Source organism: Falco biarmicus, chromosome 14 (genome assembly GCF_023638135.1).
Source record: "Falco biarmicus isolate bFalBia1 chromosome 14, bFalBia1.pri, whole genome shotgun sequence".
In the NCBI taxonomy this organism is placed as follows: Eukaryota; Metazoa; Chordata; class Aves; order Falconiformes; family Falconidae; genus Falco; species Falco biarmicus.
In genome coordinates, this window is record NC_079301.1 from 13,995,351 (window position 1) to 14,056,298 (window position 60,948).

At 38.4% G+C, this 60,948-nt stretch overlaps 2 protein-coding genes across 5 annotated transcripts; both read left to right on the forward strand.

Moving 5' to 3' along the window:
* The first annotated feature begins 11,241 nt into the window (after nt 1-11,241).
* FMR1 (fragile X messenger ribonucleoprotein 1) lies at nt 11,242-42,951 on the forward strand. Of its 4 annotated transcripts, none has more exons than XM_056359664.1 (15): nt 11,242-11,761; nt 18,404-18,456; nt 19,426-19,519; nt 20,531-20,602; nt 20,883-21,031; nt 21,839-21,932; nt 22,024-22,140; nt 26,430-26,600; nt 26,696-26,774; nt 29,587-29,696; nt 34,101-34,187; nt 36,139-36,334; nt 37,592-37,771; nt 39,124-39,206; nt 39,934-40,997. In XM_056359664.1, exons 1-15 carry the CDS (start codon nt 11,711-11,713, stop codon nt 40,009-40,011), a joined length of 1,614 nt encoding a protein of 537 aa, XP_056215639.1. In that variant the 5' UTR covers nt 11,242-11,710; the 3' UTR covers nt 40,012-40,997. The 4 variants fall into 4 exon arrangements, with proteins under 4 accessions (XP_056215639.1, XP_056215638.1, XP_056215640.1 ...); XM_056359663.1 differs by lacking the exon at nt 39,934-40,997 and adding an exon at nt 41,058-42,951 and having other exon boundaries at nt 11,243-11,761; XM_056359665.1 differs by lacking the exon at nt 39,934-40,997 and adding an exon at nt 41,012-42,951 and having other exon boundaries at nt 11,244-11,761.
* A 306-nt stretch (nt 42,952-43,257) lies between these two features.
* Nucleotides 43,258-60,244, forward strand: FMR1NB (FMR1 neighbor). Its single transcript, XM_056359667.1, has 7 exons — nt 43,258-44,830; nt 47,369-47,440; nt 51,388-51,501; nt 53,081-53,218; nt 55,920-56,016; nt 59,176-59,319; nt 60,034-60,244. The coding sequence occupies exons 1-6, from the start codon at nt 44,767-44,769 to the stop codon at nt 59,276-59,278; spliced, it is 588 nt and encodes a 195-aa protein (XP_056215642.1). The 5' UTR covers nt 43,258-44,766; the 3' UTR covers nt 59,279-59,319; nt 60,034-60,244.
* The last annotated feature ends 704 nt before the right edge of the window (nt 60,245-60,948 follow it).

Sequence of the window (60,948 nt, forward strand, 5' to 3'; positions counted from 1 at the left end):
TGTTGGGAAGTAATCAAAGCTAAAATCAAATCAAGTGAACACATCAGCAACAGCTAATTATTATATACCCAAGCATTGCTGACATTTGATAGACTTGTTTCATGCAGAGAACATTGTCAGGTCTACCCTGCTCCTATTCAGTAACCAGCAAAACTGTTCTTGACTTTAACAAGAATCATTCTTACTTGATATTCTGTCAGAGCACAAACACACCAGCAAGCGCAACAAAGGCTTTACCATTAGTCAGATGCGACTGTCCATGCTGTTGCTCCACCCTCCAGAGCACACTCCTTCTTGTCTCTGCTACCTGGGGGTTCTTCCTTCTCAGGGCTCTTCCTCTATCCAGGACTTCCCCTCCCTGGCTCCTCAGGGCTATTTAACCACTTAGCAGGAACAAGGTCCACCTGCACATTGTCCATGTCAATCAGCCCACTGCCGCTGAGGCAAGGCCACAGCTGCATGTTATCAATGTCAACCAGCCCACTGCCTTAATTCCTCTACAATATTCATCTTACTGGCATGCTTAATTAAGATTGCTGGTCTATTATGATAGACCTCAGAGATAAAGGAGAAAGATGCTGTGCCACGTAGCCTGCCCACACGCTTCCCGTCCTCCATCAGGATCACACTTGGGGGGTTTTCTTCCTGCCCTCCCCCATGCTCTTGCAGAATAGAGGACAGCGAGAAGATGGAAACAGGCTTTATGCCATTGCTCTTTTTAGTGTGTATCTTGGCTTTTTCAGTTTATACAGCCTCACCATCAACACACTGTTGGCTCATAAAGCCGCTTGTCTGCCAGTAATTCATTCTCTTCATATCCAGGATCACGTTTTCCTCTGCTTCAGTGACATCACCTCCTTGCCCTTTCATCCTCCTCTCAATTGCACCATCCAGAGCAGGAGTTCTTAATTTTTATTCCTGTCTTTTCTACAAAACTCTTATTATCTTTTAGACAATAGAGTCATCTACCATAACATTTCAGCCCAGAGGTTGAGATTTATTTACTCTTTGTCCAAACAATAACAAACAGTTGAGAAATTACCTAATGAGCAATATTGTTTCATGTCCTTTCCTCAAATAACCACAGTCCTGTTGTTCTTCCTCAGGCTGTTGTATAAAGTATAACGGGTTTCTAGTAGGCTTAAAGCTCTGACTAGAATTATTTTCTCCTCTTTCATGAGCAACACAACTAAAGCCATTGATAGCTTTTACAGTTTACTATAGAAACATTTCCATTCATATTAATAGGCACAACAATTTGCGTTCAAACCATTTGGAAGCTGTTTTACGTGAAACTGCCACACTGCTTCATTAAGACAAATTCCTTCAGGGTTTAAGATGCCTATCATCATAATGTCATATAAGAACAATTGGTCTCTTGTGATTCTGACTGATAATGCTTGTCTCCTCCTGGGAAACGTTAGACAGTCATTTCACAGACATTTTGCTTCTATTCAGAGGTGCTTTTTCTCAGCTGTTGGTTAATTGTGTCTTCTGTTATTTTATTCCTCCATGTTTATCAGCTATGTATTGGCAATACCTGACATCCCTATCAAACCTGTGTGGCAGGACCTGTGTCCACATCACAAACTTTCTGTAGTATAGTTTGCAACTCAAGAGACCTGCTGCAATGAGCTCTGTAGCAGGTAAGCTTTAACAAGGCACTGAAAGAGTCAATAACAGAGAAAAATGCTGCCTTCTAAGCTTTATTTTTAACCACAGATGTGGTATTTTAATATTTAATGAAAACTGGCCACATGGACATCACTTCTTGTTCCATCAAATAGCACGAACATAGGAACATGCTTGAAATGCAGAATTACTGCACTGCTCCAGAATCACAGAATAACTTAGGTTGGAAGGCATGTCTGAAGGTCATGCAGTGCAACTCTGTTCATAGCTAGGCAGCTTGGATCCTAAAGAGTGACGTGGTAGATGACAGGAGGAATCTTGACCTCACTGAACCCTGTAGCAAAGCTCCTGGGTACTTCTGTTCAGCAGTGTGCTTCACCAAAACAAATCTTATCACAGGACATCAGTATTTGTGGGGTGGTTTAGTTTGTGATCCAAATGAGAAAGTAACTAAGTGATGACCTTTTGCATGTCACCAACCCAAGCTGTCATTTTGCCTTCAGACCAGGTGATGGCAAGCAGCCTACGCTCTCAGACAACCAACAGAAGAACAGCCGCCTTCAACTGGTGCAGAGGCACATCTCTGCAAGAGCAACCACGTCTTTCACTCACTGAAATCTGCAACTTTCCCTCCACAGCTGAAATGTTTCTTCCACCAACTCTGAGATTCAGCAATGTCCATTGTTACAAGAGATTCAGAGAGCACTCATAAATGTACACTTATTTTTTCCATCTCTTCTGAAGTTAAGTGTACAAAAGGAAAAATGATACATTCAGTGAATCACATCTCCTTAAAATGCAAATCAATAATCATGTCTGACCAAAACACTGGAGTTCTGCCAGATCTTTTATAAAGGTGTAAATTACTAATCCAACCTAGTAAAGGACTAGATGCTTTGACCATAATGTTAACTAAAGCAGATGTATAAAGTGGAGAGACAAATTAATTTTGCTAAAACATATGGTAATCACAAGTTAAAAGACCACAAAACCATCTATTTAGTCTCATTATTTTTTTTTTTTTCTTTTAGGGCAAGGGGTGGGTCAGGAGCAGACACCGCGTTATGTCCATGGCATTGAATTACTGTCACACGAGTTGTGATACAAGATCCTTTTAAACTGTATTTTCAAAACCAGAACATACACTTGTAGGCTTTGGCCTATAGTAGAATATGTAAAAAAAGGAATGAATTAGAAGTGAAGTTAATTTATATTTTCTTATTGGTGAATATATCAAATAAATTTGGGTCTGAAGTCCCTTCAGGTACAATACCATCATTTATAAAGGAAATAATTTTAATTACATTAAATTAGGTCCAGTTGTGCTTCTGCTTGCTGTCTGGCATTTTCCATAGTGGCAGAGAAAAGACCAGTCAGTGGATTCAAATCCTTTCTCGATATGTGCATATACAAGAACCTGGCTTCCTACTAACGTGATGATACACCTGCACGAGATTTCTGTTCATCTTTCAGGTGCTTTGAATTGAGGAAGTAAGTACTGATAAATACTGGATAATCTATCAAGGTTTCGCTTTGTGAATAAAAGAAGACTGATTATTGTAGTAAGGATTGATCTAAACTCAATCTTATTCAAGTCTAAGCTCAAAGATATGTCATCAATGTTTTCATACCTGGATTAAGAGATTTGAGGAGAATGTTCTTTATGACACTTCAGTAAAACTGGTTTGTACCAGTTTTAAGAACACCTCAGTGCTGCTTGTGTTTGACACAGGCTTAGAGCCTTTGAGCGTTGCATGAGCTGAAGTGATTGCATAACTTGATACAGAATGGTACAGAATTAATAATTAATTGCCATTTAGCTTGATTATCACTGTAAGTAGAATACTGCCTTCTTTTACAGTATTAAAATGTGTCTTACTATTTGTAGAACTATATTTGGTTGAATCATTGTAAACAACTCGCACTTCTTGTTTTTACAAAAAAGTAATGGGGAAATGTCCTGGGTTTATCCATCTATAATGCTAGGGCCTTGGCTTTATACCATGTATTTCTATAACTGAGATTCGCCTCTCCTACAGTCAAAATTAGACCATTCTAATGGGTTACTGAAGCTAATTTTTACCCAAATATTTATTCACCCAAGTGTCCTGATTTAAAATTTCCTGAACACTAAGTAGACTATCTTTCTAAAGTTATGACCTTAATTTTTATGTTTTGGTTTTTTTAAGATAGACTTCTTTAAATTGCCGTTACAATGTAGTTTAAAAGGTTTGAATGTTTACACTCCTTGCTTGATACTCCTATTTTTTGAGATTAAATTAGAGGGGATGTTCTTTTAGCAGCCTTCTTTATAATGGCACAATGGTTTTGCTGAAAATCTCATTTGATTAGGTTCACCAATACATTATTAAGTGGAGCTTTTTAAAGAATAAAGAGTACAGCATCGAAATCGTTCCTGCAGAATGAGAACATTTAGTGGACTTTTCATTATAAACCAAGAGAACACAACCTCACTCTCCACATTCAGTACATGTGATTTTCTTTGAAAGTCTGGGAAAAAGAAATCTAAGCTGAAAGGGACAGGACCATTAAAGTAGAATAAGTATAGTATAGTTAAAGAGTTCATAAGGGAACTTCACAACTCAAGACATGTACTGCATAAGTGTTTCATATGAAAGTAACGGAAGAAAAATCTAGATCATGGTATACAATCCAGTTATCAAAATTAAAATACACTTAGCAATAATAAAAGCTAATCCTTTATAAGTGTTTAAATTTACTGCTAACAAAAATAATAACAAAAGGCTTTATATGTTCTTAGTGTTCGATTTGATTCCTGGGTTTATGTGAATATATTAGTCCTAACATAGTCTGTAAGCAGATTTTGAGGAGCTAATATCATGTCTTCTTTCAAAGTTACAGTGAAATGTATAAGCTATCTTAAAGTATATTTAAATATATGGCACACATCCGTATTCTGAGGAAAACCGTGTTATCTCATTGTCCACACTACAAGACAAATTGTCTTTGGGGGTCCTCTTGTGGTAAGACTTAATTATTGCACTTAAAATATTTAGGGTCAGGCAACGTTTCAACTCGCCTGTCTCCAAACATTATTTTCTGCAGTTTGTGAAGCTACAGGAAATGCAAGTGAATATTAAGTGATTTTTGAAACCCACAGGTTGAAAAAAAAAAAAAAAGGTAAAAGTATAGCTATGCCAAATGTCCAGGATATAAACTTATCAAAAACTGTTTTTCAAATTAGTAAAGGACAAAATGTTAGCTATTGAGACAAAAATGTAAGCAATGTTAGATGAAAAGAAAAACCCAGAAACCAGGACTAAAAGACTGTTGTTACAGGCCGATTGCTTCCTTTGCTTTTTATTTTCTTCACACTATTCACCTGTTGCCACAGTATAACATTACAGCGTTGTTTTCTGTAACAGTTTTATTGAAAAAATCCTAATCTTTAAAGTTATATATACTTTTAATAGGAAGTTAAATATGACCGTCTGTCAGGATTATGACATTTTATATAGTACTTCCATTGCAGTCCCTATCACAGTCGATACAAATAATGTTAAGGGCATATAAATGTACTAGCATACATAGCCTTTGAAATACAGGCCTATTGCTGCCCAACATCACTGGAAATTCTGCTACGGATTGGGAAGAGTCGTGTGATCTTTCCAGAATAACCTCGGCAAAAACTGAAGTATGTTCAAAAGAGGCAGAAACCAAAATTTATAAATCTGTGTACTAGCTTCAGTACTGAAGCATCCTGCTTGTACATACAACAAAATGAATGTGCAGCTAAAATCACTACCTGATGGTTGCTCAATTGATTTAACATGGGTGTTAGAAACACATGCTTGCATTCTCTGTTACAGAATGAGATGTGAAACATTCTAGAAATGTCTATATATTGTACAAATAACTTTAAATTCTAGATTGACTAGAAATGTAGACCCTGTAAACTCATGAGTTCCATCTTTGACATTGATGCTGATGAATACTGCCCTTCAACAAATATATAGGAGCTGGTTAAAAACTCAGTAAAGGCTCATAATGTGGAATTTCATCTACGTGTAGATGTTTACAGTGTAGCTGCCTTCATCTGAATTGTCATTTAAGGTTCTGCTTATGGCCACTGAAACGTAGGGCTGTACTTGCCTCACCCTCAAGATGGTCAAGTGAATCACAGGCATTTTGACACCAGTAATTTTTGGATATGAGTCTTAACTCTGTGAACCAAAGCCATCCATGGTGAGTTAACTCCTAATGCACCAATTTTTTTCTAAATGGCAACATTAATGCCTATACTTATGATCATCACAGAATATTAAGATTTATAGCTTCCAGAGATTTTATTTAATTATTTTTTTTAAAAAAATAATTATTTAAGTGCTATATGTTCATACTAAAACTCACATAACTGAAGGGAGGACTACTGTATGGATTACCATACAGTATTCATACATAGCCATCCTGCATGCATATAGTAGGGAAACATATATATGTTTATGGCTACGAATGCGGTCCAACCACATGAAAAGAATAGAACATTTCTCTTGCATTATTTTCTAACCAGTTGTACTCCAAGTTTTCTGTATTTTTTTTTCTCTTTCAATACATTCATTTTCAAGACCCACATAATCCAGGGAATCTTTTAACTTTCATCTCAAATGTGATTCAGTTAATGATTAATTAAAAAAAAAAACAAAACACCTGCTGAACAAACAGATGTGCAGTTTTACACATGAACACGAGTGTCATCTAATAATATAGACTGTTTACAATACCAATATATTTCTGCAGATGAAATAACAAGCAGGCTTATATACTAATAAATGCATTTGTAGGGTTACAAGAGAAAAGGATAAAAACACATGAGTGGGAGATGAAACTGAATCATTAAGAAGCAAAGCATTACATGGTATGTTTTCAGATTCACTACTGATATTCAAAAACAAAAATTTGTTACTGAGAGTTGTAAACCAACAACAGGATACAGAGATGTTGTCCTGACAGAACGTAGAAATTACTATTAATTTTAAATAAGACTCATAATTCCAACAAATAACATAACATGGAGCAACTAAGAAAAAGATTACCCACCAAGACAAATTTTTCACAGGTGAGTTGGATGACAATGACAGCATTTGGATGACCAAGCTGAGCTAGAGCTTCATAGTTAGTAGGTTGCATTTTTAAAATCTATAGTTTTAGAAGATTATATTTTTTTAAGTTAGGAAGTTTAATAACCTTCTGAAGTTTAGATTCCAGCGTGTACTACGTTGACTCTTCTCTGCGAAACTGGGAAGCTTCTGTACTGCAGGTGCAAACAGACTTAAATCCCTCAGGCTTCCTTCCATATTCAGGTCAGGAAGATACAGTATACTGTAGAAACTGAAAACCACTAGTGGAAACATGTATCTACAGTAAAGTAGAATCTGTGACAAAATGAGCCTTGGATGCCTATCTACTCTGAATTTACTACATAGAAAACTATATTAGGAGGAGGAGGAGGTGGAGTAATGACTTATACAAGAAAGAAAGAGTCAAGTTTAATCGAAGGTCAGCTTAAGTATTTATGATAGAAAATCAATAGAGATTAGTTGGCTCTTCTCACTAATATATTTTTACAAGATCAAAGAAAGATTACCCACCAGTCTATTAGATGTACCAAAGGATTTTTGGTGTTATTCATTTTACAATATTTAGTTTGGTCTTTTTGTAATGGTTATACTTTCATTGCCTCTTCATGTGAAAACTACCTTTTAGACTATTTTATTGGGACTTCCAGATAAAGTTCATATTAACTATTTAAAGAACTGAACAACAGACATAGCATAATCTGATTTCTTCTGTTCACACAATAACACTTACAAATCTTCCCTCGTTTAGTTCAGCTTCTCTTCACAAGTTCTGGGAATACCTGCTGTTCTACACCCTGATCTGGATATATGTAATTTCTGGGTATCACTTTAGTCAAGGACGAACTAATAAAATTGCAATACTTTGGTTATATTCAACCTTCAGCTATTATTGATTAATCATAAAGCAACCTTGTCTAAGAAATTTTTCATCTTTATATCTCTATTGACTGTTACTGCTTCCTCCAATTGCTGACCTAGTTATTTAACACCACCGTTTCAGCTCGATTACTGAAAGACACTTTATTGAGACATTGTAAACCAACAGGAAAAGAGCATCCAACCACCTTTAATGTGGTAGCATCCTGACAAGTCTGAACTGTTTGTTCTGATTGAAGTAACTTAAAACCCTATGTATCTCAGATGAATGCAAGATCTTCTTTTTTTCTCAGTATCAAATACAGCGTCAGAAATAAGGTACATATACTGCGACTACCAGGCTTAGATGGAAATAGAGCAGTCTCAATGTCACCTGTATGGCACGCTGAAAACCATCACGTAGGGGAAAAGTAGTCATGCAGGAGAGGCTTCTGTCTGAAGTGATGCACAAGGAAAACCAACAGATAAAAATTTGAAAGGTTGAATTGAAATCTCTACGAATTTCAGCAAGACTAAGCTGAAGCCCAAAATGGGTGTGTAAATAAGAATTGTATAAAATTCCATTAAGAGACTTGATTGTTAATCGGATTACCGTCTTTTAAAAATGCTTCATGAGTAACTCTTATTTGTAGTCGCTGACAAAGCCTTAAGGTAAATAGCACAGGGTGAGAAAAACACTCAGTTGTTCCTGTCACTCTTACCCCAGCGTGTATATGAAGGGTCTTTTACAAATCAATTCATGATTCTTGGAAAGGTTCTGATTGTTGCTATTGTTCTGACAGCTACATTTTAAATGCTTAGCTCCTAACGGGAACAGCTAAGATACCAATGCTAGGGAAATAATAATAGCTAAGCTGGTACTGATGATCAAGGATACAGGACTGATACGCCCCGAGCAGTGCCATTTACATTAGCCTTCTGTCCTTCCACTTTCCTAAGGAGGACAAGATGGGAGGAGACCTTTTTCTTACGTTCTTTACAAATATTTAAGAAAGCATTTGAATAAATTCATTAGTGGATAAAAATAAAAGTGGTTTTTTTTTATTATTTTTTTTATTTTGATGATGAAAAGAGGTATTCCAAACGCAGAGTGCCTGAAATACCTTCCAGATAGCAGATCAGCCTGCCAACACCGAGTGGTGTAGAACTGAATAAGAAATAGAAGCACTGAGTATCTGTAGGACCAAACTCAAGACTTGGAACAGGTGCTTGAGATTGCTGAGGAATATGAAAGAATATTTTTTTTTTGGGGGGGGGGGGGGGGGGGCAGACGACTGGGGAATTTTGCTTGAATTATAATTCCGTAGCCACTGCATAGTGTAACTGAACACTAGGATTATATATAAGAAGTTAAGTCTAACATTTGAATGAAATAACATTTTACCTTTAATATTAAAAGACTTTAATGGAATTACTGAGATGTACTTTTAGAGTGTCACTGGGTTAGAAATATGGCCACACTTAAAAGGTTCTAGTTTACAGACAGTTCAGTCTGAAGATAGTTCAAAGTAAAATAGCAAAAACAGTAAGTAATTTGGAAAGTAAAAGACTAAGAGTCAATCAGTACAAAAAGCAGAAAGCGTGCTCTGGAAATATGTAAATTCTCTCATTAAGTTGACAAGGATGAGAACATTCACTACTCAGGAAAAAATACAAAATGTTGAATTTAAGCAATGGCAAGGAAAAATTAAGTTAAGCACTAGGGAAGATTATATAGTGCAGCAGCTTTTAGCTTAGGGAAAGTGGCAAAATCATCACTGGAAGCCAGAGCTAAATTAGACACCTTTATATTCTGTCTGCTCTGAGATACTCTGCCTGCGTGACAGCAACCTATCTTATTAACAAGAGAATAATTACAACAATCAATGAATGCAAAATAAAAACCACTTCTGCTTACTTTGTTTAAGAGTTGGGCATCACCTTTCTGGCAGATTGTTGAAATTTTGATTTGAACCATTTATACAGTTACCATTTTTTTAATAAGTGTAACATGAACAAGTCACAAGAGACGTCTATTTTACCTAAATTTCTTTATTGACACTCTGTAAGATCTAATCTCCACTGGTTTTTTTATTCACACACAAACCTTGCATCATTGCTCTTCATCTTTACGTTTTTCTTCCTTCAGTCCTCTTGGACCCTTTGCCATTCCCAAGCAAGACAATCCTGCGACTGTCTGTTTAATGAGCACAGCAGGCTGTCAAACTAATTCATTAGATTGAATTGACCCTTCATCATACTCAAGAATTTGCTGAAAAGAGTATCCAAATCTGATGAAAAGAGAATCAATCACCTTCCCTTCAAGGTACGCTGCACAGCAATCATATAATTAAATTTACCTCACAACTGTGAAAGCATACAATAAAAATCACAATAAGCAGATTAACATATAGTATACAGAGATCACTACAGGCAACTCTTGATCTCGCAAACAAAAAAATGAAACAGAAAGTAAAAGTTTTCATGACTAAGAAGAAATACTGTACACCCTTTCATAGCTTAAATGTAAAATGCAGCATACTGAGAAACTAATTTGCAAGGTTTGCAACACAATAATGTAAGAATCAAGAGGAAAGGTGAAATCATATGCTTACTGAGTTTTGAAAATTCATTAGTACGTGCAGAATTTCACCTCATGACTTATATAAGGAGAACATTACACGTTTATTCAGAGAAATGGCAGCCATGGGAATAATTGTCACTTGTGAGAGTAGCTGTAAAACTACTTTTTTTCTTCTTGTATTCTTTGTAGTTAGTGGGGGGGAACCACATAGGAAGATCATGTTAATGTTTGTGTAGGCCTAATGTAAGTCTGAGCAAGCAGCTTTTGTGCCAGTGTACTTTCAGCTGTAAATGTTCCACCGTGGATACAGCAGCTCTTCAAAACATCTACCACCCGGTTCCACTGTAAACCGTATGTGCAGGTAGATTTTGCTGTCAGAGGAGTTTCTAAGGTGAGATGTCTGTGAGTTCTTAAATGTAGTTAAAACAATGTACGTGTGAACTTGTTTGTGGAACAAAGCTTAGCTCTCCCACAGAGGCAGGCCCAGCACACCAGCCTTCCAGGCTGGCGGGTCTGTTCATCTTGTATCACGCCCTTCTGAGGCATTCAGGTGTCCAGCACAGCCACACCGGCCCGGCCATTTGTTAGTGCAGGGCCCGTTAAAAACTGCCACATCAACGCAGTTTTCCTCACTCCTGACCGTCAGCAGGGAGGCTGAGCCCACGGCATGGCGGAGCCCGCCCCCCCGCGCGGCGGCCATCTCCCGCGGCGCCCTGTGGGACGAGGGCCGCGTCCCGCAGGCTCAGGCCTCCTCCTGCCCCTGCCCATGGCAGCGCCCGCCGCGGGCCCTCGGCTCCATCACTCCCATGGCCGCTCCCTGGGCGCCAGCAACGCCACCGCCTCCAGGAGCCATTACCGGCCCCGTTCCCTCAGCGGGGGCCGCAGCGCCGCCCCGCCCCCGCCACAGGGCCCCGGCGGCGCAGGCCGCGCGCACCCCGCCCTCCCCCGCCGCTCCGACCGCGCGGCGCGGCGCGCAACCTGACTGGCCAGCGGCGCAGTCACTCAGGCGCCCGCCGGGGGCGGAGGCGGGACCCCAGCCGAGACTGCCGGGTGCGCTCGGCCCTCGCCGCTGCGGCTGCGCGCGCGGGAGGGGCGCGGGGCGGCGCGCGCGACCCGGCCGTTAAGCGGTGGGCGAGCGGCGCGTGCCGGCCGGGGCCAGCTCCCCGCCCCGCCCCTCCCGCCGCGGCCCGGCACGTGACGCGGACTCGGCGTTTACATTCGAAACGGGCGCGCCCCCCCCTCCCCGCGCGCGCCGCCCGGCGGTGACCGTTTCGCTTTCATTTCCGGGCGGCCGAGGGCGAGCGGCGGCGGCGCGGAGCGTCCCCGCAGCGCCCCCCCCGCGGCCCTCCCCTCCGCCCCGCGCGGCCCCACCCCCGCGGGCTCGGCGTGAACCGAGATTCCCCTTCCCTTCCCCCGCCCCGGCACACACACCCCTCCTCCTCCTGCGCCGAGAGAGAGAGAAAGGGAAGGGAGGAGGCGCCGGGCCTGGGTCTCCCGCACCGAGCCGCCGCGGCACAACATGGAGGAGCTGGTGGTGGAGGTGCGGGGCTCCAACGGGGCCTTCTACAAGGTACCGGGTGCTCGCGGCTGGGTCCGGCTGGGCCTCAGGGGAGGGAGTGGGGCCTGGGACGGGAGGAGGAGGAGGAGGCGGCAGCGGTGGCGGCTCCTCCTCCCCGCTCTGAGGGAAAGCGGAGGCCCCGGGGCAGGAAGGAGGAGGAGGAGGAGGAGGAGTGGGGCAGGGGTGGAGGCCGCGGCGGGTCCCTCGGTGTCTGGGGCGAGGGAGCCGGGCCTCCGGGCCGAGAGGAGCGGGGGCCGCCGCCTGAGGGTTGAGGGACTGGAGGCCTGATGAGGGAGAGAGGGAAGGCGAGAGAGGGCCCCGGCGTCCGGGGAGGCCTTGGGCCTTCCCCCTATTGTGGGAAGGGGAGGCCCTGGCGCCGGCGGTGTGCGAGAGGAGGCAGGAGGGCCCAGGGCCGCCTTCTCCTTGGCGCTGAAGCGAGGATCAGGGATGGGGCATTAATTGCTAAATCCTCAGCTTTTGTCGCTACTTAAGGAAAGTCTTTCTCGCTCTCCAGGTTTCCAAGAGAGCTGCGCTTGCTAGCGCACGGCGTTTAAGGCGGGGGAGGGGGGGCCCTTGTTAAATACACGTTCGGGGTGAGATGCTGTCGTGGATTCCTGCTCTTAATGCTGTGGCAGGGGACACTGCCTACTGGTATTAGAGCACTGCCTGGGCAAATATATATGTGCTGAGTTGCTAAATACGTCTAATTATCAAATGTGCTTCTTACTGAAACTACTTAATGGCATTCCATTTGTTTCCAAGCCCTTGTGCTGGTGCTGAATAAAGCCATCACTGAGCCTTGGACATATATGCTGAGCACTTAATATTTTTCTTAATACTGTGTAGTATTGCTGTGGAATTGCATGAGCTGGGTTGTGTTAATCGGCACATTAATAGGGTATAATTTGTGGGTTTACTTATTCAGAGAAAAATAAAACTTGGACAGTGGGTTTGGGCCTACTACCACTGACACATTATCAACATACCAGAAACAGTCATGGATTGGTTTCTGCAAGTCTACCTTCGTTTAAATGTTCCTAGTACTTTAAAATTTGGGCCTAGTTATTGTGCGACATCCAATATTTATGTTAGCAATGAAGGAACAGGTAGAATTTCACACTCCAATGTTAGTGTAGGTAGGGCAGGTTGATAACCAAATGATACAGTTCCAACAGCTCTGAGTGTTTCTAAGAAGAGAAAAAAAAACGGAAGACCTCTTAAAAAGCTTATTTTTTAAATGTGTGATAAACTCATATTCTGAAAATTATGGGGTTTTTTAAGTATGTATGAAACAAGTCAGCAAACATGATAAAGAAGCACTCTGGGTTTGCAGTGTTGTAGCCAATGTTCTAGATCTGTATATTGCTTCCTGTAATGAAATTATTTAGCGCTTTCAAAAATCAGTTTTATTTTTTTAAAGGTGAAGTATTCACTCAAGACAGAAACAGAAGACATGCTGCATAAGAGAACTTTTAATGAGGCTTTTATCAAATTATGTTATTTACATAATCATGCAAAATAGATTATGTTAAAAGTGACATTGTGCATTCTTTAGTGACAAATGTTACCAAAGAAACCTGGGAGAACTGAAAGCTTCTGTGACTTTTTTTTTTGGCTGCATTCAGTTTTGACACTATGAGGACCTGTATCCCTTTTGTCTGTAACATAACGACAATTGCTTGTTGTACTTTTGATAAAAAATTCATTTGAGCATATGTTCATGGGAGCTTATTCATTAATCATGATTTAGTGTATCCATGTTATAACACAGATATTGTCTCCAAGTTGCATATTATGTTTGCCTTTTAACTTTTAGAAATGTAAACATAGGAATTTTCTTGTCTCTTAATTGTTAACCAAGAGGACTTATCTAAGGGGACAAATGGAGCACACAGATTTCTTGGTCTTCACATGTATTATCTGTCTAGATGGAGCATCACACTTATAATAAATCTTTTTTTAAAAACTAAAAAAAAGTTGTGTTTTTTAAAGAAACCGTCATGCAGTAATGCTCAATGTAAATCAGCAGTTTTCCTCTAGTCTGAATTACTTGAATTTTAGGTACAATTTTTTCTTTCATCACAATGTTTGAGTATCACTCTTATTAATTTACCTGCATGTTTTCTTGTGAGTTTTATGCCAGTCTTGAAGATAGGAAATTTGATTATAAAATGGATTGGTTGACCCAGCATAACAAGAAGTGTATGATGATGTAAAGTGCAGGTTTAATTGCAAGATGATTTTTTTTTTCCACTTGAAAAGTTTCTTTAAGCAGCCTCCTAAGAAATGTTTTACAACAGTAACACTTCAAACAAATCAAAAACAAAGTAATTCTTTTATCCAATCTAATGGTTTACTGATAACTTGCGATAATTTCTTTGGCTTTGAATAGTTCTGAATGTTTTCATCAGAATGTGTAAATGTTTTGGAAAAGTGTGCCTCTGTCTTGATACTAAGACATGGAGGGGAGGAATATGAGGCTGGTAGAGTCATGATGGGGCTAAGTGGCACAAGTAGGTATCTAATTGCCACTCCAGGTTTTCACATCCTTCTTGTAGCTCTCTTTGAGGACCTTGTAAATTCAAGTCCCTAAGCACTTAATTTCATTTTTGAGTGTACCCAGCAGCATCTTGATCTTGACTGTACAAAACCAGTGTTTAATTGTCGCCTAAGCCCTACTGAGAGTAATAAACCAGTCTTTTCTGCTTATATTACCTGTGGGACTTGATCCAGAATGCATTCTGAAATACATCTGGAGGGATTATGTTCCACACGAAACACAAGAGATGGCTTGAGGATGCATTCATACTCAACTGGAAGATTTGAATTAAAATTTCATACTGGTCAGGTACACTTGGTTTCACAGAGTAAGGTGTGTTGGTGTGATCACTGAAGTGGAGACTAGTTCTTTCTGAATGGAATTAAAGTACCGCTTGTACTTTCATGAATCTTTTTCTCTTTGGCTAAGGTGAATTACTCCATGGAAAGTACAGTGCTGTCCATGAGCATGATTCAGCGATAATTGACAGTCTAGTACCTAGAGGTGCTTAGTCATGGCTTGGTATGTTGCTGGGCCCAGAATCCTTGGCAAGAAAAGGTGAGGCTCTCTTACTTGAGGAAGACTGGTCCAACAAACAAGCCACCAGGACTGTGAATCCTAAAGGGAGGGAACTGGCCTTTTTGCAGCTCACAGCTAAAGTAACTAAATCTTGAAGATGTGTGCTAGCTATTAGGGCACATATTCTAATGTCTTTCCTTGTATAGGTGTAGTAAATTGGGGTTTGAAGTTCTTATCTCATTTTCAGAGAACTGATAGACAGTTCTTTGTCTAATCTTTCTGGGACTAGTTTTAGATATTATTTCCCTCTAAGGGACATGCTGGATACCTTTCAAGCATGGGATTGGTTTTGATTATCCAGTTCAAGAGTGATCCTCTCTTGTATCCTTTCCTAGAGATGGGAATCATCCTGTTTATAAGGCAGATGGTTTTGGAATGATGTTTGTTGTTAACGTCTATGTGTTGTCTATAACTGATTTTTGCCACTTCTTGTTCTGTAACCTTGTTAAAAATATTCCACTCTTCATCCCAGTCATTTCAGCACTTTGCCATTGTTCCCTTGGTTTTATAGATACTTAATGTTTTTTCATTGAAGCTACAATTGACAAAATCATTCATCTTTCTTAGTTCTTTATTACTTCAGGTCTCACTATTAACAATTGTTCTTTTGGCCTTCTGTTGCATTCTGTGTAAATTTTTTTTTCTTTCACCATTCCATACAGACATACTCTCAGCTGATATCTCCAGTCCCTTTGTACATTCATAAGCCAGTCTGTGCAGTCCTTCTGAGGATGACAGCCTGTACCCTTTTCCCTTGTTTGGTTACCACTTCTGTGACTATTTTTCTTTCCCTCTTCTGTTTCTTTGTATGGCCAGACTTTCTCAGATGTGATTAGCTATTCAAGTTGCCTTTTGACTTTCTCCTTCCAACAGGTATGAGATGTTACGGAACTGTCATGCAGGCAATGGATGCACATTTGTATCAACACAGCACCTTTTTTTATCTTAAAAGAGCATCTACGATAATTAACTCCATGCAGTTAATTACCCCTTATTAAAATGGTTGACAGCGCTCACATCTAATGATGCGAGCAGACTTCAAAAAAAGCAACAAAACTTCATGGCAGCTAGAGCCTTTATTTGTTCCTTTGGAGTGTCTGTCATTCCATTTAGTAAAAAAATAACAAATATACTGATGTTCCCAATAATTCTTACTTTGTATCAAATAATTTGTAAAATTTAGACCATATCTTCATCATATAACCCTTCTTAGAATGTGAACACTCATGTTTGAGAAATGCCATGACATGTCAATGTTGGATTGTAAACTTTTTCACTTATTTATGTCTGAATCATGAAAAGAAGCGTTAATGCTTTATGAGACTGAAAGTCAAATTTGGCATAGAAAACTTGCCTATTATTATTATTCCCCCACATCAGAGAAGAAGAATCAACTTTAGCAGTTGTAAAACGTGCTTCTGGTCACAGAAGCAAAAGCAAGCCTTTTTCACTGATTAAGATTTCTTTTTTTTTGTACTGTTTGGTGTATCTGCCCTTAGTGATAGCAATATCCCAGCAGCAGTCTTTCACTGTCCTGTTCCCTTACTTTACTTCCATCTAGTTGCACTATGTTTTTAATGCTTTGCGTCTATATGTTCACATTCGTCACAGCCAGTGTTCACCTTTTGTTTGAATTTCCAACTTACACTCTATTTTAAAAAAGACTGATGAATGCTTATTGTACTTTTCATAATACTTTGTGTGAAATCAGGGCCTCTTCTTTGCCTTCATTGACATCTGGGACTGGCTTGTCCGGTGTCTCAATCTGGCTTACGGTGTTAAAGTCTAATTTATTTTTAGCATTGTATGGAATTTTACACATATCACAAAATAAAGAAAACCAAACAATTCTGATAAGCTTGAATTTTAGTTTTCCAAAGGCATTATTGGTTAAATATTAGTATTTTTAATGAAAACTTAGAAATGTTTCAAAACATTTCTCTGTGTACTTAGAAGTGTTCAAATATGTAGTGCTGTGGAGTCCAAATACATTTTACTTACTACAGATCTGTTTAAATGCTTATACCAGAGGATAGTTGACATAATGCTGTGATGCAGGCTGTGAAAAACTGGTGTGATAAGTGTATCTGACACTTTTCTGTGTCACAAAAAGCAAGGAAAACCACCTTTCTATGGGTAGATGAGATTAGACAACCAATTATTTAGCCTGTTAATATATTTTGTCTGGGTAATTGTTTTTTAAGCATAAACCTCACATAGAGGTAGGCAGAAGTGTTTTGTATACTGCATATTTGAAATTCGGTATTTGGCAAGGCATTGTTCACTTAATTTAAAAATTCTTTACAATGAATTTTTGTAATTTTGCAAGGCTGGAAATTAAAAGGCAAAACCAACAGTCTTACGACATCAACTTTTTTCGCCAGGCCGGAGTGAAAGTCAGGTATTCCACCAGGTTTTGAGATTGAGTCTTCTGAACTTGATGTAAACTAAAGAAATTGTCAGGTTTTTAATTTTTACTAGCTATATCTGTATCAATGCTGCCAGTGTATGGCCAACAGTTATCTTTACTGTGCCTGGTTCAGGCTTTTATCTACCTGTCTTGCAAGGATTTACTATGTCGGGACAAATGTTAGTGGAATACTCAGCACATGTCACCAATGTTTACCTGTTCCAGAGCTTTACAGAGCTACTTTTAAAAAGAAACAAACAAAAAAAAAACCCAACCAATCTTTTCATCCCTGGTTGTCCTGTGACCTCCATCATTTGAAGTTACAGAAAGTATTTTCATTAGTAAATCCCAAAGTTCTGTGAGTAGTAATTCCGCTGGTATGGAGCGGGGTGGGGTGGGGTGGTGGCGTTTTGGGCTTCAAGCTGAAAATTGATTAAGTATAGGTCAGTTGAGTACATAAGGCAGGAAAAGCACTCTTGGTGCTGAACCTCACTTAGTTCTGTACTCTGCTTTGTGGTTGCATGGGAGACTTAGCACAGCTGCTGTCCATCCCCCAGAAGAAAATTAAAGGAAGGCTACAGGGCATTTTTCTTAAGTTTGTGCATTACAGAAGTTAAGTGTGATGAAGTAAATAAGGGGAAACCTGTGCTGAAATGGATATAGATGAGTGTTGCTAGTGCAATATTCAAACTTACTTAGAGGTAAAAGAGAGAAGAGAAATGATTTTTTTTTTTTCTTGAGGAGTGTTGTGGTTTAATTTCTGCACCTGTCAAAATATGCAAAATGTGATTATAAAATCAAACACTTTAAACTTTCATGATATAACTATTCAGAATGATCTTGTCCTTTGTTAGTAGCCTCTCCTATTACACCTAAGAGTAGGAAGAATGCATGTATAGGTTGGGCGTTCTGTGTATCGGTATGCTGGCAGTCGTGAACCCAAGGGGGTTATCGGCTTTCAGTATGTGTTTTATGAGTCTATTGCAAAATTAAAAAGGCTGACTTGAAAGCATACTTAAATTTTGAGTTTCATCAATGCTTGTGAAAGGAAGACATTTTATGGGTTTAAAATTCTTTTTTAAAAAATCCATAAGTGTACCATAATTCCATCTTTTTTTCTACACAGGCGTTTGTAAAGGATGTGCATGAAGATTCTATAACAGTTGCATTTGAAAACAAGTAAGTGTATTGCTAATGTTATAAATGATACAGCATATCAACCTAGCATTTGATTAACCTAAATATAACTTAATAATGCAGAGTAGCATCTCTTGGGTGCTCTAAGCTTGCTGCTAGTGTGTTCTGGAATTATGTTTGATGCTTACTATGTTGTGACATTTCTGTATAAATGCTTTTAATTGTTTAAATATTTTTAAGTATAAAACTACAGTAACATGGGCTTTGTTGGGAAGATGAGCATGTTACAGAATTTACATGATGACAACCCATGTTTGAGTAAGTCAGCAGTGTTACTATGACTGCTTCTTTCTCATGTGAATATCTTATTTTTAGGTTTAGCAGATTATTACAAAATTTGTTCTATAGATAAGTGATAAATACCAATTTTCTAAGCTAGAAAGGAAATGATGTTCCTTTCCCATCGTTTAAGGACATGAAAAAGTAACCTTCTATTATACCATTGAGTTCAGGTTTCGTTTCCTTCAGGAAGGAAATAATGCATTACTAGTTTCTTTAAAAATAATCTTTTCTTGTTGTGTTCAATTTATCCAGTCTCTATTAAAGAAATTGAAAATTGAAACCATATTCAGTCTGAATCCTGATCAAGTTTTCATGATTTATAGTAGAACTAAAGAAAAAGAAGAAACAGGCTTGTTTTGAAGGAAATGTCCAAATGTGTTATGAAACATTTTTTTTAACCTGTTTTTCTAATAAACCTATGACTGCAAATAGAGTAAAAACTGCTGCTGGAAGATTTCAAAACTGTGCGGGTAGCATTAGGGAGTCTTCTAAGATGCTTAATGGTCACTTAGGTGTGTTTCTTATTATAGATACATATTACCTTAATACATATACACAAAAGTTTCACAAAACTTAAAAGTGTAAAACTAATGGATTGAAAATGTTTCTGATTTCTGTTTGCAAAGGCGGTGGAAATGTTTAGGCTGTTCATTGTATCTTTATTTGTAGCTGGCAACCAGAGAGACAAATACCATTCCATGATGTGAGGTTTCCACCACCTGCAGGCTATAATAAAGATATAAATGAAAGTGATGAAGTAGAGGTATGTATGCTCTATTAACAACATTTATTCTGAGAAGTAAGAGGACTTGGGGCGAAAAATGTTGGCCAAGCCAGTGGAAGGTTTGCTTCCATATTGTATGCTGTCACATTTTTTGATTCCAGGTGCTACATAGAACAATGTGAAGCATGTCATCAGAAAGAATTTGACAGTTGTAAACTATATGGCTGTTTTGGTATTCCATGTACTATGACCTCCATGCTGATACACAAACATGATCAGCATTTCTTAGATTACAGATCAGTTCTTTATCAGTATCAGAACTGAATTAATCTAGAAATAGATGCCATACTGTAGTTCTTCAGCTGTAAGTTAATAATACCTATGTTACAAAACCTTCAGACTGAATGAGATAATTTGCATTATATATGTGTGTACATAAAATCTAAAAATATATGTGTATGTAGAGATAAACTGGCTTTAATATAGTAAGTTCCTAAAACTTCGATTATTCTATACAATTATAAAACTGATTTTTATAGTGACTTTACAAAAGACAGCTTTCAAGATTTACATTTTCTTTGCATGCTATTTAAGTTTATTTTGATTTGTAAGACAAGAAAATGGCAAAACTCTTCGGTGTGCATGTTGCAGATACATGTCCTAAAGTGTAGATAAGTGTCCTCTCCCTTCCACCTGCTGGTAAGGACCTCATCAGACCTACAGACAATTAGAAATCTTGCTGATTAAATGTTAACAGATATAAAAAGCTGAATTATCTCTTTTCTGACTGTAGCAACTAATGCCAGTATATTGGGTACGATATTAATTATCTGTACAATCTTATATACATAAATTTGTAGCCTACCTGTATTTGCAATAAACACTTCAGCTGTTACATGATTACTGTGTGGTGCTTGTATCACACACTTCATGTACTGATATATTTTGCTGGTCTTTGTTCCTATAGCAGAGTTCCTGCTCATATTAGTTTCAGCTTTTGTGATGTCTTTTAACAATGCTACAGACATGTAATGTGTGTATTTTGTTTAGGTTTATTCCAGGGCAAATGAGAAAGAACCCTGCTGTTGGTGGTTGGCTAAAGTGAGAATGATAAAGGGTGAGGTAGGAATATGCATATATACATATATATATATTTTCTGTATTCATTTATACTTTATTTTTCTTATGATGTTTTTTGTATTGATGTGTGTAGTGGTTTTAACTTGTCCCTCTTTGTTTTCAAAGAGTTTCTTGCTTGGACTGTTGCAATTACCATTAATCTCAACCTGAAAAGTTCAAATTTTACTTGTACAGTTAATGGAAGTGCTTTTCTCTTAATAGTGTAATGCTCACTCATGTCGTAAAATATATGGCTTGGATGATTTTATTATTTTTATATCAGTTCTACGTAATAGAATATGCAGCCTGTGATGCTACATACAACGAAATTGTCACAATTGAGCGTTTGAGATCTGTGAACCCCAATAAACCTGCAACAAAAGATACTTTTCATAAAATCAAACTGGCAGTTCCAGAAGATTTAAGGCAAATGTAAGTATAAGCATTTCTTTATAAGTTGTTTCAAAATGTGGGTGACTTCTTGAGTCTGAGACAAGAAGGAATAAAAATGCTTTTTACTGCTCTAAATTAATTTTCAAAATTTTCATGCAAGAATGTAGAAAATAAAAATGTGGACATGCTCATACTTTAGAAACAAAAAAGATTATTTTTGAAATGCAGTTTAGTCCTGTAGGAGAAAATACTTTCCTCAAGATTTTAAGGTTTATGTGCAGTATAGAGTTAAAAAATATTATTATTACAGCTGTTCAGTAATGTGCAAAGATTAATCAGAATCCATTCTTTGTCAGTTTTATTGTTAATTTTCAAGTGGTCATTCTTTTGTTGATAAAAGTATGACAATCTGTTCAAGTAGTTATTTAATGACGAAAGAAAAAGTTGCGTTACAGTCTAGGGTATAACACATTTAGATCTTGGCTGTGAGAATACTTGTGCAATAATGAAACATTCCATAGTATGATGCAGAAACAGTTAGTTTTCTCCCAAAGCACAGCCACATCATTCTCATGTAAATATAACTAAAACTTAGATTAATACTGACTTTTTCATTTCATAGATGTGCATACAGAAAATTTCTGAAATATTTCTAATCCCATTCATATGAAAAACAAATGAAAGTGTAAAATAAATGGTGATATCAGAATGAAATTACACGTGCATTAAAAGGGAGAACTTGGATATATTTCTTTATATTCTTTGTACTAAGAAGTTAATCCTTTTGACTGTGAATGACAAATGCAGGAGTTAGTATTTTTAGCTTTACAGTGCTTTTATTCCTAGGTGTGCCAAAGAATCTGCACATAAGGACTTCAAAAAGGCAGTTGGAGCTTTTTCTGTAACATATGATTCTGAAAACCACCAGCTTATTATTTTGGTAAGTACAAATGTCGAATCATACCATCGGCAGTAGTTTGTTTCAAAAGTTCATGTGTAAACCACTGTACTTTCTTTTACTAATAATTTAGTCAATCAATGATGTAACAACAAAGCGGGCAAATATGCTGATTGATATGCACTTTCGAAGTCTTCGTACCAAGTTATCCCTGATACTGAGAAATGAAGAAGCTAGCAAACAGCTGGAGGTATGTTGTTTGTTTTCCCTGAAGTAATTTGATTTAAATAAAATTAAAAATATACTCGTGCATTTCATAGCTGGTAGGGCTTGCATTGAGGTGAAAGTAACTGTTAACTTCTGATGCTATTCTTGGTGATAAAAAGAAGCAGATGGATATGTAACCCAGCAGGGTTATAGGTAAAGGGTCTGTTCTTGAAGAATCTCATTTTCATCCAATCTCACTTTATTCAGTGGGATTTTGTGTGCGATTAAATGCAAATATATATCTAAATATATTTCTTTTGTAGTCTGAAGCATAAAATAATTAGCCATTATTGCATGAATAGTGCCACATATTCAATAGCTTTCAATTACTATTTTTAATAACAAATGGGAGTGAATATGTCACGATACTGAGATGGACCAGAACTGGATTTTGGAAAACAAGACAGTGTGAATGAGAGATGGAAGGGGTGAGACTGATGTTGGTAGGATGTATGAAGGGATGGGTTTGTCTATAGATAAAATGTTAGGAAATCATCTTACAGCAGATACAGCTTCTGATATTCCTGTGACTGGAGAGTGGGTGTTGACTGGCAAGAAGCTTGACTCATACTTGTCCATGGGAAGGAAGAAGGGAAAAAAAAACAAACCCACAGAAAGAGTAGGCTAGGAAAGAAGGGTAACTTTATAGAGTAGAATTAACATTTCTTCATGGTTTTTCTCCTATCTGGGGGGGGGGGGGGGGGGGGGAAGCAACATTTCTGAAAACTTTTAGAACTGGAAGTACCATCAAACTACTGTAATTCAGTTTTACATGGGTGTATATACCAGCTCTGTTACTTTAGAGCCGGGTTTCATTTCCCCCAGCTCCAAGGGTTCTATCTATTTGGCCTTAGCTTGAAGAGGGATGTTGTGTAGTACAGGCCTCTTGTATCTAGTAAGTGTACTCACTGTTAAAGAAGTTCTGTCTTCTGTTGTTCCCTTCAGTATCTTGATTTCTATGTTTCAGAGCTGTAATCCAGGTTTGTTTGGGTCTTGATATTTCTCAAGACCAAGAAAGGACCAGTTCTTCTCTTTCCTGTTCCTTCTTGAGCACCCTGCTGTAGCTCTTCAGTAATCCATTCTTCTCTGTTTTCCTCCAGAACTGACAATTGTGTGGGCAGTTTACCTCTTGAAGTGCAAAGTATTATTTTGGAAGTGGGAAGAACAGCAGCCTCTTTAGAGCTAATTCTCTTTACATGCCCCCACAAATGCATGCACCAACAGCTGTTGTCATTGATTCCTTTCCCAAACTAATCTTGGATCCTTGCTGTCATTGTAAGGCTGAACCTTTTTTTTCTGCTGTGAAGGACTTGTGAACTTGATTTCGTTCTCACTTGAAAACCATTATTTGGCTTCAGTTTCTGCCTGAGCAGTACTTAAATGAAGGTTGTGGTATAGCTATATGTGGTTGTAATTTGCATGATGAAAGTTGGCTGGTAGTTTTCATGTTGGCATTTGTTTTCTGTACTTACTATAAACATAAAATCCATTTCAACTGAACCTGAAAAGAAGAGCTTCAGATAGTGTCTCAACAGAAATCATGAGTATGATTTTTTTTTTTTTATGGACACATAGACAGACTGCACATGTCCATCTGCGGAAGAAATATTTAGTGAACACTTTGGGCTTTACTTTGTTGTTAATTGTTAGTTGTTTCCATCAAACTCTTTTCTGTGTCTTACACTCTCTGAACTTAAATGTCTGCTAGTTCTTTTCATCTAGCAGTTCTACCTTTCCTATTTGGCATTATAATCACTGAACCAGCTTCCTTTTATTTGATTATTTTTTCTGTTTGTTGTCTTGTACCTTCTCTTCTGCATATTAGCTTCTTGACTTGCATGGCTCTGCTTCTCAAACACGGCTTTTAGAGCATCAAGTGAAATAACCAATTTTATTTTTTTTTGCATTCTTTCCCAGTAGGTGTTGCTTAGTTGTTTTGTCAAAAGCGTGAATTTACAAGTGTAGTTTTTCATTGTGGTTTGTATTTTGTTCTGTCTAAATGCAATTCAGTCATGGCCTCTAACTAGGTGTTAATATGTTATTTGCATAGTTGTTTTGTACTAATTTATTGGAGGGAAGCAGGATACAGAATTTCCTATGTTTAAATAAAATCCCTCTTGTAATACATAATTTACAGAAAAGCCAATGATACTTTAGTACAAGCAGTTTGTAGTATTACAGTTTAACTGTCATAGCCAAGGTACCCAGTGATGATTTATCTTCATCTTTTCTAAATATCATACATAGTTGTGTTAACAACTGATCATTGACTTGATCGTCCTGTTCTCTGCTCTCATGTGGTGGAATTAACAGATGTCACCTACTAAGTTGGCATTTGACTTATCTGTTAGAATGTTGATCTGTGAGCATTTAAAATGTTTGCTTTGAGTTGTCTGTAATCTAGTTAATGAAGTGCTTGATAGAGCTCTCTGAGCATACAAAGTATGACACTTGGATACTTACGCCACTCTCTACTGTAGCCAGTTTTCTGTGACAGTGATTCAGCACAGGATATTTATCAACAGCTTTAAGCAGGACCAGGTCAGATAACAGTAGCAGTTCAGCTAGGACAGTTAGATCTTCTCTGTAGATCTAGAGTACTGTAACTTCTTATAAACGTATGACTTCATTACCATACAGAAAAAAAACCATATTCTTTGTTTGTCTTGCTAATTTCTCTCCATGTGTTTTTCTAGTTCTCAGGGTGACCAAACTTAGTGATCTTACTGCTTCATAGAGCACAAGCATCCTATAAGAAAATTACCTGATTTTTGAAAGTATGAAGAGGCTGTGTGGGAGAAACTTTACAGTCATTGTTTTAGTCTTTTTAAACATGTGGCTTTCTTTTGGAAAAGTGTCCGCTTATCTTTAATGATTTCCCCACTTGCTTAACAGATTCCGAACTGCATGCAATTTAGCATTTCCAAAGTGTTTTCCCTTGCACTCGTGAGGTCTGTTCATGCTAATAATCTGAGCTACCTGGGATTGACATTGATTCAGTTCATAGAAATGCAGGATTGTATGGGTGTTGACAAAAATCTACGTTTCCTCCATGTCTAAATACTTTCAGCATCGTGCAACTCCACAGTGTGCTACAAGATATTTCTCAAAAGCTTCCATCTGTTCCCAGCTCTCTTCTGCATGCTTGCTCTGTGGTGGAAGCTTTATACAGTTAAGAAAATATGGAAACTATATTTTATGTATGGGCATATATGTTCATACTTTCACATCAAGTCAGAGCTCGCTAGCATAATTCTCTTGGAAACTCGGAACTACTTCAGGAAATTGTTTACTATGGTCGTTGGGAGTTACAGTTCAGGTTTTTTCCCGTTTTTTATATTTTTTTGTAAGTTTTATCCAGGTTTCTAGTGATATTTGCTATTCTTAAAATCCTCTTGCAGATCCAAAAGTTGTTCAGGTTTTTTTGGTTGGTTTTTCTTTCTTGGTACTTTATTTCTTGTAGGAAATCCTCATTAAGTTTCTGTAAGCCATTTTGTATTGTTTGGTTACACCATAGCAATTGCATGCAAAGGTGATGAGAGTTATGAAATGTTAACCAGGCGTTGAATTCAAGAGTAACTGAGCCTCAAATGTGATTGAAAGTTGTTTTAATAGTGTAGTCTTCAGTCACTGTTACTGGCCTGCTGAAGCAAGGAATTTTGCCTTGATAGCATGTGACAATCTAAAGTTCTCAGGTTGACCCTTCTTGTCTTGGTAAAAATGTGATTACTGGATGAAATTTTTAAGATACTTGTTCTCTGAATTCAAGCAATGTACTGCATTTGTCTTTTGTGTTGTCTTGCATAGGGATGGATTTCTCACTTTTAAATGCAGTAGATATCCATAGTTATTGTTTTCTATATAATTTTTGTGTCCAGTGATTGAGTTATTGCTGTGTCCCCCAACCTGTCGAAATAGGTGGGTTTTTTTCCTCAGAGGTTACAGGGTTTGCTTTAATAATCAGCGCAGCTCTGATTTTACTAACTTACACAAATGCTGTCTTACCTAGAACACTTGATAGCTGTAGATACTCTGTGGAAAGACAGATGTGTCAACATAGCTAGAGGCTAGTCTTTTGTTAATATGTAAAACACAGTATTAGGACTACTGAAGAAGACCCTTCAGTGTTTTTGAAGGGAAAATAAATTCATTAAAAGGATTGCTTAAAGTAAAAAGTAGACTAAGTACCTGATTAAAGAATGAGCTCTACATTTATGTTGATTTCTCTCTCCAATGTACTAAAAATCAAAGTAAGCTAACATTTTCCTTCAGAGTTCTAGACAACTTGCATCACGGTTTCATGAACAGTTTGTTGTACGTGAAGACCTAATGGGCTTGGCCATTGGCACTCATGGTGCTAATATTCAGCAAGCCAGAAAAGTCCCTGGAGTGACTGCTATTGACCTTGATGAAGATACATGCACATTCCATATTTATGGAGAGGTAAGTCCTCTTTAGTCTTTCAGGAAAAAAAAACCACATACAAAAAAACCTTGGAAAAACAGATCTTATTTCTCTCATACATATATCTGTTTTAGGATCAAGATGCAGTGAAAAAGGCAAGAAGTTACCTTGAATTTGCTGAAGATGTTATACAAGTCCCAAGAAATTTAGTAGGTATGTCAGTTCTGGAGGCTAACTGTGTGATAGTACAGAAGAGTGTCATCTGAGAACTGCTTTTTACTTTTAGAAGGGTGGCAGGGTAAAAGTTTGAAGAAGTTCTCTTTGTGAAAGGGTTCTAGGTGGTACAGGGGTTTGGGGCTTCGGGCTTTTTTGTGGTTTTTTTTTTTTCCCACTCCAGGCAGAATTTTTACTGACACATTTACCTTCAGTACACTGGAAGAAATTACTTCCTGGTATGCATTTCCAGGTGTATTTTAAACCAGACACAATGTGCTGATGTTTAAATATGAAGTAAATAGCTTCTGGATTGAGCCAAAGAATTAAATTGCTTCCTCCAAAGATGTCCAGAGATTAGTTCAGCTGTATAACAGATGAATCTGCAGTCTCATGTTTTCCTAGTATATGCTGAATATTTTTATTTTTACTTTGTTTCTTTTCCCTGTCTTTTGACATCTGAAATACAGTTTATTTAGAAGCAGCACGGTGGGATGAACTAAACACCTAGTTAAGACAATTGAATAATTTCCATTATCAAACAGGGTGGGGAAAAAAAGGTCCTCAAGAATGCATACAGCCCTTGTGTGTGGAAATCTTTTCATGAGCTTTTGATGCTACAAAGCAACATAAAAATACATGGCTTAATTCAGTACATAAGAAAAGAACAGGGAAAACACTATGTGGTATAACATACCTCTAAAAGCAAATACTTTAATAGGTTGTCAAGCAGTGTATGAATGCTAATGTTGAAGTACTGTGAAACTCTGCAGTGGGACGAATACTTACAACTGTGGCATCTCTGCTCTGGAATTGATGTAAAACCAGTAGTTTTTCCTTCCCCACTCCCTCCTGATTCTACTGGTGATAAGTAAAAATAAGCTGACATCATTATTTTGAGGTTTTAATTTCTTTGTTTCTTTTCTCCTGTTTAGAACTTTGCAATTATTTCTGATTTGGCAGGTTTTCATTTCTAGTCTGCTGCTTTGCTTGGTTCCTTTAGAATATAGAATTGGCTGGACCATATGTTATATCCAAAATAAGCTATGTTTGATAATTTTATTTTTTAATATTTCTAATAACTTGCCAGAAAACTAAATAATTTGCTTCAAAAAAGCAGAAGGCTTTTTTCCTTTTACTACATTATTGATATGCTGGCTTTTTTATCTAAGGAAAGTGCAAACATCTGGCTTTTACTACTTAATTATCCTTTAAAAAAATTTCAAACCAAACAATAACCAAAATCTCTAGCCCAAGATGTTGCCTTTTTTTAAAGGCTGTATGGAAATGTATAACTTGAAACATAAGTTAAGAATATATGCATACAATCCTTTATTATTTTTAAAGATTTTTATGTTTTTTGCCAATTTCTAACTAAACACAAATATTTTAAAGGATGGATTTCTTTTGTTGAGAGAACCAGTGTAAGGTTCTTTATTTTCTTTCTCTTTGGTGTGTACTTGACTTACCTAAACAGCTGCCAAGGCTTCTTTACATCTATTAGTAAGCTGCTGTTACCTTTGCCAGTGATGTGTAATGGAATAAAGTACTGGGAAGCAGCTTTTGACTCTGAATACCCTTTGTCATCAAGGAAGAACTTACTGGCCATCTTTTGTAATATCTTCTGAAATATGTAGGACTTAAATTGAGGGTAGAAAAATTGAAACATGAAAATGAAGATTTCTCTAACTTCGAACATTGTCCCATCAGATTAAAAATGGGTTTTAATTTGCTCTTCATGGATTAGTTGTATCTGCAAAATGATAGTTGTTATGCACTCATATTTTTGCCTTTTTCAGTGATGTGCCTGTGAAAAAGATTACATTGCAAGTGTTACAGCAGTTTTGTTTAAAAAAAGTTACATGCATTAAAAAATATTTCACATCACTTTTATACTTTTCTTTAATGCTATGATTGAACAATATGGCCTTTCCTCATTATCTCCCAAGCAGCTCAGTTTTCCTGTCAGCTTCCAGGCAGCAATTTCTTTTGCTGATGTTGGAGAGAACTAAATTTTTTTCATTTTCATGTCTCAAACTAGAGTGTCTGGTTCCTGAGATATATGTATGCATTACTGGCATTAGAGTACAATTTATTTCCATTTTGGTCTTTGACTTTTTAATGAATTATAAACTTATCAAATACCTCTAAAAAAAGCTCAATTTCAGAGAAGAAAATTGTATATCTCTCAGACGCTATCTTCAGTAGTATCACAAAAGTTCATTAACTAAAATATTTGTGAACGAACTAAGAGTTTTGCTTTGTTCTCTACCCAGAAGGTAGTTACAGCAAATGTTAGGGCATTGTAAAAGGTTTTTTTTTATTTTGGTGGTCATTGCTTTGTTGTTTTTTTTTAATGCAACCAGCAATGTTTATTTGTAAATCACTGAAGTTATTTAAACCTACCAAAGCAAAGCCAAATAAGCATGCAAGATACTGAATGTTTCTGTAATCGGGATGTTAATTTAAAATAATTTTATACAAAGGTGTGAGGCATTTCTGATTGATTTTCCCTTTGTTCTCTTATAGGAGCTTTGAAAAAGAAGGAAAATATACTCAGTAAAAAACTTGATAATAAAGTACTTCTGTATGCTGCAGTGGTAGCTTTGGAACATTACCAAAGTTTACACCCCGAGCTTACTTAGCCATTTTAGTTCATGGCTTATTAACTACATTTTTGTTGTGGAGTACTAAGTCATTTTTGACAAATTCTTGCACTGGTGCTAAATAGTCTTGTTTAATTAGAGTATAGTAATAAGCAAGTGTGGGGGAAGACCCTAAAGGTGGAATGTTCTGTATGTTCTTTCTGTAGGAAAAGTAATAGGAAAAAATGGAAAACTGATTCAGGAAATAGTGGACAAATCTGGTGTTGTAAGAGTGCGAATTGAGGCTGAAAATGATAAAAATATTCCCCAAGAAGAGGTATGTTTTCAGTTAATGTGATTTCTGTATGTGTTTATTGGTGGTTATATTCTACTTAGTGATAAAATACATTCTTCCTTGTATCTTTGTAGTGCTGAGATAGTTTCCATTAATATGTGTTTTTTCTGATAGAATCGTTATTTCCCTGTTAAATGCTGAGGGGCATTTTAATATAAATCTGGATTAAATCTATATTAAATGGTAAAATAGTCAATGTTTAGATTTAAAGGATTCATTTCTATGTCATATTTCATTTGCAATGATAAATTCTTACAGAAAAAAGTCTTGAACTAGCCCAATAAGCAACAGGGTGCTATTATTGCTGCAGGCTAAAATTTTCAACATTTTTAATATGTTTGCCTACAGAATAATAGAAGGGTAAAAGAGCAAGTAGTCATGGCTGCAATTAGTATGTCAGGTTTTCCTTTTTCTTCTGGCTTGAAAAAAGTTTATTTTTATCTGTTTCTTATGCATATAAAGTCTGCTCAGTATTCGCCACTGAAACTAAGTTGAAGATCGGTACTTTTGCTTTGAAGACAGAAATAAGGTTCAATAAATAAGCACTTTGATGCTTTTCTATGGGTAAAATTGCTTGACATTGTTACCAACTCATTCTTAATGGTTGGTATTGCTATACCTAGAATCCACTGCTAAAAGCAACAATGAGCCATTTCCTTAAATACCTTTTTAAGTCACTTGTCTTGTGATCTTTTAATAATTGATACGATGTGTTAGTTAATATGAGTTTAGAAATTTCATTGCTCTCTATCAGGTTGTATCAAATATTTATGAAACTTGAAATACACCAGATAATAAAAAATTTCAGTTAGCAATGCCTGTGGCTAAAGGATTTTAATCATAGAATGGTTTGGGCTCGAAGGAACCCTAAAGACCACCTAGTTCTAACACCCCTCCCATGGGCAGGGACACTTTCCACTAGACAGATTGCTCGAAGCACCATCCAGCCTGGCCTTGAGCATTTCCAGGGACAGGGCATCCACAGCTGCTCTGGACAACCTGTGCCAGCCCCCACACAGCACTTTACCTCACAGTAAAGAATTTCTTCCTCATAGCTCATCTAAATCTACCCTGTTTCAGTTTAAAGCCATTGCCCCTTGTGCTGTCGCTACAGGCCCTTGTAAACAGCCCCTCCCCAGCTCTCTCATCGCCCCCTTTATGTACTGGCAGGCTGCTCTAAGGTCTCCCTGGAGCCTTCTCTTCTCCAGGCTGAACCACCCCAACTCTCACTCAGCCTGTCCTCACAGCAGAGGTGCCTCAGCCTCTGATCATCTTCATGGCTTCCCCTGGATTTGCTCCAGTGGGTTCATGTCATTGTTACGTTGGAGGCCCCAGAGCTGAACGCAGCACTGTAGGTGGGGTCTCATGAGAGCATAACCTCCCTCAGCCTTCTGTCCACACTTCTTTTGACGCAGCCCGGGATATGGTTGGCTTTCTGAGCTACAAGCGCACATTGCTGAGCTGCCTGTCCACCAGCACCTCCCATGTCCTTTGCCTCAGGGCTGCTCTCAATGCATTCTCCACCCAGCCTACATTTGTGCTTGGGATTGTGCCCACCCATGTGCAGGACCTTGCACTTGGCCTTGTTGCACCTCATGAGGTTTGCACAGGCCCGCCTCTCAAGCCTGCCAAGGTCCCTCTAGGTGGCATCCCTTTGTTGGCATAGTCAGCAAACTTGCGGAGAGTGCACTCAATCCCGCTGTCCATGTTGCCAACAAAGATGTTAAACAGCACTGGTCCCAGTACCAACCCCTGAGGAAAGCCGCTCATGACTGGTCTCCATGTGGACATTGAGCTGTTGACCACAACTTTTGGAGTGTGACCATCCAGCCAGTTCCTCATCCACTGAGTTGTCCTATCAAATCCACATCTCTCCAGTTTAGAGACAAGGATGTTGTGCAGAACAGTTCTAAATGCTTTGCACAAGTCCAGGTAGATGACATCAGTTCCTCTTTCCTTATCCACCCGTGCTGTAACCCCGTCGTAGAAGGCCATCAAATTTGCCAGGCATGATTTGCCCTTAGTGAAGCCATGTTGGCTGTCACTAATCACCTCCTTATTTTCCATGTACCTTAGCACAGTTTCCAGCAGGATCTGCTCCATCATCTTGCTGGGCACAGAGGTGAGCCTGACTGGCCTGTGGTTCCCTGGGTTGTGTTTTTTTCTTTTTTTTAAAATGGGTGTGATGTTTCCCTTTTTCTAGTCAGTGGGAACTTCACTTGGCTGCCACTTCTGGACTATTTGGACTTCTCAAATATGATGGATAGTGGCTTTAACCACTTCGTCTTCCAGTTCCCTCAGGACTCATGGCTGCATCTCATCAGGTCCCATGGACTTGTGCACCTTCAGGTTCCTTAAATGGTCTTGAACCTGATCTTTGCCTACAGCAGGAAGTTCTTCATTCTCCCAGTCCCTGCCTTTGCCTTCCATGACTTAGGTGGTTTGGCTGGAGCACTTGCCAGTGAAGATAAGCAAAAAAAGTCATGGAATATATCAACCTTCTCGGTATCCCAGGTAACTAGGTCCCCCATTTCCTTCTAGAGAGGGCCCGTTTTCCCTAGTCTTCCTTTTTTATCACTGAAGTACCTATACAAGCTGTTCTTGTTGCCCTTGACATCCCTGGCCAGATTTAATTCTATCAGGGCTTTAGCTTTCCTAACCTGGTCCCTGGCTGCTTGGACGATTTCTCTGTATTCCTCCCAAGCCAGCTGTCCTTCCACCCTCTGTAGGCTTCCTTTTTGTGTTTGAGTTTGTCCATGAGCTTTTTGTTCATCCATGCAGGCCTCCTGGCATTTTTGTCTGACTTCCTTTTCGTTGGGGTACATCGCTCCTGAGCTTGAAGGAGGTGATTTTTAAATATTAACCAGCTTTCTTGGGGCCCTCTTCCCTTGAGGGCTTTATCCCATGGTACTCTGCCAAGCAGATCCCTGAAGAGACCAAAGTCAGCTCTCCTGAAGGCCAGGGTAGCGAGCTTGCTGTGTACCCTCCTTGGTGCCGTAGGATCTTGAGCCCCACTGTTTCATGGTCAATGCAGCCAAAGCTATGTCCTGCTGTGCGCTCGTGAATATTAAGTGTTGAGCTCTCTTAGGATTAGATGATTGTGTAATAAAGGTTTTCCTTGTTATTTGATGCAAGTGTGTAAGTTTTAACAAAAGTTGTTTGTATGTGAAAGAAAAGAACACCTGAAAAGCAGAGACAAGTTACAGACTTGCCACTCTTAAGGAACCTCAGCATACTGTGTGTGTATTATTTCTTAAGATAATTTGTGTCTCATATCACTTGACTTTTGTGAATAAACAGTCCTTTGTTTTGTGTAAAATACCTTTTATCTTGTAAAGGGTATGGATACAGTGAAAACTAAAGGTGTCTTTAGAGGTCATGAGATACCAAAACAAAATTTAAGTTATTCAGTAGGTGTAGCCAGGCTCAGGGTCTGCAATACCATAGGTTTCAGCAGCCAAGTGTCCATTAGACTTTCAGGTTGACTTCTGCAGTCCTCAGTGAAGCTTATGCTACCATGGTGATGCTGCAGCTGGTATAAGAGTCAAGTAGTTTAACGCTAGCTCATTGAGTCTGCGTGGGCTACAATCACACCTCTAAAATGCTGCATAGACATACTTTAGTGTCAGGAGTTTTGGTGTGGAAATCATCTTTGTCTGCTAAGGTTTACTTGCTTTCAGGACTCGGGGGGGCGGGGGGGGGGGGGCTTGTAGGTAGATTTCTTAACCTGCTTTGGCCACATAAGTTACTCTTTTGATATTTTATGTCAAAGTACCATAATTTCATGCATTAGAATTTCCCACTTTACATTTTCCGGGTATTCATTGAATTGCTTAAAGTGCTTGATAAAGTAAAAGAGATGCAAGTTAGCAATTGTTACCTGAAGTACTAACTCTGTTTTTTTTGTTTACCTCGTACAATCTGGAAGATCCTCAAGAAGGATCGGGTTTTGTTTTGTGACATGGTGTTAATACAATTTACTTTGATCTTTTCTAAAAGGTTTCTTTATTGCAATGTAGCCTAAAAGAACATAGTGTGAGAGAGTAAGCATGTGATCAGCAAAGGTGGTACTAATTTTGAAGGGAGGAAACCTGTTTTGAATTGGCTTTTTTTCCCTTGTTCAGAAAAATAAATGTTGGTATTGTGATGTGTATGATCTAAATTTTCTTACTAAAAATAAAAAGCCCTTTGCATAAAGGGAATTAGTCTACATGATCTAGTCAACATGAAAATTTAAATATACTGTTGTCTCACTTTTTTAGTTCATGCTTATGCATGTTGTAAAACTTATTTTAAAGTTTTACAGTAATACAGCAATATGTTTGGTTCTCTTCAGTATTTGATGTGTATTCAATAACCATAAGACTGCTGTTAACTGTGTTTTAGGGAATGGTACCATTTGTGTTTGTGGGAACCAAGGATAGCATCACTAATGCAACTGTTCTTCTGGATTATCATCTTAATTATTTAAAGGTAAGGAATGTGATGCTGCTTTACCACCAAAACTTTTCTATTAATACTTAAGATGGTAATAGTAAGATGATCAAAATTTGTTTGGGCCCCAAAGGCTGTTGAAAAACTGATGTTATAACAGGTTTGCAGTATAAAAAGGTGTGTTGTAAAAGCCATGTTGTACTAAAAGAATCATTCATCTGAAGAATGGAGGGAAACCCAATTTTTTCAGAGTGCAAAATATAAAGGAGTAAGAAAAAATAAAATCTGTTTCAAAAGATACCGACATCTTTATATACAAGGAATAGTCAGTCCCTCATGCAACTGCAAAGTAGCATGCTATGCAGACATCTTGTATACTGTGGGCATTTTATTTTAGAACTCTACAGCTCTTTTCCTATAGTTAATTGAATTTCATACTTGAGAACGTTTTGTAGTAATTCAGCTTTTTATATTGTGTTTTCCTCTTGGCACCATAACTTCTCCACTAGTTTGAGGTGCTTGTTGCCTTTTATATAGGGAGCAGAAAATATCCCACATTACTGCTTTATAGTTACTTATGGTTATTATGGCTGGGTGCTCAGTCTTTAATGGCAGGGCCAGATGCTAACAGTAGGGACTGCTTTGAGTTGATTTAACTAAATATGTTCTGGCATCTTTTCTGAAACCTCCAGACCATTCATAACTCGATACATGTCCAGTCTGTGCAGTAGCTCTCATTGAGTCTTCTAGAATGCTGAGTTTTCTTTACATAGCTAAAAAACTTCTCAGTACAGGTATCAGAGGACTTAGAAGAAGAAACTATTTTGTTCCTTTACCCACTCAATAGCTATACCTTTTAACCCTGCTGGTGGAGTACTTGGATTTATCAGTGTTCTAGAGCAGAGGTAAAGCAGCTCTGCAACTTAACCTGATGGTAGTAGAGGCAGAGAAAGACCACATGAAAACTACTAGTAAAAATCAAGCTCCTTTCTTGCATGCTCACTATTATTTCAGAAGATATTTCTGTTTTAACTACTTTGGCTGCCTTAAAAATGGGTACACAAGTCAGCGGGACCTGCTGGGATGCATCTCTGAGCGCCAAAGGATCTTGTCAAAGTCCTCAGTGGACTAGGTGACCTCCAGAGGTCCCTTCCAGTATCACACCAGAACTTCCGTAAATAGTATTCTCCCCTATTTATTAAAAAAAAAATAATAAAAATGGTTGTGATTGCCACTTTTTGGTACTAATGAGACAGCATCCCAAACTGACTAAAGTACTCCCTGTGTATGGGTTGCTGTAGATAATTACTGTCTGTGTTTATCTCTTTAGTAGTTATGTGTAGTAAGAATTCTGTGTGCTGGCTGCCTTTGCCTGAGTTACAGCACTTTGCTCTCTGTGCTGTTATGCTTCCCCACATCTGTGGTATTATTCATTATAATTAAGTAGAATGTAACTGCAGTGGAACCCCTAGCCCTTTTTATGAAGCAATACTTTTACATCATAATTGTTTAACAACTTTGTTATTTAAGTGTGACAATGTAAGAGGCTTGTGTTAGAATCCAGAATGTTTAAATTACGCCACTGTTGGAATGCTATAAATGGATGATATTACTGTGTTCAAAAAATAAAGGAATGTTAATTTCTGTTTAAAGAATGTTTAACTTCCCTAAGGGTAAAGATCTCATAAGTTTAATACTGAAGTATAGGTAATTGTGTTTGCTGAAAACAGTTGATCTGAGTGTTTTTCCTTGATGTATTTATTTTAAATAAACCTAAACTTGCCAACTCTGCTATGGGGAGAATCATATTGGTAACATATGAAAGTTTTATTGTAAACAGATAATTCTGAAAGTTGAGTTACTACTTTAGTATTAAATGGATTATTAGTTGCAGTATGTAAGCACTCTTTCTTTCCGAGAAGTGCATGTCTGTTCATTCAGATGATTAAATAGTGGTTACATATGAATTACTGTGCTTGTGTTTGTGTAGGAAGTGGACCAGCTGCGTTTGGAAAGATTGCAAATTGATGAGCAGCTTCGACAGATTGGAGCTACTTCTAGGCCACCACCAAATCGTACAGATAAGGAAAAAGGGTACATGACTGATGATGGTCCAGGACTTGGACGTGGCAGTCGACCTTATAGAAACAGAGGGCATAGCAGACGTGGTCCAGGCTATGCTTCAGGTAGGTAACCAGAAGTACACTTACAGTTTTAGGAGTGGCCTGTTTTGATTTCTTGAAAAAGACCAGTCTTGGAAACAGACACGTTAAAACAGAAATTCAGTTAATATTGACTATTAATATTTGAAGATTATGTAGAGCTTTTAGCTGTAGAAATATTCTGAAGTAAAATGTAGTGCTTCTGTGTAATCTACATTTATTTCCGTGCAGCCTCTGTCTCTTACAGCATGTTTAAGTCTTCTACATTACAAGCTCTTCAGGGCAAAGGGGTCTTTATCTGTATTTTGAACAATTCCTAATAATAAAGCCTCAGTTTTCATTTGAGCCTGTAACAGGCTATCTTAATGTGAGTATTTATAAGTGAAAATACTGTGTAGCTTGATCTGTAGAACAGCTGCTTTCCTCATTAAACGAACTTTTATGTTTTTACTAGAAGAGCATAGTCACTGCAATACAGCATTTATCTTAAAACCTTGTAGAATTGGTTAATGAATAGCTTTCAGGATGTGCGTCTTCAGAGCAATCTATTATTTCGTTATCTGTAGTGTAGGTCAGCTGGTGTTTGTCCTGACTGAAAAGCCTGTAGTATGAGCTTGGTAAGAATACAAAATTAATATTAATGTTTTAGTGCTGACACCCTTTCACTATTTTTAGAAAATGTGAATTCACCTGGCTAATAACATATGAGTTAAGGGGGGTGGGGAATGGGGAAAAGAACTAGCTTTCATCAGCGAAGGTGAGCTGTTAACTGGAAAAATTGTAATGGCTAGTTATTTTGGATTTGATAAATTTCTAGCATTCTAGCTTTGTTCTCTGCTTTTGTAGTATGTTACAGGCAGTTTCTTTATGGAATTTTTTTCTTTCATAGAGGAGTGGTGGTGGTTAGGGGAGACAGGACAGGTTATATTCAGAACTACCAGGTTTAGAAACATAAAAGAAAGTCTGGTCTGTTGGGCTTACATTCTACTAGACTTTTACTACATTTGCGTAGTAGATTCAATAACTCATTGATAGACTGATAACACCAAGTAGCTTTAATCATGTGGCACACAATTATTTAACTTTTATGTCTGTCTTGACTTTTTGAAGTAGTAATGTGTATTACACACTTCTGTATTATGTTAGAGGTTGGAATGCAAAAAATGACAGAACTGTTCATTAACAAAAGAAGAAAAATTTAAAATACTTTTTTCATTCTACTGTAGTGCTTTCATGCTAAGCTACACTGGCATGTTTGGATTTTTTTTATCCTCTTGATAGGAACTAATTCTGAAGCATCAAATGCTTCTGAAACAGAATCTGATCACAGAGATGAACTTAGTGATTGGTCAGCAGCCCCAGCAGAAGAGGAGCGAGACAACTACCTTCGTAGAGGAGATGGGCGAAGGCGTGGAGGTGGTGCAAGAGGGCAAGGAGGGAGGGGTCGCGGAGGATTCAAAGGTAAGTGTAGTCTTAGTTTTTTGTAAAAGAAGTCAGTGTTGGAAACCTTAAGCCGACTCACTTCTGTCAGCCTCTTTGTTGTTAGCTGTGCTCCAGCCTCCTGGCTATCCTGGTGGCCCTCTCCTGAACTTTATCTACTTTGTCAATCTCTTAAATTGAATATTTTTTCAGGTGTGTTAAATGTTGAGCAGAGAGGAATAATCCTTTCTTTTGACCTGCTGACCACACTCATACTAACACAACCTGTGGTGTAGTCGGTTGTCATTGTTGCAAGAGCACACCTGTGTCTTAAAGTTGTCCACCAGGACAGCTCCTTTTGTGTGGAGCTGCTGCATACAGTCAGTCCACAGCATGTGATCCTGCATGGGGTTATGCTGTTGAAGCTGTGGGACTTGGGTTTCATCTTTAAAGCTAAAGAGTTTTCTGTTAGCGCATTCCTTCAGCTTGTTAAGGTGCTTGTGATTAGCAGCCGTGACCTCCAGTGTATCAAACCACTTCCCACAGGTTGGTGTCATCTGCAGAAGTGCTGAGAAGGCATTCTATCCCAGTGTCTCTTTATACAGTATATTAGGCCTCTCTTCCCTATATAAATTGGGATAACACTCGATCATTTGCTTTCCTAATAAGCATATTGACTGAAGTTTGTGGGCTGTGCCATTGCACAAGGGGGTCAAGGAATAAAGTTCTAGTTTGTCAATGGATATAGAAAAATATTTTGTAATGCCTTACTCATTCAGCTGTCCATATTCCCACCATCTTGTGTTTTAATTTTCATGCAGCAGGATTATATAAGGTTGTAATTTATGTGTTCAGTGGCAAACACCAGACAAAACTAAGATGGAAGAACTTGTACATATATTTTATAATGTGACAGTTCTTTGTATGTATTTGTTTAAATATTTTTGTCTACAATTCTGCTTATTTCTTGAACTTTTTTCTAAGTATGGGTATTGCTTAATTTAATGAGATTTTTTTTGGAAAAAGGTAATGCGGAAATTTGAAATCTCATAAGCCATTAGAAGAAATGTGAACGTGTTAAACCTTACTAAAGCTGACTGGGTTCTTCTCTCCTATGGTTAGTCATTTTGTGAGCGGTGTTTTTTCTTCAGTCAGCAGTCTCTTAAACTGTGGTGGCTTTAAACACTGTGACTTTGTGTACTTGACTAACACCTGAGAATGTTCTCTTTAGTGATTCTTGGCCCATAGTTTCAGAACTGTTCTGTTACGGAGCATATTTAATGTTTTTTAACATAAAAATTTTGAAGTAATTCCCTATTATGCTTGCATAAATTTTAAGTAAAAGTGATCATACATCCTTGTAAAACAACTTAGTTGAGTAATTCTTCCTACAGGAAATGATGAACAGTCACGAACAGATAACCGTCAGCGTAACTCAAGAGATGCAAAAGGGAGAACAGCAGATGGATCTCTTGAGGTAATTTTTCTCTTACTGAAAGTCTGCACTGTTTAGAATTGTTTATCGTGTACTGACTATTATTAGTCTTCAGTGCCACAAGCAACACAGTAGCCTCGTGGTTCCTTATTGCCCAGTTCCCTAATCAGAGCTGCAGAAGTTTTGTGTCATTTTCTAACATATACACAGGTATCTTAGTATATTAAGTTGTGTAAAGATGCAATTTGTAATGTTAGTTTAGCTCTCCATTTGGTTAGAACTCTGAGCGTGAGTCCCAAGAATTTACTAACCAGCTTGACTGCAGTCTTTGTTTTTACTACCTTTTGGTTTTAGCTTTTCTTTCTTGCTGTGTTGCGTATTGTTGTCTGTCACCTATATACCTGTGGGAGGAGAGCCCTTAATGCTTTATATAAAGTGTGTTGTAGCCAGAATCTTCAGAGAAAGAAAGATTAAACTTCAGAAACTATTTTCACTACTAAATAAAACATTTGCAGTTGAAGGCAGTGTAGTCTAGAAAGTAAGTTAATGCACAGCAAGAAGCTGTTCAAATCATGTATTGAAATATTTTATAACCTTAAATATTTTATAGCCTTTTATAAAGATATTTCTGCAATTTTTTCAAGTATGTTTTGCTGCATAAAGTTATTCGGGCTGATATTTTATGTATATAAGTTAAGTTTCCCCACATGGGAACTGTTGTTGCTTAAAATGATAACATGCAAACCTTCTATCATCTCTTACCACATAGGGTGAGTTATGTTGGGAGGAAGAAATAATGAGCAGATGCACGCTGCTGCCTTCTGCATGGTGTTACTGGGAGTTGTGATTCTGATGGGACACTGAGATGACTCTTGGTTTGGTGTTAGAAAGCCTGTTTAAGAAAGGAGGGAGGAAAAAAAATGGAACAGGTGAACAAATGCTTAGTTTTCCAAGTGGGAGTGCTGAACTTGAAGGTGTAATACCTGAACGCACACCTGAAATACAAAAAAGTAACATGCCAAAAAAAATTTTTTTATGGCCACACAACTTCTATAGTTAATCAGTAATTAACTTACAGCATTTGAAGTAGACAATGGAGAATTGTGGTACTTAAAAAGAAACTAAGGCACCTATCAACAAGTCTTTTTCTCTGTAGCTCTGAGATCTTGACAAAATGATACTCTACATAAAAATAAGTACTTGAATATCATTTAAAACTGACTGATCAAGTTATAAAAATATACTTCAAGAAGTAAGGGCCTACCCCCTTTACAAACATAAAAATTTTGCTTCAAAAATTTTTTTAAAAAATTTTAACCACTTAAAAAGGCCTTAGAAGTCTCCTTGGATTAAATGAAACTTTTTTTCAGATTCAGAAGGTGGCTGAGTAGATACTTTTTTTGTGTGTGTGTGTTAGTATCATTTCATGGCAGCTTTCCTATGTATATTTTTTCCCAAAAAAATGTTAGTGTACAAGTAGAAAGTTGAATTATTAAAAGTGAAATGAGGTTTCAGAGTTCCATCTGCTATTAGTTCTTGAACTATCTTGCACAAACACACTGGAAAAATTTTTTTTAGCTTCCAAGGCTAGGTAGACAGGAGGTGTGTGGTTTTTTGTTTTTTTTTTTTATTTTGGTTGGTTTAGGTGACAAGTATTCTGCATTTTTTGAACAGAAAAGAATTCACACACTGTCCACTTCAGCTGGATACAAACAAAGCTATAAGGGTGTATAGCTTCGGACTGTTTAATAAATAGTATTCCTCCCAGGCCACTAAGGTAGCGAGTGCGTAAGGGGTGGATGAAAGGAAGGGAGTGCTTTATATAACTCTAACTTGTTCCAGATCAGAATTGACTGCAATAATGAAAGGAGTGTCCACACTAAAACATTACAGAATACCTCCAATGAAGGTAGTCGGCTGCGCACAGGTAAAGAACGTAATCAGAAGAAAGAGAAAACGGACAGCGCAGATGGTCAACAGCCGCTGGTGAATGGAGTACCCTAAACTGCATAAATCTGAAGTCATATTTCCTATACTGTTTCAGTAATTCCTATTCCATGTTAGAGAATCTTGTTAGGCCAAAGACAAATAGTAGGCAAGATGGCGCAGGGCATGAAATGAACATATGTTCTCTGTTAGCCTTTTTTAACATCAACAGTATGCAGTTGTTTTCAGAATAAGAAATTATTCAAATATTTACATAAAAATATCTGAATTTCCGAAAATCGCTTTCAAGTACATATTGCAATTCAAACAATGAAAGATTCTTTTTTGTTTGTTTAAAAATACTGAGCTGTGCATTGGTAAACTTTCTGTTCAGTTGTACCATTTTAACACATCGGGTCAAATTCACTGCTCAATTTCAATTTTCAGAATAAATAGTGTTTGCAGTAATCAAATTGGCTTCTGTTTTCAATCTAACTTACAAGTTCTTCATGAAATGCTATGTCGTTTTATGTCCTGTGTCAGTTCACATTCTGGTCCACCTTTTTCAATATTTTAGTGGACCCCGAAATATGTGTGATGTAACAATTGTCATTTTCATTAGCAAAAAAGTTGTATGATCTGTGCCTTTTTTATATCTTGGCAGGTAGGAATATTATATTTGGATGCAGAAATCAGGGAAGATGAGTTGGTAACACTAAATGTAAAATATATGTAGCAATCCTTGTCAGACGTTAGTACTTTATAGACAAGTGCATGCTTTCCATAATTTTTTCCTTACATAAACATTGAGTTAGACAGTTATAAGAATAGGAAATTTATTTTGCACTGAAGATTTGGCAAATAGTGTTATTGAAAAAGGGGTGTAATTTTTTTCTTTGTAGGCAGTACAGAAGCTTTTTTTTTAAAAAAAAAAAAATTTTTAAAAAAAACCTTTCCATTGTGGAAAACTAAAAAAATTCATTGTTACTGAGGGAACAAGTGTAACGTGTTCACAAGCTAGTAATGTGTGCCTGCTATTTGGCCAGATGACCAGTTCAAAGCGCCGATGTTTTTCATCCTCCCAAAATTTTTTTTTAATTGCTTATTTTAATTCAGGGGCTGTCTCAGGATAGGTAGGAAAAAAATCACCACATGTAATGCCCTGGAAAGTACAGATATAGTAGCTGGAAATACTGAAGGTAGAACAAAAATTTGTAAGAATTACCATCCAGGTTGAAGGTGTCACAAAATTTGATCCAAAGTACTGTTGTACAACAGGGAAGGGTGGGAAGTGGTGGGAGGAGACGTGCTTTCTTTTATTTCTCATCACACATTAAACTTACTGGGCAAAACTGTATAAGGACCTTCATTTTAATTCATTTTTATTCAGATTACTCCAATAGGAGAGCCACTGTTTATGTACAGAATTGTACAAACTTGACCTTGCCTCTGATGTATTTGTGAGTTTTGTTTCTTTGCTTTTTTCATTCTTTTTTTTTCCTTGCATACAGGTGAGCGTACTAAAAATGGCAACGAACTGCACATGATTTAACAAATATAAAAATGTCTTAAAAAGTATTGCCAAACATTAATGTTGATTTCTAGTTATTTATTTTGGGAATGTATAGTATTTGAAAACAGAAATTGGTACCTTGCACACATCATCTGTAAGCTGTTTGGTTTAAAATACTGTAGATAATTAACCAAGGTAGACTGACCTTGTAATGTAACTGCTCTTGGGCAATATTCTCTGTACATATTAGCTACAACAGATTGGATTTTATGTTGACATTTGTTTGGTTATAGTGCAATATATTTTGTATGCAAGCAGTTTCAATAAAGTTTGATCTTCCTCTGCTAACTGATGTTGATGCAATCCTTATAAATGATTGCTTTTAAAAATCTCAATTTACAAAAAATAGAAAGTAATGCGTTGTTTAGACTTTTACTGTAGCCATTGTTTTATTTACACATTTTAGAAGACTTCTAAAACATTACCAGTTTTCAAAATATGGCACATAAAGCTCAAGAAAACGCAATCTCCTGAAATGGTACAGTACCTGCTGAGTTGTCACACTACATGCACTACACTTCTCACATTCAGTGGTTGAGTTCACTAAGGTGCTAACTAGGTTAAATGTGAAATTACTATAAACAACAGTGTGACTAATTAGCTGCATTCAGTTTTCAAGTGCATTTTGGAATTATGACCTTTTTCAGTATTTGTGTGCTTAACATGTATCCCTTTCAATTCAAAATCCAGTGTTTTTAAATGTTATTAAATTTCAAGAAATTAAACTGTGAATCTAAATGTACAATTTTATTTTGAAAAGTCATGTTGTTAGAAAACTTGAAAGTGCAACAAATGTCTGATGCTTGAGTTCAGGTCCGTCCTATTGGTAACTTATAAAGTATGGTCTAATGAATTAAAATTATTTTTAAAATAAAGTTCTTTAAAAAGAGTGAGAGGTATTTGTGAATTATACCAAAGTCTAAATTCAGTAGGGTTAAGCTCAAAGCCTACGAATTAACAAATGCTTGTGAAAATAGAAAGTTTATTTCCTTTCTTTTAGTAGATGCATTTTTGTTAAAGGTGATGGGAAAGAAAGATTTTTCAGAGTTGGTATAAAACTTTATCAAGGAACAAAAAAAATTATGCAGCTTTTTGAAAACATAGATAAAAATATCTCTTTTTTGTGAGCATTCATGAGGTCAATGGGCATACAGATTGTTTCTTGAATACGTAAATTGTATTATTTCTAGATGAGTTTTTTTCAGCCCTTTTTGTGTCAATATCAAATACTGTGTACCATTCTTTCTTTCAACAATCCAGATTTAAGTACTGTATGATATTGAGAGTAGACTCTGTGTTCTTTGTAGGAGTACTTATTAAGTTACTTTCCTGAACTGCAGTATCTTTCTCTGCAAAACCCTGTTGTATTTAATAGTAAAAGGGAATAGATTAATTGACTTCCAGTGAGTATCCTCAGTCACTTCAGGAACCCTGCTGTGTGGTTCTGGTAAGTGGCATTCTGTATTACTCTGCAAGAGGAAAGGTGGGTCTCAATTTTAATTTTTATTTTTTTTTAATCCTGTGTACTGTTGAAAAGAGCCTGTTTGTTTCCAGTAACAGCAAGACAATACCTGTGGAATAACTCAATTGAGGGGTTGGGGGAAGTCGATACTGGTTCTGGTGGCTATTTGAAAGAATTTTTTAAAAAGTAACAAGGCTTAGCTTGATGTAGTTTCCACAGTAGTGTGTAATAAGCTTGTTAGTTGTCCCCTTGAACTTAACAGTTTTTGATCCTAAAAGACACTAGTCAAAAGAGTTTTCCAGCCATATTCACGTCCATGTAAATCAAGGTGACCAGAAGAACTTTTAATATCTTAAGTGTAAGACAGCTTTATGTGTGTTAGGAGAAGTGAAGTTAGTTCTTCTGGGTTGTTCCGAAATACGTTCCAGTTTGATCTGCAAAGTTCTTCCTGCCAGAGTTTCACTAGGGTGAAGTGCAGTATCACTTTCACATCACAATTTTAGGCTGTTTTCAGCACTGAAAGGGTTAGATTTGCTACGACATCTCCTTACTTTTCAGCAGTATGTCTCTCACAGCAGCCTGTGGATCTTTTGCCTGCATCAGGGGATGAATCTTCTTTCTACTCCTAACAATTCTTTCAGATGTATCCCACATCTGTCATTCCTCATGTTTATGAAGAGAATCAATTTCGAACAATTTGTGGAGGTAAATAATTGATACTGAACCATGAATATGAATAATTGCCACTACTTTTTTGCGTTGTTTAAAAACTTCTTTACAATAGGCTTCAAAGTAGTAATACTCGTGTGCGTATGGACTTGAGTAATACTTGAGTGCTGTATGGAAGTGGATAATAAAGACCAACAATCATAGATGATTATTTTGTGTTTATGCTGACAGTTTGTTAGGACAAGACTTTGTTTGCACTTTCTACTTTTGCACTGAATGTAAGGAACTGATTTCCAATAAAAGCAGTTAATCTAAAGCAAAAAAAAAAAAAAAATCCCATGGATGTGGTCTGTATAAATAACTAGGAACTGAACTTTTGCAGAAACGATATAACAGTTGTTTGGGGTGGTTTGGATTGGAGTATTGGATGTGCTTTTTTGCCTAGTGAACTTGGGTTGAGCCTTGGCTATAGACTACAGTTAGAACAAGGAGAGTTATCAGTCCTAAATTTAATAAAAGGGAAACTAAGTGGTCAATGTAAAATATGGGGGCAATTTTCTCAGATTCTTAGCACTCTGAGAAGTCCCGTATTTGTGCGTCAGAAATGCGTTACACTATATGCAGTGTTTACGAGAGAAACCAACGTGGAAAATCATAATGGCATATGCTTCAGAAAATGAAGAATGTTTGTTCTATATTGGACTTTTAAGTATCACCTCATTGGTACTATTGAGAGTGTCTGTGTGTAGAACGAAACAATGAAATTGAGGATACTGTAATATTGTTTGTACTAGCAAGTTAATGCTGCATACAAATTAGGTTAAAAACTCACCCTTTAAACTTTTTACTCAAATGAAAAACACTTGCATGTGAATATGTAACTTTTTTGAATATCATTCATCTGTTCATATGGCTCTTGTAGCATACTTTCTTTTTCTAAAACTTAACAGACTGTTTTAGGCAGTTTAACTGTTTGGAGAATTGATTTTGGAGCATTTGAGTTTACTTCAGGTTTCTGTATTTTTTAAAGCACTATTCCTAGTCTATTCAAAGACCCTTTCCTTAACGAATGGAAATGTCTGAAAGATTAGCGTCAGACTGCTTTTGCTTCAAGTGTGCAGATATTTGGTGAACCTGCAGGTTGAGCCTGTTACCTAATTAATTCACATTTAATGGATTATGGGGGAACTCTAATTTAAGCACTCTGGCAAACTTTGTCTTTTTTGAGAGGAGTATATTTTAGTGTCCTGAGGTATCTATTACCTGGCCTACACAATTAGGTAGTGTTTCTGTGTTGGAGACTGAAGTGTGATTGGTAGTAACGTACATTTGGTTTTAACTTGATGAATTAGAAGACTTAAAAGGCTCTTGGGAGGCTGATATTTTTTCAAATTGTGTGTAGTTTTTTTCCGACCCCTCTGCTCATGCGTTGATCAGATCTGTACTGTTCATTCTGAGCTGTATCATAGTAACAGGGAGCCCATTGTGACACATGTTGTGTGTAACGAGTCTGTCACTGCTGTACTCCAGACCGCTGGTGGTCTTCCTGTTCCAACAGTAGCGGAGAAGCCTGCAAAAGTATGTAATGGGGAAAACTGGAATTGTCTCGGTTTCCCTTGTTTTCCCAGGAAGTGTTTTTCTCTTCCTAGTTTACCCTGGGTGGCATTAGATTTTTCAGTAGTTATCTTGGAAAACATGATTCCTGTCCTCTTTAAGAAATAATTTCACATTTAACTACCATAGCAATGTTTCTCTGTAGGGCAGAGTGTGTTTGTGTATTACTTCACAGAACAGGTACATTCTAATGGCAAGGACAGCTCTCATTTAGCAGCAGGAGTGCAGAGAGGAGATCCTTCAAAGGCCTGTATAGCACTTCAGAAAAACAGGTTTCTCCTCCCTTACCAATACTAACAAAATAATCTTTAGGTTTAAGCTGTTATATATGTGGTAATACTTGAAAAAGACCTTTTAAGGGCAATAACAAGAGCAGCAGGCGAAGAGACATACAGCATCTGGCAAAGCAGTCTTCAGGGGTGAGTTGGAGGTAAAAAAAAAAAATAAGTTTGCCTGCTGTGGAACTACTATGGCTGATTTAGGGATTTCTAGAAGTGTTTTTATCCATAATACTATTTTTAAAGGTGATTCAAATGTTTTCATCCAAAGCATCTCATATACTTCAATTTTGAAAAGCCTGAAGAATTCAACAAGCTAAACTAGAATTCAGTAATAAGTCTCCAACAATTTAGTTCTTTGGTCCTAATCTTCATTAAACCTGGATTAAAATTTTAGGTAAAAGTGAACTTTTTAAGATGTTGGATGTCCAGCTCTGGCACACTTCAGAGAGGGCATTGTTCGGCTAGTCTGTTAACAAGATGCCTCTTCAAAATCATTTACTGCAAATTTTTTTACTGGGTTTGGCCTCCTCTTTATTGCAAAGAAAAAGAAAAAGGCAGTCCTGCTCAATGCACCAACCTGCTGTCACATTTGTTCTAATCCATAAATACAAAGTTAAGATCATTTTTTTTTTTTTAACGCATAACCACATACCTATCACTACTGTTGGTTTTATTGCAGTAATGCTGCTAATGGGCACCTGTCTAGCAGGGAACTATGTGGTACTGATACTGCTTTATAGCATCAATTCAAGTAAGTATTGCAAGGATAAAAACATTTTCATAGAAGGAGCAAGTACTTTTACTAACAAGAAATTAAGTTTACAATTTCTCTTGGTAATGATTGAAAAATACTAAATGCATTTAATTACTCCAGATGGGATTGATCAATCCTGACAAATATAGTGGGGGGAACCCCCTATATTTTGCTAACTGTAGTTCCCATTTCCTCTTGGTGCATCTATATGAGAAACATGCTGCTTATTTCATCCCTTGCAGCATATCTTGCTTTTATATTACCTTTGATAATAGATTGTTCTATTTTTTTACCCCAGTTTGAAAATTTTTTCTTCTGGCATACAGTTAAAGGCACTCTCACAGTCTGCTGAGACTTGTATTTGCTTAATACAGCAGGTGGCTCAAAATAGTTAGCAAAGATTTTTGGCTGGTAACTTCTACTGTGAGTGCAAGTCAGATTTGGTGATTTGATGTATGTAAAGAATCAGCCCACACATTAAGCTTGCTTTTGATCCTTTATGCATTGAGAAACCAAACTTCAGAGACCACCTTTTCAGATCTTGGTGAAAGGCTGTCAGTTGCTGCAAGTGTCACTGTAAAATGTTTCTGCAATGAAGAGTCATAGAATCATTTAGTCTGGAAAAGACCTTTAAGATTAAATCCAGCTGTAAACTCAGCACGGCCAAGTCCACCACTAAACCATGTCCCTAAGTGCCATGTGTACACATCTTTTAAATACCTTCAGTGATGAAATTTTGAGACGTGTCCCGACCTCACTACAGACTCCTGCCAGGGAGCTGCAGAGAGCGGTCAGGGTCCCCCTGAGCCTCCTCCTCTCCAGACCAGCCCCCCCAGTCCCCTCAGCCGCCCCCCATCAGCCTCGTGCCCCAGCCCCTGCCCCAGCCCCTGCCCGGCTCTGGACACGCTCCAGCCCCTCCACGTCCCCCTGGCAGTGAGGGGCCCAAAGCTGAACACAGGATTCGAGGGGCGGCCGCACCAGGGCCCAGCACAGGGGGACGGGCACTGCCCTGGCCCTGCTGGCCACACTGCTCCTGACACCAGCCAGGCTGCTGCTGGCCCCCGTGGCCACCTGGGCACAGGGCTGGCTCCTGGGGACACCCCGTGTGCCCCCGCCAGCGGGATGTCACCCCATCCCCCACCACGCTCTGCCCGGCCGCCCAGCCAGCTCTTAGCCCAGCGCAGAGCACACCCGCCCCGGCCACGGGCAGCCGGTGTCTCCGGGAGATGCTGCGGGAGACGGTGCCAAAGGCTTCGCTAAGGCCCAGGCAGACACCAGCCACAGCCTTTCCCTCAGCCACTAGGCGGGTCACCTTGTCACACAAGGAGATGTGGTTCATCAGGCAGGACCTGCCTTCCATAACCCCACGCTGGCTGGGCCTGATCCCCCATTGTCCTGCACGTGCCGTGTGACGGCACTCAGGATGATCTGCTCCAGAACCTTCCCCAGCACCGAGGTCACGCTGACAGGCCTGTAGTTCCCCGGATCCTCTTCCCCGCCCTTCTGGTAGGTGGGTGCCACATTTGCTGACTTCCAGTCAGCTGGGACCTTCCCCGTTGGCCAGGGCTGCTGGTTGATGGAGAGTGGCTCGGTGAGCACTTCCACCAGCTCCACCTGTACCCCGCGGTGGATCCCATCTGCCCTGTAGACTTGGTTTAGCAGGTTGCTGACCATTTCCCCTTGGATTATGGGGGCTCCATTCTGCTCCCCATCCCTTTCTTCCAGCCCAGGGGGCTGCGCACCTGGGGAACAACGGATCTTGCTGTTGAAGCCTGAGGCAAAGAAAGCATGAAGTGCCCCAGGCTTTTCCTCAGCCGTTGTCACTACGTTTCCCTCCACATCCAATAAAGGATGGAGATTCTCCTTAGCCCTCCTTTCACAGCCAATGTGTTTATAGAGATGTTTATTACTGCCTTGGAGCAGTAGCCACATTCAGTTCTAGTTGGGCTTTGTCCCTTCTCGTTTTCTCTCTGCATAATCTCACTACATCCCTGTAGTCCTCCAGAGCTGCTGCCCCTTCTTCCAAAGGTGGCAAACTCTCCTTTTCCCCCTGAGTTCCAGCCAAAGCTCTGCTCAGCCAGGCCGGTCTTCTCCCCGCCGGCCCGTCTTTCGGCACACAGGGGTAACCTGCCCCTGCTCCTTTCAGATTTCCTTCTTGAGGAACGTCCAGCCTCCCTGGAGCCCTTGGCCCTTGAGGGCTGCCTCCCAAGGGACTCTGTCGACCAGGCTCCTAACCAGGCCAAAGTCCGCCCTCTGGAAGCCCGAGGCAGCCGTCCTGCTGACCCCCTCCTTACTGCCCCAGGAATGGAGAACGATCACTTTGGGACCGCTGTGCCCAAGGCGGCCTCTGACCACCACATCCCCCTCCAGCCCTTCCCAGTCTGTAAGCAGCCGGCACCGCGGGGCATCCCCCCGGCTGGCTCCCTGCCCCACTGTGCCAGGAAGGTCAGTGCCACACACTGCAGGAACCTCCTGGGCTGCTTCCCCCCCCTGTGCGGTGTGTCCAGCAGGCACCCGGTAGGGTGAAGTCCCCAACGAGAACATGGGCTAGCAATTGTGAGACTTCTCCCAGCTGCTTCTAGAATATTTAGATGAGGAAGTCATTCTGTCTAAAAAAAAAATAAAAAGCAAGGAAAAACATTTTCCCAGGGTGTGTATGTGTGTGAGCCCTAACATAAATGTGTTTCAAAAGTACATGATGCAGCTTATGTTGAGCAGCAGTGCCCGTTAAATGTATGTATGTGGCTTCTGTCTCGATAAACTCTCGTATGAGACAGCGATGTACAGGACAACCATGGTCATATTTTCAGATAATTGTCACCAAACTGGTAGTCAGATAATGACATTTCATCAAACTTTAGTATGAACTTTGCAAGTCACATTTCTGTTACACATTAGTTTCAGATTCTTTATTTTGCCATGCATCCAATTCTCCCTACTCTGATGCTGCTTTTCCTGAAGGCAGGTTGTGCCCCAGGACAAACACAGAACTACACTTCTGATGCTGCTAGCTGAAGAATCATCTAAAAGACTGAAGTTCCTCAGTACCTTAGGTTTTTGTTTAGGCCATGATCTCGCTTCTGTTCCCAAGAAACTATAAACCCATGAAATGGCTTTAAATAAACTCCCATCACTGAAAGCTGTTGAAGTTGTGATGGTGTAAGTTTCTCATATGGAGAGAAAAAAGGCAAGCAAATAGGAATACTGGGTTTCTTTATCTTTTTTTCCTCATTGTGGAGTGGTTGATTGCCAGTGCAGTCCCACTGTGATTTGCACTTTTGGTTTAATGAAAAAGAGATGTAGGTGAGGCAGCAAGGTTTTCTGATGCCACATCTTCTGGAGTAGTGTAACTGAAAGGTGATCAAGAAGTCCCAGAGCCACAAATCACTGGTGTTTGGGAAAATACTCCAGTACCTCTATATTCAGGGAAGTTTTGTTCTTTCCTACACATCTGCTGTAGGTCGCTGTCATGTTGGGATGTTGGGATATATGCATGTTTTGTTGTATCTGGTAAAGCTGCCTTTCACCACATTTCTGTGTTTCATTTGGGGTCTGAACTATATCTAAAACAAAGACTGAAGGTTCTGCTTGCAGACATGTGAGAAATATATCTGTAGATACAACTCAGAGTTTTCAGGGAACCCGCACCTTATAGGTGAACAGTAGGGCTTTTTGTCTTGACAATTTTCACCTGAATGGATTCTTTAATTTAAATTTCACAGTTATAGTTCTTTTCTCATTGTGGTTCATGAAGCAATTTGAAGTAATATTAAGTGAATACAACAGAAAGATATATATGCTTAACCTTGCTAGCCATCAGGAGTCATAATTCACAATGACTATAAATGCCTTCATAATGAAAGATAATCAGTATGAAAATGTCATTGCATTTAATTAATTACAGATATTTTGATGGTAATGAGCTAATCATGATGAGTTTTCAGGTTTTGCACAACCAACTCAGCAAGTTTTAGAAAAAAGTGAAGTGGCACCCAGCAAACCTGGCATGAAACTGAAAGACGCGTATGAGCCTCTCTTAAGCTTCTTCAGGCCAACAAGTAAGTGTCACTTCATCACTGCAGCATTGTTTTTCTCTAATCTTTCTCCTTCTTCTGCCTCACTTCCAATCCTCCCTCCCACACCTACCTGTCAGCATTCAATGTATTTAAAACCCTCAGTCCGATACTGCAAAACACACCAGATCTCTTCCAAATGATATTGTTAAGTGCCCCTTTGGAACAATCATAAATTTGCTTCCACTGCATTGCTACCCTCCTGCAAAACCCTTCATCATCAGTGATGTGATTGTGCTAGAAATGCTGGACAGCTTGGTGTTGGATCCGCCTTGCCCAGCTTTGTTGTATGCATAGGAAGAAAAGAGCTATTTGGCACATTCTAGGTGAGAGAAGGATTTTTTCCTGCAGTAGTGTTTCTCTCACTTCTGCTGGTTAGGAAAGGCTCCAGGGCCGTTAGCTTAGGCTGAACCACTCACCTTTTGGACTGCTCAAGTTAAATGAGAAGAACTATATTATTTCATAATATTATTGAGAAGGAAATCACAATGCTAATTTGCTAATATCAGTAAGAAAGATAATATCTATGAATAGAGAAAAAGGTCTTGGCATGTACAAAAAATCCAAACCTGACTCCATAACTGGATCACCGACAAAATCAAAGGAGAAGCAGAAATACCACTTTTCACTTACTATGTTTCTGCATTACCTTAGCGGACCACCACTGCTATTAGTACCACTGAGCCCTAGGGAAGCACAGAGGCGTCATGAAGTGCCTGATCCCACATTTAATAAACTGAATTTGGCTACCACTAATGTCTATGATAAACATGAGACTGACAATGCAGCCAGTCTTGGGAGAGTTTTTGGAACCAAATGATGCTTTGCAGCTGCTGTGGAAGTGTCACATAAGGGATGTGATACCCAGTTTTACAGGAATTAAATATACTGAGACATCTACTATTTGTAAGTATCTTACACATTTAAGCCCTTCTCACAGAGGATCTCATGATTATCGGATTAATGTGAATCTGATATTAAATAAATAAAAAAGAATAAATTGCTTGAATATTTTGTTCAATAACTGGATTGGATATCTTGCAGGTTTGTTCCTATCAGCTGATTTTCAGCTGCTTCTAGAAACATGCAATTAGTGCCATACAGAAAGTTAGTGGCGATGTATTCCATGCTGGGCCTGTAAAAAAAAAAAAAAAAAAAAAAAAAAGAAGTCTTAAATTTCTGTTTTCTTTTTTTTAATTAGAAACAGTCTAGTCAGAAGATTTAGTTTGTCTTTCCCACTTGGTTTACAAACCTAAGTATAAAAAAGTGTTTCAGTGATGTTTAGATTTGGTTTTGTAAATGTCTCTTGCTGAAACAAAGCAAATTACTTAAGATTTTGTATTATGTGATTTTAGCTTTTCTGTTAATTTTAATATATAGATTAATTAGTTTTGGGGAAAAAACAAACATGAAAGTCAGTGACACTGTTTTCTCTATCAAAGCATGCTAGGGACACCAAATATCCCTCTACTTGGACGTTGCTTCTAGAACAGAGATCTTACATATTGTTTCTTTTTTTAAAGCTCTAGAACAGAGATCTTACATATTATTTCTTTTTTTAAAGCATGTCGTCGCAAAGATGGACAAACCTTAATTCCTTGTCATGTAGGAGAGGGTCTTAACAGAACTGAATGCTTGAAAAATAAATGTTGTCCTTCCAAAACCAGCCACGAACTGACATGTTACATGCCATTTAAAGACAGTAAGTATACTTCTGTAGATTGCTGCCTTGTAGCCAAATGCTGCTTCTGGTCAGACAATAAAATTTTCATTTCTGTTACTTCCTTTAGTTTTTCATGTCACCACTCTCTTCAAGGTAAGTGTAAGCTTGCATTTATTTCTGCATATATATTAATAGAGAAAACAGTTCTTTGATACAGAATTGTTTGGATATCTTGTCAACCCCAGCACAAACTAAGAACAAGTGATACAAATAAACATGCTCACATATGTTAGCACAAAGAATGGAGGGAAGGCTTTATTTGTGGAAAGGGGGATTCAATCCAAAGTAACAGTGACTGTGAAAGTGCTGTGAAGAAAAGGTGGAATTATTTAATCTGGTGAAAATGAGGCTAACTGGTTATTTCATAGCTACTGAAGGTTGTTTAGAAGAGCCATTACTAAGATGAGGGAGCCACAAATTCTCCTTGGTAGTAGGATCAGATGATATAACAAGTGAGAATTGCCACTAATGCTTGGGAAATTTAGCTTGAACATTAGGAGAAAAAAATTCTTTAGGAAAGCAGTGCAACTCTAGAACAAGTCATCAGACAGGTGATGGAGTCATCATCCTTGGAGCTTTTCCAGACTTGGCCAGATAAAGAGACAATTTAACTTGACCTCATGTTGGTGGTAGCCTTGCTTCAGGAAGAAGGTTGATCTACATGATCTGCAGAAGTCTCTTACAACCAAATATTCTGTGGTTCTGTGTTCTCAAATTCTGGCCTTAAAATATTTTACCGTTTTTCTTTAAGCATAAACTTGGTGTACATGATTTTCTTCTCTCTCTCATATGAAAGAATGCAGCAAACTATTTTTGTACATCCTACCATTGCACATAACTGTGGTAATCTGCTTTACTGAAACAGTTGTATCGAATCTTAATTTTTGTCATAACTTTTTTTCCATTTGTACAGCTTTGTTATTGTTTTTCATGGCGAGGTTGCTTCAACAAACTGAAAAATGCAAAAATGTTAGAGGATTTTTTTTTTAGACACAGAATTATTGGATGTGGAAAGGACCTCTCAAGAACATATAGTCAGATCCTCCCTGGTTAAGAAGGGTCAGCTACAATAGGTTTTCCAGGGCTGTGTCCAGTCAAGTTTTGAATATGTCTGAGGACAGGGACTCCACAGCCTCTCTGGGCAACCTCTCTGGGCAACCTGTTCCAGCGTTTACTGCTTGAACCCTCACAGTAAAAAAAAAAAAAAAAAAAAATTATGCTCAGGTGGAATTTTGTGTCTTAATTTGTGTCCTTTGTCTCATGTTCAGACACTAGACATATATCTCATGGTTTTCTTTCAAGAACAGTGCCAAGATACTCCAGCAATATTTGGAGATCCATCACAGGATCACAGGAAAAGAGCCAAATATTACCCTGTTTTTTTCTAATACAGCGATGCCTGTTATATTGTGTCCTTTTTTTCACCAATGTTCTTAGACACAGGCAGTCTTAACAAACATGAATGTTAGTAGAAGAAACCATAATCCAGAGCTTAATGGTTTAGGTCTTCCTGATATAATTCAGCATACGTCCATTGATTACAGACACAATACCCAGTTTTCAGGAAGAGCTGACTTAATACAGATATGAAACCCTAGGGGAATACTTGTAAGCTAACATGAGTTCACTTTCTGCTTGTTTGTGCTTGTTCAGAAGCAGGCAGAGGTCAGGACTGAACTTTGAAATTTTTCTTGTAGTTGAGCAGTGCCACATTGCAGTGCTAGGACAGCTGTAATTGCTGCTAGCTAGGTAACTTGATAGAAAGAAATACCATTCATCATGAGGCCATAAGAATCTGTTAGTTAGGGGCATACTGCAGAAACAAAATATTTTAATAATATTCGTTTCCCACCTAGGCCTTTATATTATGTGTAGAAGACACTTCATTATAGCAAGAAGAAAAGCTGTATCATGAAAATTACAGCTTTTCTGCTCATTTTTAAGACACATACTCAAGCAAATGTTAAAATTATATACGCTTATTCAGCTGTGACTGCTTGATTCTTCATTTCAGTTAAGCTTTTACTGTTTGAATATCAAGGGCTGACTATTTTACAGAATTATTTGTTCATAGATTAATTAGCTACTTGAATGCTCCTGGATGTACAACATATGTCCGAAGAAAATACAAACACTTACTGCCCTGGGAGCACATGCTGTTTGCCTCAAAGCAATCTGTTGATAAAATAGAAGCACTTAGCAGATATTAGACTCATGGCACTTGGGGTTCTGTAAGATGATCAGAGGCTGCATACTTGAATGGTTCTTATCTGGGAGTTTTGTCTTGAATTTCACTAGGAATAAAATGAAGCTTTAAGAAAATGCTGCAAAAGTTAAGAACTGAAATGGGTAAATAGCATTCATTTGCATGATTTTGTTTCCATTCTTTAAGAAGCTCCTAAAGGACTTTGATTTTTATCCCTACCCCCCGCCACCCCCCATGCTCTGGGTTCACACAGACCCCAGTTGCCTCTGAAATTAACCAAACACTTGGGCTATTTGAACTCAGGTCAAGTCTGAGATGAGGTCTTTCTCGTCTGAGCTTATTTCTAACACCTACTTTTTTTCCATTGTGTTGCTGGCTGAGATACATGTCTTAGAGGCTAATCTCTGTCATCTATACCTCAATATATATCTCAGAATGATTCATAACTAATGCAAACTTCTGTTGACTCTACAGATGTGCAACTGACATTTCGACTGCTTGTGCTTGTGGCAGGAGGATTTTTTATATTGGGGTGTCTACCATTTTGTTGCAATACCTTTTTTCAGAGAAGGTAAGCATTAGGGCATGATCAGACCAATTTTATGAGGTACTGCTTCTAAACGTAGAAAATAGGGGCGACTGACATGTTTTAAGTCAGTGAGAGGAGAAAAGACTGAAGGGAAAAAAGCAAGGAACTAATGTGCAAACATAAAAAATGAGCCCTTCTAGTTTGATGCTACATATAACAGAGAGTCAATTTGGCTTAAGGAAAAAAAGGTTGCTAATGCCCTCGTACTCTTTCTAAAGACCTAGTTATAAAGGGCTTGGACTTGATCTTACTTCCCTTGCTGGGGAAGTTACATGTAAAACACAAAGGCCCACTGCCTGCACATAAAGCCCTGAATGGGGCTGGAGCAGCGGTGCCTGAACTTGCCATGAGCCGTGCAGGATGGGGACCCTCTCCTGGGCCAATATGCTGAGTAGGGAAGACTAGGGTTTTGCTCCCTTGATTCTCCAGTTATCTTCCCCCACTTTCTGCCCCTGCTCCATACCGAAGGCTAGTGCATCCTATATATTAAAGGAATTTGGTTCCTGTTGTTCTCTTTGGCAGGAAGGCAAGACCAGCAACTGCCAGTTGTTGGCAAAAAAGCTGACAAATGAGACTTAAAAGCAAATCAAGCTATGGGGCAGCCTGCAACACTGTGCTCAGCCTGTCCTGTTTAACCCAGAATAGGTTTTTAGGACACAGTGTCCTGAGTGCAATGAAAACCCAGCACATCAGTAAAAATGAAAAGTTTTGAGAAGAAATTAATTTCACTTTGTAATATAAGTTTAAAAAGAAACGAGTGAGAAAACTTCCTGCTACTTGCCTTAGCTCTCAAAATTCACATGGAGAAGGGTGACAAAAATGGTTCTTTTACCACTGCCTTCGAAGGCACTTCTAAAAGACTGACATTGCCTGTGGTAAACAATTGACTGCTGCACAGGAAATGGCATGTGCAAGCAGGAATGAATTATCTGAAAGGTAATAAGGAAGAAATCAGAGAGAAAAATCAGTTTGTAAAGAAAAAACAAGTAGAAATGTGTCTGTGTGGGATAGACCTAGAGTTATGCACTTAAAACACAGAAGGAAAGAACGAAGTAGCAGGCCTGAATAGAGTAAGAGAAGTAAGCTGGGAGTGTGCTTGGGAGAAAAGTAAATTAATTATCTCTAAGGTTTCTAATGTGCAGTGTGTTTTCTTAATGTATAGGGCACATCACAGCCTGTGAGTGCTATGCAAGCAGTTTAGGTTTTGATGTTGTGAAGAGTTTCAGCATGTATGTTCTTATGATAATGGGAAAATGTAAGCTCCACAACATCAAAATCATTAAACTAAGATGGAATGTGTTAACATAACTGTGCTTTATTTCTCTAGGGTGGTAGTTCAAATTGAATAGCTAATGCTACAGCTTGGTTAATAAGACAGAATTGTCTTTTTCATGAAGATTCCCACCCCACCCCACCCCCAAAGTGTTAAGTGTTAAACTTTTGCTTTACTAAGACGTTAGCAGTCTATGTGGGATCATATACATGGACGTACTCACACACATAGACTATACTAATGCGGCTGCCTAGCAGATGGCTATTTGCTGTGGTGTTCCACATTTAGACAAGACCTGCTGTGAAAATCTCCACGTTACATCTTACATTGCTCGACAGCTGATGTTCAGCATACAGATAGCTGCACTGAGTCATCAGTGACTCTGGAAACAGGAGGCAAAGAATTAACATGAAATTATCATAAATTTTCTGGAAAATGAATTAATATGTGTTCGTTTTGAGAGAATTCACATTAATGTTTAAATGATCATTTCTGTGTTTTTTCATAGCGAGTGAAATTAGAATATTGCTGTTCTGCTATGACTTGTTTTTTGCTTTGTTTTTTAATGCAGTGATTAACCAGATGCTAAATGGTTTTAATTTCCAACATCATATATTTGAGTTCTAGGAAAGGAGCAATCCTATAACATTGTAACTTTGAGTTTTCCCAGTTATAGAGACAGTTGATAGAGGATATGGCTTTGATAAGCATTCCTTTAATGAGCCTGAAACCTTCTCCCTGGATGGAAATTCTTTTGTTTTCAGCACTGTATGGTCAATATCGAGAGCGTCCTATGTACAATGCCAAAACTGTACTGGATGTGCACAACAGTAAAAATTTTCTCTAGAGTTATCAAAAAATAAGAGGGCTTTTGTTGACAAAATTTGGGATGATTTATGAGAACCAATGTGCCCCTTCTAGAGCAAATTCCAAGGTTTCCCATAGAAGTCTATTTACATTAAAAAACAAAACCAAAAACCAACGACTGAGAGACCAACAGAACCTGGGCAACTAGCCCTGGAAAGCTTTTGCAGGCACTTGTGCTGTGTAGCTAGGGGTGGCTGTTTCTCAGGAGCTACCCAGGATTAGGACAGCAGAGGTAATTCCATAATGTGGCCAGACTAAGAACATGTAGGAGCATGGAATTCCTGTAAAATTGAGAGAGGGAGCTGAGTACTCTGCCCCTTGCCACACTTGATCAGCATTAGTAATTCCCTGAGCCAGTGAGGCTTTGTTACTTCTGCATCCCTGTCAATGAGCTGTGTATTCGCCTCCTTCCAATGGTATTTTTCCTGCAGGAAGCAGGATCTACATGTGCCTCTTCCCAGGAAATGGACAGTTTCTCTTGTATTTTGTCAGTCTTTGTTAGTCTTCATTGTTAGTTTTGTTAGTCTTCATTGACAACCACATGCAATGATGGACAGGTTAAGACACTACAGGTTAGGAAAATGCAGATGCACTTAACTAGTGCTATATTTGAATAATACTGTGTAGATTTTAAAAATAGAGTAAGAATTAGAGAAGCTGTCATTTCCTTCTACTGAATTCCTAGTACAGCTTTTGGGCCCTTGAATTTGTTTGACTAATTACTGTGGAAATTTCTGGTCATGGTTGCAATATATGAATCAGAAGGTGAGCTGAAATTCATGAGGAAAACGTAAGAGATGGGGAAAACTTATTGAAATGCTTTTCCTAGCTGTAATCTATGTCCTAGTGATGAAATCTTGTGATGGCCCTCAAAATCAACTCTAGCTTTGAGGGTTTTTTTTTTCACTGGAGCTAGGATTTCACAGCTACAGTCTAGGTGATCTCTAAATTCCTTCTTTTGAAAGTCAACCACTTTCAGCTGTTGTTTTAATATGTTGCAGCCAATGTGTCAATCCTTTAAGAAGGGCAAATAAAGAAATACAGCAAATAGTGCGGAAGAAAAGAGCACATAGTGAAGAGCTTTATGACCCTTTACTGGATTGACTGAAGAAAGACTCTAAGGACCATAAGAACAACAAAAACAGGTAAATGAAATATTCTTGTGTTCTTTCAGTTTAGGATTGTTATCTTCTATCCATTCTGTATAAAATACTAAACATATGCATTACTAAATGCCTGTTGCTCCCCAGTCCAGTAGACTTTGTCAAAAGGCAATGTTTATCACGGATCACTTTCAATTTCTGTTATGGGACAAGTAATGAGTCTGCATGAATTTGATTGCTGTGCTGGGAAGATGAACAACAGCAGAGCAAGCCATGGGCGGTATTACAGTCCTAGGTTTAAGTCCTCTGCCATTTCAGAGTTCCTTATCCCATGTGCAAATTGTGTTGTATGGGAGAGTGGAAAAGCAGAGTAAGGTTTTGGGGCTTTCAGGAGAGACAGATCCATTTACAAGGCACTGAGAAATCTGTCTTGTATGGATAAGGGTGTTTTACAGCTGCCACGTTCACATAGCTCCACATCTTGGCATTCGACTTCAGTGCTGAATAGCAATTGACTACTGAAATAAATGTAATCTGAGAGTGAAATGTTATTTACATCACATGAACATGCCAAACTATAGATTATTAAAGGTGACAATGAAATCAAGAAGTGTTAGCAAGGTCATTGGACAATAAGGAAATATTTTGGGGAGAGTATTGATTTGGCAAAAATGTAAAGATGTCCTTAAATTTAGTTAGGCTCATGTTTAGGTTTTGGGTTTGTTTTGTTTTGTTTTTGTTTTTCCTTTGGCGTAGAGGAACATCCACCTGATCTTGAAGACCTCAAGCAGAAGGACACCAGGATTACCTGAGTATGCCCTAGAAAATGAGATGTTTTGTTTTAGTATCAAAGTAATACAGTGTTGTCAACCCTTGATAATGCTATTGATTTTGCAGTAGAAGATCTTAATTTCCAGTTATTTATGCTCGTTCCATATTCCTGTATAAAAAAGCTAGCAACAGCAAAAGACTGCTTGTGGTAATTTCTGAATAATAAGTCTTCTCTTATTGATGCAGTATCCCTGTGGATGGATATGAAGATACCAGTTAAGTGTCCATCTCAGTTTAGAGGTCAGTCTTAGAATATTATCTGGATTAAGAAGAGAGAGTTGTCATTCATTAAACCGGTAGCGAGTGGCCAGCTTACTTCCTTTCAGTGTTGGATGGCTCTGCAGCACAGTAGTGCTACTCTTACTGAGGAAAACGGCTAATTCCTTACCAGGATGCAGAAGATTTAGGAAATCTGTTGTTGGGCAGTTGCTTTAAAGATAGGCTTGGCAAAAATACAAAGTACTTGAGAAAACTGTGCTAGTGTTTTTCTCTGGCATTCTCTCTCTCCATGGTATATCACTGCACCAGAGAACTTTTCTTTGATCTTTAGATGACCTGTCTCTCAAGGTAGGTGATTTCAAAATGCAATTTCTTTCCATTTCCCTGTAGCGTAACAAAAAGAAAAGAAACAAACATGTAACAGTTTTCAGCAGCTGAGTGCAAAAGTAAGAGTGAGTACCTAAAAGAATGTCAGCAGAAATCAGTATCACCCATAATAATGCAATCACTGGTCATTTTTCCTTGGGTCTGTGAAGTCCGTGTAGCAGAATTTCCAAGAGCTACAACTGGGAGGAATGGAGCTTTCCTCCTAAGCTGGAGAATAAATGTTATGAGTGATTC

Bases quoted from the DNA above. Each gene is read 5' to 3' on its own strand.
- FMR1 (XM_056359662.1), top strand. From the start codon at position 11,711: ATGGAGGAGCTGGTGGTGGAGGTGCGGGGCTCCAACGGGGCCTTCTAC. The intron at 29,697-34,100 runs GTATGTTTTCAG...ACTGTGTTTTAG, and splicing joins AAAATATTCCCCAAGAAGAG to GGAATGGTACCATTTGTGTT. The intron at 34,188-36,138 runs GTAAGGAATGTG...GTGTTTGTGTAG, and splicing joins ATCATCTTAATTATTTAAAG to GAAGTGGACCAGCTGCGTTT.
- FMR1NB (XM_056359667.1), top strand. From the start codon at position 44,767: ATGTATCCCACATCTGTCATTCCTCATGTTTATGAAGAGAATCAATTT. The intron at 47,441-51,387 runs GTAAGTATTGCA...ATGAGTTTTCAG, and splicing joins GCTTTATAGCATCAATTCAA to GTTTTGCACAACCAACTCAG. The intron at 51,502-53,080 runs GTAAGTGTCACT...CTTTTTTTAAAG, and splicing joins AAGCTTCTTCAGGCCAACAA to CATGTCGTCGCAAAGATGGA.